Source organism: Corvus moneduloides, chromosome 21 (assembly GCF_009650955.1).
Source record: "Corvus moneduloides isolate bCorMon1 chromosome 21, bCorMon1.pri, whole genome shotgun sequence".
Classification (NCBI taxonomy): domain Eukaryota; kingdom Metazoa; phylum Chordata; class Aves; order Passeriformes; family Corvidae; genus Corvus; species Corvus moneduloides.
The window spans coordinates 504,564-575,830 of NC_045496.1; the positions used below are offsets into that span (position 1 = coordinate 504,564).

Consider the following 71,267-nt stretch of genomic DNA (forward strand, 5'->3'; position numbering starts at 1 on the left):
ATGCATTGTGTTTACTCCCGGTCTGACGGGCAGAGCCATGCCCATCCCTGCGGGCGCACTCCTGCATCACCTCCCTCTGCATCGCCGCAGCTGAGCACTGTCAGTGCCTCCCCGCTGCCTCGCCGAGCCAACAGTAGCCATTTCAGCTTCCTCGGTGATGCCGTCAGCTCCTCCACGGTGTCGCAGTCAGTGCCAAGTCCCAGCGCTGTGCAATCACTAACCCGTGGCCCCGAGCACCCCGGGGCTCGCCCGCTGCCCCACGGCCGTGCCCTCGCACCTGCAGCACCCGGCCACGTGCAGGGGGGCCCTGGCAGCCATCGGTGGGTGCCGGGAAGACGCCGGGTTTGCAGCGGGTCTGGGCAAACAGCCACAGCGGGTGCAGGGCCCCGTGAGTGCCGGCGGGCAGCCCCGGTGCACGGCTGGGCATGGGCAGGCACGGGCGGGCACAGCCCTGCAGCCAGCCTGGCCTCCCCAGACGTGCTGGCGAACTGACCACTCGCCTGCCTGCCCAGAGCCCCAGCTCGGCCCCAGCCTTCCCTCTCCGCCAGGAAAGCTGCACGTAAAGGGACGTAAGGAATCGCCTGGCTGCAGTGAAAGATTTTTCAGGGCAAGAAATCAAATAAAATCTTCATAGTGATGAAGTGAAAAATAAAACATGGTTTAAGAAAATGGTCCTTTTTTTTGCTGCGGGGGGGGGGGGGGGGGGGTTGTCCAGAAGGGGAACACAGACAAAGGTGCTGAAGGTCTCAATCATCTCACTGCTTAATTATTCCATCTCTCAGAAGGCATCTCCAGGCAATTAGAATAATCATTCATGCCTGTGCTTTACAGGGACTCTCGCATTCTTCCCGTGAAGCATCAGAGCTGGATTGTAATATTTTTTTAAAACTTTAACAGTGACCTGCAACTAAAGGAAAAATAAAAGTTTTTTGAAATATTAGTTTAATAAGACATGAGAATAATATTAAGGATATGAGCCTCCCTTATTTATTATTTATATGTATAGTGTGATTTAGAGATGCACTTGAACCAAGCAAGTCACTACCAAAGAGTGGATCTATCCCTCTCTATATATATTAAAAAAACCTACAATATTCGCCTGGAGATTCTGTCCACATATTCGGAGATTGTGATTTAACATACACAGTTTATCAAGGCTGGTGTGCTGCACACAGAGGCTGGGGTTTTATGTAAGGGTATAAATAATCAATGCACATAGCAACTTTAAATTACTGCTAATGTGTTTTACTTATGTTCCCACTAGAACGATATGTGAAATAACAGGGAGTTGCTAGGCACACACTTGACAAATAATATCCATGCGTTTCCATTTTTATTATTTTTATACATTTCTTATTAAGCCGAGTGGTGCAGTTCAGGCCCATGCAGCCCCTCGGCCCTCGCTGCCATATCACAGTGGTGTGAGCTGGAGGGGAACGCAGGGCTGGCCTGCAGCACCGGCACCAGCACTGTGGGGCTGGCTGCCGGCACGTGGGCCTGGAAAGCCTCTGCCAGTGACCGGTGCTGCCCGCAGCAGTGACCGGCTGTGCCCGCAGCAGTGACCGGCTGTGCCTGCAGCAGTGATCAGCTGTGCCCACAGCAGTGATCAGCTCTGCCCACAGCAGTGACCGGCTGTGCCCGCAGCAGTGACCGGCTGTGCCCGCAGCAGTGACCCGCTGTGCCCGCAGCAGTGATCAGCTCTGCCCACAGCAGTGATCAGCTCTGCCCGCAGCAGTGACCGGCTGTGCCCGCAGCAGTGACCGGCTGTGCCCGCAGCAGTGATCAGCTCTGCCCGCAGCAGTGACCGGCTGTGCCCGCAGCAGTGATCAGCTCTGCCCGCAGCAGTGACCGGCTGTGCCCGCAGCAGTGATCAGCTCTGCCCGCAGCAGTGACCGGCTGTGCCCGCAGCAGTGACCGGCTGTGCCTGCAGCAGTGACCGGCTGTGCCCGCAGCAGTGATCAGCTCTGCCCACAGCAGTGACCGGCTGTGCCCGCAGCAGTGACCGGCTGTGCCCGCAGCAGTGACCGGCTGTGCCTGCAGCAGTGACCGGCTGTGCCCGCAGCAGTGATCAGCTCTGCCCGCAGCAGTGATCAGCTCTGCCCGCAGCAGTGACCGGCTGTGCCCACAGCAGTGATCAGCTGTGCCCACAGCAGTGACCGGCTGTGCCCGCAGCAGTGATCAGCTGTGCCCACAGAAGTGACCGGCTGTGCCCGCAGCAGTGACCGGCTGTGCCCACAGCAGTGACCGGCTGTGCCTGCAGCAGTGACCGGCTGTGCCTGCAGCAGTGATCAGCTCTGCCCGCAGCAGTGATCAGCTCTGCCCGCAGCAGTGACCGGCTGTGCCCGCAGCAGTGACCGGCTGTGCCTGCAGCAGTGATCAGCTCTGCCCGCAGCAGTGATCAGCTCTGCCCGCAGCAGTGACCGGCTGTGCCCACAGCAGTGACCGGCTGTGCCTGCAGCAGTGACCGGCTGTGCCCGCAGCAGTGATCAGCTCTGCCCGCAGCAGTGACCGGCTGTGCCCGCAGCAGTGACCGGCTGTGCCCGCAGCAGTGACCGGCTGTGCCTGCAGCAGTGACCGGCTGTGCCTGCAGCAGTGATCAGCTCTGCCCGCAGCAGTGACCGGCTGTGCCCGCAGCAGTGGTCAGCTGTGCCCACAGCAGTGATCAGCTCTGCCCGCAGCAGTGACCGGTGCTGCCCGCAGCAGTGACCGGCTGTGCCCGCAGCAGTGACCGGCTGTGCCCGCAGCAGTGACCAGCTGTGCCTGCAGCAGTGACCGGCTGTGCCCGCAGCAGTGACCGGCTGTGCCCGCAGCAGTGATCAGCTCTGCCCGCAGCAGTGACCGGCTGTGCCCACAGCAGTGACCGGCTGTGCCCGCAGCAGTGACCGGCTGTGCCCGCAGCAGTGATCAGCTGTGCCCGCAGCAGTGATCAGCTGTGCCCACAGCAGTGACCGGCTGTGCCCGCAGCAGTGATCAGCTGTGCCCGCAGCAGTGATCAGCTGTGCCCACAGCAGTGACCGGCTGTGCCCGCAGCAGTGATCAGCTGTGCCCACAGCAGTGATCAGCTCTGCCCGCAGCAGTGACCGGTGCTGCCCACAGCAGTGACCGGTGCTGCCCGCAGCAGTGACCAGCTCTGTCCGCAGCAGTGACCGGCTCTGCCCGCAGCAGTGATCAGCTCTGCCCGCAGCAGTGACCGGTGCTGCCCGCAGCAGTGACCGGCTGTGCCCGCAGCAGTGATCAGCTGTGCCCACAGCAGTGACCGGCTCTGCCCACAGCAGTGACCGGCTGTGCCCGCAGCAGTGACCGGCTGTGCCCGCAGCAGTGATCAGCTGTGCCCACAGCAGTGACCGGCTGTGCCCGCAGCAGTGACCGGCTGTGCCTGCAGCAGTGATCAGCTCTGCCCGCAGCAGTGACCGGCTGTGCCCGCAGCAGTGACCGGCTGTGCCCGCAGCAGTGATCAGCTCTGCCCACAGCAGTGACCGGCTGTGCCCGCAGCAGTGACCGGCTGTGCCTGCAGCAGTGATCAGCTCTGCCCGCAGCAGTGACCGGTGCTGCCCGCAGCAGTGACCGGCTGTGCCCGCAGCAGTGACCGGCTGTGCCCGCAGCAGTGACCGGCTCTGCCCGCAGCAGTGACCGGCTGTGCCCGCAGCAGTGACCGGTGCTGCCCGCAGCAGTGACCAGCTCTGTCCGCAGCAGTGTGTGCTCACAGTGGCAAAGGGGTCCTGCTCTCCTGCACCTCTGCAGGTTTCCCCATTTGCTCCTCCTGTCCATTGGTGTATTGGCACCAGAGGGCAGCTTGTAGACCTGCTCCTTGAGCTGCTACAATCAAACCATAATTCATCTTTTCTCTGCTGTCACTTACCTTGTACAGTGCCTGCCAACATCTTTGCTGGGCCAAAACATGGACCCTCCGGAAGGGATTCTGAAACAGTCCAAAGCCCAGCAGTTCCCTGGGACAATGTGCCATGGCACAGTGCAGGCACGAGGGCTGGCACCGGGAGCAGGCAGCCCTGCGCCAGGCAGACTGTGCCAGCACACAGGGCAGAAGGGACAGGGCAGAAGGGCCAGATCCTTCCAGCAGCATCTGTTTGGGCAGCTGATGTGCACACATGCTGTTGGTAGAAGTGCAGCCTCACCTGGCCTGCTCGAAAGATGCCACCCACAGAAATCCCAGTATTAAACATGGCACTAGTAGGAAAGGCGTGTGACTAGAAAGGAGGGCAGATTTGCTCTAAAGTGTGCAATCATCTCATCTGTGTGCACTAGAGCTCTCACAAACCCTTCTCTGCACTTAAGCAACGGGTACATGAGGAGTAGGGAGCACTGCTCAGGGCCTGCCCCCCGCATCCTCAGCCCTGCACTAAACCCCAGCAGGGAGCTTTCCATTAAAACTACTTAGCAGACAATAACTATTTCTTTGTAAACAAGTCTTTGAGTGTTTATTATTATGGCACCATCAAAACCATACAGCTTTGTACTGTGTTTAATGGAAGAAAATTAACAGAGTGTTTTGAAACCCACTCCACATAGAAATGCAAATGGATTTCCCAGGGTGCCTGGGCTGGAGCTGCCCCTGGAACTATCAGATGCCCCCTGTACATTTGTATCACCAGACCTCCATTCTGGTGATACAAACCCCCTTCACTGCACATAAGCAGAAGCAATAAGGAACCAGCAGCCTTTGCACTAATGTCCTCACAACCCAGAAGTCATTTCTTGCAGTGAGAGCAGAGTCCAGCTACACACTATTAATGTTAATTGAAAAACTTACTTCAGCCTCCATGAGAGCTCAGGTGGCCCCAAAAACGAGACCCAAATGAAATGAGTGTCATGTGAGACTGGCAGCTCACAGGACCTTTTTGTTGGGGATGAAATAACAGCTGCAAATGAAGAGTGTAGCTGTGTTATGGAGAATATTAATTTAGTCAATGTGATGGTCAAGATTATCCTTAAAATGTATTTCCAAAGAGTGGGCAGCTGTGAGTGCCCAGTACAGCAGCAAGGGGCCACCGAGGGCTGGGCCAGGCCAGTGCCACCAGTGATGCCATTGCCCCCGCCAGGCACGCTGCCCGGGGCCGGCACCAGCCACCACCCGGCACGAGCACTCATCCGCACACAGAGGGAGGGCACGTCATCCCTCAGCACAGGATGTGGCACGGGGGGAAAACACCCCATTCGAGTGAAAAGCAGCTTTGGATCTTTAATTAAAAAACAGGGTTCACAGCACCGGGGCATTGACTTCCACCAGTTAATCTCCATCACTTCATTTCACCACCAACTTCCATACTCTACAAAACTGCTGGAGACAATTTTTATTGATTGCTCTTCAAGCCGTCAAAAGCGTCCCTGGCTGATCATATGTTACCCCCAGACACCTTGTGCATTTCAGATAATAACTTGGTGCTCTAGAGAAGAAATGAATTGGATGTGCAGTCAGTAACTGTCCAAGTGAATCATGTTACTATATGTCAGCGGCCCAGGCTCTGACTATCATTTTAACAGAGAGAAATCCGCTATTTTCATGGCTGTTTGAAATTATTTTCCAGATGAATAAGATATAACAACAACTACTTACAGTAAAGAATAATATGGGGAATCTGTTTGCTACTTGGAAACAAATCTTTCCAGTGAAATGCTGTTTAATATTATTTAATCTGTAACTATGAACATGAAATTTTGAAACTAGCTTTCATGTAGTACAAAAAGCTTGTGATGGGGAGAGTGGGAAGCTGGAGTTGGTATGGGTGATGGGTAGTATTTGCTCTCTCATAACTGCAAATATAGTAATTCATACAGAAAACAGAACATTGCTAAATGAGGTTGACAAAGATGCATCCTGATGCCAATCATCGGCAGTGATGGTTTGTTTTGCATAAACAATTACCATGTGCCAGGATTATTTCCTTTTTCCAGGGTGTTGGGAGTCTGTGTTTTGTTTGAAATTGCTGCAAATAACTGCAAATGGATTTTGTGAGGTTGAAAAGAAGCAAATAATTTAGAAGCTCTTACCAACCTGGGAACTCTTTATTTATACAAGCCTTGATTTTTTTGTGGAACTGGCTTAACATGTTCCTCAGGCCTCAGGAGCTCTCAGCCCCGCCGGGCAGCCCAGGCTCTCTGGGGCAGGCAGGGCTCTGTGCCAGCTCTTCATGTCCGGTGCCCCGGAGCCAAGGGGCAAGCGGTAGGACACAGCCCCGGGCTCTGGGCACTGCTGGGGCCCCCCGGCAGAGCCCCTCTGCCCGGGCAGGGCGATGGAGCGTGGCCGCCAGCAGAGCAGGGCCCGCGGGACCCCTCCCGTGGGAAAGTCCTGTGGCACTGACAGATCTGCTGCAGGAAACCCCCACCCACCGCCCAGCGAGGGAGCAGATGTCCCTTTCACTGCCTTATCTCCTGCTTTACAGAAGACTAATGAGAGGGATTATTTGACTGATATCAGCCTGCTTTCCCAGTCCATCACACGCAGTTTCCCCTTCAAGAGTTTCAGACTCCATAAGTGGCTTTATAGCCCCACCTCAGGCAGATGCCTGCTGCTTCTGACCACTCTATTCCACCCGGGCTTTTTGTAAGAAAGGGCCCGAAAAGGACATTTCCTCAGGAGACAACTCTCCGGCCACTTCTGCAGAGCCTCCCAGAGGCTGAGCCCACAGGCAGGAATAGGACCCCCGATGCCTGGCTCAGCCCTGGAAAAATCTCCAGAGTGTCCCAGAACCAGGTGGCACCATCCTGGGAGAGAGTGGCCAGTGGGAGAGATCACATACACAGGTGATCTGAGAGCTGTGTCGCAGCTGTGTGTTAAAGCAGGCAAAATGATGGAAATAAAGGAAAGGAGGTTTGGTGACATGGAGAAGGTCTGGGGATGCCTGCAGCTAGGTTCATCAGGGACAGGGATCCCAGCCACGCTGTGCTGCAGCTCATCCTTTCTATACAGTGGAGTCCTTTTCCTGAAAGGGTTAAATACGTCATGAGCCATAACTGCTGCAAAATAGCAATTTACTCCTTGGGTGGGTGAAAGAAAGGTTGAGGCAAACCGCATTTATTCTGATGAGTCCTGGTGTTTTTCTGAGTCCAGAGGCAGGACATATTTGCATACAGATTTGCATGCATTACATGAGCACAGCCATCCCAGCTGGGTACCAGGAGCAGTTTGCCACCCCTTACTGCTGTGGTCCAAGACCAGCTCAAGAGCCAGTACCCTGGAGAGGTGATGTCACCCAAACATGGCTGCAGGGCACCCCAAGCAGATGGACCTTTTCCACAAGTCTCCCTTTTCCCGCAGAGCCTGTCCCAGCCCGGGCTGGGGGCATGGAGGAGCCCCCACCCGGTGGGATGGGGGTGGGATGGGCCAGGCACGTGCCAGAAGTGTTTTGGATTTGGCACGATGGAACACCACCAACTTCCCTCCCTCCCTCACTCCCTCCCTCCCTCCACCCTCCCTCAATCTGTTCCTCAGCTTCTCAGCTTCCCGCACTGGTCCCTGATGTTCTGTCACAGGCTCCCGGTGGGAGCTGGAAGCAGAAAATGGTCCTGCCACTCGCGTCGGCTCAGCCTGCTCATGTTCCAGCTGGTAAGTCATAAAGAAATGGTAAAACACAACCCCCTCAGGGCTGCTGGGAGCTGGATCGAGTTTTTCCATCTCTCCCCAGAGACAGCTTTTTATTCTCACACTGACAAAACTAATGGCCTCGCTGGGTCTGACAGTGACAAAGCGGCCAGTGGCGTCAGCCCCACCAGGGCGGTGTCACACGTGACGGGCCGGACCCCCGTCCCGGTCTGGGGACAGCTCTCAACCTCCCGTGCTGATGTAGGCCCAGGCTTCTCACAGCCAGAGGCCATGTTGGCAGATAAATATTTAATTTTTAAGAATGAAATCTTAATTACTGCACTGGCTTGCACAGTGAGACTGTAATGCAGCCTCCCCACACGTGGGCAGGTGCAGGCGGTCGGGGTCTTTGCACCCGCCTGGCCCCACTGCAGAGGGGGCTCCCTCACAGGCAGCCCCTGTGGCTCGCTGTGTTGTTTGGGGTCTGCACCGTGGAGGTCCAAGAAGAGCCGGCCACGTACCTCCTGCTGCCAGGTGAGGCAGTGGCAAGAGGTGGCCACGTGTCACCTCCCGAGGCTTCTGCCCGGCCCTGGCAGGTCTGTGCTGGTGCTGCTTGGTGAAGTGAGACTGGGCAAGTGGATGCCTACACACGTGTTCCTCCATCATTTAATCTGGAGTGATGCATATAGAAATTTAGATCAGGCAGCTTGACATTCCTGACTGCTGAGGCTGTGAATCGATGGCCTCTCTACTCCCTGCCGGGGAGATCGATTCCCCAAGCACAATGGATTGGTTTCATCACTTTGGTTTCACCTTGTCAAAGTCATGTCTGATTTACTTTAGTCTGGAGGGCAGCTTTTAAGTATTTAATTGCATTTTGTAATCTGGCTGTGTGCCTTTGCTAACCACGCTGCCCTCTGTGAGGCTGGGCTGTGCCTGGCACCAGGCTGGACAGCAATTCCCACAACAAGCAACCAGCTTGGCCTGGGCAGGGCCAGCTCAGAGCACCTCAGTGTTAGCAGTGAAACATTGCCAGGACTCAGAAGCAGCTGGGAAACGTCCCTGGGATCGTAGTGTTCTGGAGGAGTCTTGGGGCTGTCCCGAGCGGGAGGAGGCTCAGTCCAGCTGCAGCATTCAGGCTGATTGAGAAAACAAAGTTTTGCAGTTTTGCATCCTTCACCAAAAGGCATGAAAATGGAACATGTTACTGGAGCTGGCATGGCTATAGCTTTCCCAGGAGTGATGCAGCCAATCCTGCAAGCTTCCTGGTGTCTGGTTGTTAGCGAAATCATTTTCCTGGTGCTCGGTTTGGCCCAAGTTCTGCTTCGTCCAATTATACTCCTGGGTGAGTTTCCTGAATGGAAGTATTGATCACTCTTCAGACAGGTTTTCTGTCTGGTCTCTACATTACCTCTGCTCTTCTTCAGGCAATCAATTATATTTTTATAGCCATGGGTATTATTAATCAATATACAGTAGCTATCTAATTGATTCATCCAAGGCTTTCTGTCTGCAGCCATTGGTGATCAGGAGGGTCAGGGCTGTGTATGCAGTCGGGGAGGTCCCCACGAGGTGAGGGGCAGCTCCAGGCCCCTTCCAAACACCTCCATCACATTCCTCCTGTGGTGCCTGCAGTGTCATACTCCGACCCCCTCCCTGCTGCTCGTTACCATTATTTATCTCTCATGGCTTCATCTGAAGGCCACAGGAAGGGTCAGGGAACATTTGTATGGAGAATTAGCAGTAATTTTTCAGGGGAGAAATATGTATCTCGTGCTTTATGCAGAGCTCAGTGGGGTAAGTGGGCTGGGAGCCGAGCTGCCCGCTCCTCCCTCCACCTGCTCCATCTGTCACTGCGACGGCTCCCACACCGCCAGCGCTGGATCGACACTGCTGAGATGGATGCCCTCAAGTTTTGATACTCTCATGGGCAACAATAAATGTTTGTGATTGGAAAGGCCCCTTGGGATGCTCCAGCACTCCCGTGGTGGTGGGAGGGCGCACATTCTGTGCATCAGAACAGGGAGCCCAGCGCAGCCCCACTGCAGCCTACCCCAGCCAAGCAAGGCATGGGTGGCTGGCAGCACCCAGCTGGGCCAGCACCAGGCTGGAGCCAAGTGGGCACACAAGGGTTAATTTGGGAAGATCTGTGTTGATAATAAAGCTGCTTTTTTCCTGGCGATGATATGATCGGAGCAGGGTTGCTATGGCAACAGTGGCTCTAGAAACCCCCCGACCGCTGGTGGCTGCTCCCAAGCCAGGATGTGCCCACCCACCACCCATCCCTGCCCATACCACCATCCCACACCCTCTGCCACAGCCCCCGGCCCACCAGCCCATCCCACACCCACCGCCCCATGCTGCACCCACTGCTCCATCCCCTGTGCACCTCCCATCTTACCCACACCCCCTGCCCTTCCCCACTGCCCCGCCCGCTACTACCACCCCAGGCCCTGCTTGCCTCCCAGGGGTGCCCAGAGTACCAGACAGCCATGGTGGGATGGAACAGATTCCTCAGTGCAGCCTCGTGTTGGCCCCTTCCCGCCTGCCTCTGGAGCTGCCCTGTGGGCACAGCAATTCTCAGGCCCTTTACCCACTCCTCTAAGTCCAGGCTTTGCTGTGTCCCCCCTCTGCAGCCACCACCTGCAGGGTGCCCACAGGGTGCCCAGGTGGCCCCTGACTTTGTCGGGAGCTGGCCAGGACCATCAGTCCCACATGGCACGAGGCTCGGGCACGTGGCCAGGTGGTGCCAGTCCCGCTGGCCAGGTGCTGTCGGGCTCTGTGCCCCACTCCCACACTGGCTCTGGCTGCTGCGGCTGCTGACATGACACGTGACACGACGCTCACTAAATCACGCACCCTCCTTCCTCCTCTCTCTCTCTCCCTCACCCATTAATGAAGTGAAATAAATTTTCCATTTTTAAACATGAAGTTTTAAAAAAGAGCTGCAATTCTGCGCACATGCAATTCCCAGCGGGAGGGGAGAGCGGAAGCGGGCCCTTGTGCTAAATACAGAACAAAGCCTTCTGTCTGAAAATACCTACGAGGAGCTAACAAATGCTAATGACAAAATAATGTATGGGGGGTTTAACGCTGGATGCTTTTTATCAGCAAATTAGCGCAGTTATTATGCTGCAAATGCATTTAACAATAATTTGTTTCAATAACTGTAGAACTGGTATTTTAAAAAATATACACCATATTTAGAACACTTCATCCATGAAGGACCATTATTGTTTTTTCCTCCCCAGAGAGTTATAAAGGTCTCTCTTACAAGTGAAAGAAATACAATCATCACCCTTCACAGCTCAGTTACTCTCTTTTATTTTATTCAGAGCCATTTAAAGTTTGTGTTTTTAAAGGAAAAAGAGCAAGTGTCTTTAAAGGGTCAGGGCTGGAGAGGGCTCGGGGCCCCATGTGCGGGCTGGGATTTGGCTGGGATTGCAGGTGTGGTGGATGGGTGAGCCCACAGCATGGCATGAGCAGGATGCTGGCACGGGCAGAGGGCAGCTCTGCCTCCACCACTGCTCACCTGGCATCGCTCACTGCTACAGCAGCCCCAGCACGGGCTCCTACTGCAGCTGGGTCTCCAGGGCCCAGGAGCGAGGTGGGAACAGGCAGCAGTTTCTGGCCAGGGCAGATGGGTGCAGGGCCTGCCCAGGGGCTCTGCCCACGGAGTGGTCTTGGCCACGTGCAGGCAGCGCTGCTCTGAGCAGCAGCCACTTGTTTACAGCCCAGCTCTTCAGTCACAAACCATTAAGGAAGAGAAACAGCTACATAGACCCTCGCTGGAAGTGGATTCATGTGTAAATCAGCTGCTTTTAAAATTTCACTGAGCATGAAAGTTCACCTTTAAAATCGACATAAAGCACAGCTGTTCCCAGGGCAATCCCACGGGAGAGGATCCATTTAAATGTGTAACACAAGCATAGGGCTGTCAGAAAGTTGAGGCTGCATCTACGCCTTCAAACCCTTTCTTGCACCAGGGCAGTCAAAAGTGGCACCCAGCACCAGGCAGTGGTGTGCTGCTGCCTCCAGAGCTGCTGCTCCATGGTGCCGGTGCTGGCCGGGACAGTGGGTCAGTCGGTCAGCTGGCCATGTGCCACACAAGTGCTTGGGACGGCTGCACCGGGGTCTGGAAGCAGCCAGAAAATGCTGCACAAGTTGGCTTTCTGGAATATATAGGAACAGGATCCTTGTCTGGGATAGGCTGCAGCCCAGCCAAGTGTGAGCGCTGCTCCATTCAGCAAGGCCACTCCGGGAATTCCCAGGAAGTGCCAGTGTGGCACTTCTTCAGGCCTCTGGTGAGTTCTGGTTGCTGCTGGGGAGCCAGCTCTGCTCTCAGCTCACCCAGCCAGCACTGCTGGCTGATAAAATCAAACAATAATTCCAGGACAGTCTACTCACACCATAAACAGCTGAAAGAAAATCCATCTCTTCTCCATGCAAAACCACTGATGAGTTCATGAACTGTGCCGGGCAATAAATCACTTGCGCTTATGCAGAAGAGACGAGGTTTTTGGGTTCCTAATAGGCACTCTGACAACGTGATTGCTCCATATTTCTTTGTAGCTGTCACCTTTGCAGGCCTGTCAATGCTCCTAATCTTTTTTCATTGCAATGTCAAGTTTTGGTAAGCGAAGAGGTGGAAGGTGGGATGGGATGTGAACAATACTGGGACCAGCTTCCTGAGCCCCTCCTGGAGCCCTGTCCCTCCCGACAGGAGCACCCCCATGGGCTGCCACCCCGCTGAGGGGGCAGAGGGGCTGGCACCAGCACATCGGGACAGCCACCAGCTCCCCGCTCCCCTTCCTGCTCCCTGTCATCCTTCCCCTCTCTCTGCCCCCTCTCCCAACACCATCCTCTGCCTTTTCCTCCCACCAGACCTGCTGATGCAGAGGTTCTGCTCCCATGGGAAGACAGCCAGCACTGAGCCACCAGCGCAGACCAGAAAACACACCTTTAATATTCAGCATCTGGATAGACAATAAAAACTGGGACAAATAATCTAGTTGAGGCAATTACCTTAGCATAAATGTATATATTATTTATAAATGGCTTTGAATATATAAATAATATTGATAAAATTTGCATGAGTAAAAAGAGACATAATTACCAAATGATGCCTCAGAGCAGTGTATCCTGCTGGCTGCTTGCTGCCCTGATTGTCATCCAGGGGACCCTGCCCCAGTCCTCTTCTCCTGCTAAAAATATGACACACACACATTTAACTGAGCTAAAAAAATAGAGCCTAGAACAGGGAAACCAGTTTAGAAAAGTGTCTGGCTGTCAGTCAGCATTTCCCCAGCAGCTTTGGCTGGGTTTTGAGTGGGATTTTAGAATGCAGTGTTTCCTGGGGATGTAATTCAGGACGGGTTTCAGAGATCTGCAGAGACAAAAGTGCATTTTCCAGCAGCTGGGGCTCGTGGGGCTGTGACCCTCAGGAATGCCGGGATGTCCCTGCCCCGCTGCCAGCACTCACCACTGTCCCTGGGTGCCACAGCCGTGACCTGCTCTTCTCCTCCTCTTGAAAGGGCCAGGAAACTCTGTGGGCTTTTACTGAAACCACAAGTGGCTTTTGTAAAGTTAATTTCACCAGCAAAGTGAACACATAAACAGTGGAGCATAAACAGGAGCAGTGAGCTGAGCACTTGCTGGTGTCTGAGCCATGGCGAATGAAGTTGTCTGAGCCTGGCGTGTCCCACACGCAGCTCTTTAATAAAACTGGCTGAGATTTGTTGATAAGCCTGAAGCAAAGTCAATGTGAAGTGTCAATCCTGCCTGTTCACAGGAGCCTTTGGGGGTCAAGCTGCTTCCTCGCTATGATGGCCGTATCACAGATATGTCAGCCGTGTGTTAACTGTTTTCTTACGGATCGTGCTCAGATCGGACACGAGATGCAGATAAGCCAAAGCAGAAGGGCTGGGGCCGAGCTGTGCCGTGCTGTTCTGTGCTGTGCCAGCCCAGCCTCACACAGCCCTGTGGGGCCTTGGCAATCTGTCCTGTAGCCACACCGGCCAGGCCTGGGTGGCAAAGGCAGCCGCTGGCACTGACACACTGAGTGGGGAGCCACAGGCACTAAATCCCACTTAGCCTGTGGGTTCCACCACGCATGCCAGGCTGTGCCATGTGGGATGAGCATCTAATGGCTGCACAGTCTGCACTAAGTGAAGCTGAAAGAGAAGAAGTCAAAAGAAGTGGGGTTTAATTAAGTATCAACCAAGATTTATGCAACTTTCTCTCTCCATCATAAATATTAATAAGGAGCAAGTGGTGGCTCTGTGTGGCAGGCACTGTCGAGCCATGAAGGGATGTTAATTCCAGGCTCTTTGAGATGGACTAAGCGTGACACAGAGCCTCTTTGATTTGGAATATTCCTTGGGTTTAAAAGTTAAATAACATGAAGGGGGATTTAGTGGGTAGTAAACCATTAGTGAGGCTGGGATTTAAACTCCAGCATGCATGTCCTGTATTTCACGATTGCCAAACTGATTAATGGAAGCATTGCCAGAGGAGCTCCTTTGACAACACTGGGTGTCCCTGGCAGGATTGTGAAGGCCAGACCAGCAGTGCTGGGATGTGGGGCCACTGGAGCATGAGTGCCATGGGGGGCTGCAGAGGGGGCCCCAGGGAGGGGGAGCAGGAGTAGGGCCACCCAGGGCCACCCCCCTGTCTCGCACAGTCCGCAGGCAGTTATTAAAGGTGACACGGCCGGCCTGAGGAAGGACTTGCAGAGCCCACTAAATCTCCAGCCATCCCTTAAATAAAACTTTATGCTGGCTAATAAATTTTAATAGTACTTGTCAGTGCTTGATAACTGCAACCATTTAACAGAGGAGGAGCAGCACTGGTGTCGGAGCTTGGCTGTGCCATGCATGGTGCCCACCATGCCCGCCGTGCTGCCCTCTGCACTGCTGCTTGCCATGTCCCCACAGAAACAAGCAAATCCTGCCAGCTCCCTCTCTCCCAGTGGCAAACCATCCCTTCCTGCTGTGCACTGAGGAACAGGCATCTTCTAGGGCTGGAAAATAACTGCAGCCTGAGGGGAGAAGCAAAGGGCTCTGCAGGTGACGTTTGCATTGCAACTCAACACCACCACCGGTGTGACACAGCTCAGCATTTCACAGGCACCACTGTAGCTCAGGTTTGGTTTCCACATCCTCAGGCCACTGCCTGGTGCAGTTCTGGGTCTGCTGGCAGCCCCAGCCACTACACAGCACAAATGTGCAATTTCAGCCCTGTGTCCAGCGAGGTGAGGAAGTGTCAGACACGTGTTTGTGAGGCGGTGGGCTGTCGCCCAGCAGAACAGGCACAGTGGCGTCTGGCCTTTGGCTGTGGCTTCTCAGCCACGTTGCAATAATCAATAATGGTAATAATTATTACAGGAGCAGCATGAATGTCTGATCAAATTAAATCACACCAATAATTTTCGTGTTTTATTAAGTAAAAGCCTCTCTCTGAAGAGGTTTGTTGGTGCCACAGTGTCTTTGGTTTGCCATAGCAGGGCATCGTGACATACTCAAGCACAAGCCCACTCTGGAGGGATGGGGGCCCTCGCTTCCCTCTCTGCTGGCCCACATCCAACCGTACTTGGGGTTGGCACAGACTGTGGATGGGCACAGGGATGCTGTGGGACCCCTGGGCAGAGCCAAATGGACCTTTCCCTCCCCTCCCAGCTGCTTCCAGGGGGTTCTGCAGGGCAGTTTGGGGAGCTTAGGTGGGAAAAGGGGGTTTGTCCCCATGCCAGCAGCCAGAGCCATCACCTCCAGTTAAGCCTGGATTCCAGAGGCTCCATACAAAGCAGGAGTGGGGTTGAGCCCTGCCTGGGAAATCCACGTCTCATTAGCACAGCTTTATACTGGCCTTAATTAGCACAGGTTAAGATCACTCATCCTCTGGCCATCTATTTTTAGGAACTCTATAAGACTGGGAAAAGATACCCTTACATGGCATCCAAGCTGAGCCACCAACATGTCAGCATCTTCCCCTCACTAAAGGTCTCATAATCCTCCACAAGCCCTGTGGGCTGCAGGGGCCAGGGGACAAATCTCAGCTGGGTGGGCCAGTGGTGACCTGACTCAGTCCCTTGCAGTGCCAGCCTGGTGCTTGGACCCAGCCACTTGGGCAAATAATTGGGGTTTTTTAATTTGCTGGTTGAACAGAGAGTGAGGAGACTAAAAAGCAATTTATGCCATCTCAAACCTGTAATTTTCAGTGTGTTTGGGGGCAGAAAATAAAAACTTCTGCTTTTGGAACAATGCAATGTCATGTTTGGGATTTTGGGGGGAAATTATAAAGAATAATCAAAAAGTTTTCAATTTTCAAAAATTGGTCTGAGGCCAACAAGTTTCTTGGATTTCACGAAAAAAAATCGGTAGTCTGGTAACTGTGTTTTTCATTACTAATTCAAAACTCTTTTCAAACTTTACTCAGGACCCTGAGCCAGTATTAACACCAGACCTTATCCAACTGCAGCACCTCCCAGCAGCCTCCCGCGGATGTCAGAGCCCATTGAGGCCTGGCTGCTGGGCTGAGGCAGTGCCTGCTGCTGGGACAGCAGGACCCCCTGCCCTGTGCTAACCCTGCCGAGGGACGGGCTCACCCGTGGCATGCGTGATGGGTTTGTGCATCGTGCAGGCAGCGATGGTTATGGCTGAGCACATGTGTGTGCCCGGCACGAGCAGGAGACAGCAGCTGCCTCCGAAGGTGGCATGTGGGAACAGACTGGATTTAACTCGCAGGACAGGGGAACACCGTGCGAGCAGCAGATCCTGTGGAAAGGATCAGCTCCCTCTGCGTAATAGCATTTCCTTCCTCTCTCCCTCGCCCGCTGCCGTGCAGCACGGCTGCACACTGAGATTTCATGTAATTTTGTTTTAGTGCAGAATTTAATGTTAAGTTTAAATATGTAATTATCTTTAATTGAAATTACATCCATGCTTTTCATTAACAAGATGCACAGAGTGAGCAGTGCAAGGCGGCGCCGTGCGGGAGCGGGGCTGCTGCGGAGCTGTCCCGGCCGAGTCCCGCAGCTCCCACCGAGAGTCCGGGGCGGGTGTGGGGGAGCCGGGGGTGGGGTACCCTGCCTGCGCCCACCGCCCGGCCTCGGCACGGGCAGGGCGTCCTGGCCCCGCGCCCCTTCCCGGCCCTTCCAGCGGGCGCTGCTCGCGGGGCGTCTCTGCCGCCGCCACGGGAAGCCCGAGCACCGCGGATGGCGCTGCCCCGACGGTTCCCCCCGGCCCCGGGGCGCCCGCGACCGGCCCGGAGCCGCGCGGAGCCGCCGCGCCGGTCACCAGGGGGTAGCATCGGCCCGTCGGCCCCGCTCCGCTCCGCCGGCACCGCACGGCAGCTCCTCCCGCTGCCCCCGCTCCCCCGGCACCGCGGCTCCTCCCGCTGCCCCCGCTCCCCCGGCACCGCGGCTCCTCCCGCTCCCCCCGCTCCTCCCGCTCCTCCCGCACGGCGGCTCCTCCCGCTCCGCTCCTCCCGCTCCCCCGGCACCGCGGCTCCTCCCGCTCCCCCGGCACCGCAGCTCCTCCCGCTCCCCCCGCTCCCCCCGCTCCTCCCGCTCCTCCGGCACTGCGGCTCCTCCCGCTCCGCTCCTCTCGCTCCCCCGGCACCGCAGCTCCCCCCGCTCCCCCCGCTCCCCCCGCTCCTCCCGCTCCTCCGGCACTGCGGCTCCTCCCGCTCCGCTCCTCCCGTTCCCCCGGCACCGCAGCTCCCCCCGCTCCTCCCGCTGCCCCCGCTCCTCCCGCTCCCCCGGCACCGCAGCTCCTCCCGCTCCCCCCGCTCCTCCCGCTCCCCCGGCACCGCGGCTCCTCCCGCTCCCCGGCACGCCGGGTGCCGCCGGTTGTCCCTCTCCGCCCCTCTGCCCGTTTGCCCGCACCACCCGCAGCTCCCGTTCCCCTTGCTCCTGCTGCGTCCCCTGGCAACGCCTGGGTTTTGCCCGTCCCAGGGCCCAGCCATCCGTTTCTTTTCCAAAGCATTTCGATAAGTGATCCTAAAATCGCATTTCCATCAGTGAACCCAAACCCGTATTTCACTGCAGGCCCGACCCCTGCTGTCACGTTGCATAGGAAAAACCATCCGTTCCCAGATTTGGTCCTTTTCAGACCGTAAGGTCGGTGATTCAAGTGGACATTAAACTAATCCAGAGAGACAACGTGGTTATGACTGTCTGGTGGCTCTTCTGGAAACCTCCACATCCTTTCAAATTCCTCACGGTGATCCCCCCCTCCAGCGGCTCCGCTCCCTGGCGCCACAGGGGAACACCAGGACAGCTCAATCTGCGTATTTAAAAAACCCAGGCTGGTCTAGGATGTGTTCTGCATCTTCACAGTTCCGATTGCATAACCTGCCCCTCACCCTGACACGGGTTGGAGGGACACGCCAGTGGCTAAGCCCCGTCCCGGTGGAGGGACTCTGGGCACTGGCCGTAGTCCTTGGGAGCCCTGGTCCGTGCAGAACAGCATGGGCAGAGCCGTGACCCTGCAGCTGGCACTTGCCACGGACCCTGGTTCTACATTTTTGTTGTAATGTTTCCTAATGTTTCACCCAAGAACCCATAAATTTCACCAGAACAAGCCCATAAATGGTTGGTCTGAGGAGAAAAGGACAGATTGCCCCAGGTTGTAACTCTACAGCGTTAAAGAAGCTCTTGATAAACAGCAAACCGGCACTGTGTGGGCACAGGACTGTCATCAGGGATGGGGCTCCCCCACCCATCGGGGGCTGAAGCCTGTGAGCCCCCCTGGCTGCTCCCCCAGACCTGCCTCCTCCACCCAGGGCATAGGAACAGGGACGGGTCCTCCATCTGCCCCAATACTGTGCTTGTGTCATTCATGTCCTGGGGACAACCAGGGCAGGGCAAACATGGCACAGTGCTCCAGAGGAGCTGCCCAAGAGTGCGGGGTCCGGTGCCATGCTGGGACAGGCAAATGAACACACCCCCAGTTATCAGCTAAATATAAATTTCTCTCAAGAATTATTTTAAAAGCAAGGAGAAGGACCTTGCTGAGTGTGACTGGTCATTGCACTCCATGAACTCAGGTCTTTGCTGCCTCCAAAGCAGCTCCTGCATCTTTTGCAAGCATGAATCCTATGGATTTATACTAAATGCTCTTCAGCCTTGTTAGCAGCAGCCAGTGGGACAATCAGCATGTGCTAAAGTCCTGCTCTGACAGTGCTATCAATTAAATATCAATTAATCTGTTAATCAGTACAGAGGATACACACAACAATACTATGATGGCCAGTTTCTAACCCTGGGTTGTTTCATGCCAGTCCCACATATGCAGCTTGACGGGAATGTTATTTTCTTGTGAGAGGGTTTCAGACTGGGATTTCCAAGCTGTGGGGCAGAGCTGGACCAGCACTACCAGGGCATTCCCAAAGGCACTCATGAATACAGCTAAAGAGCTTCCTTCCTCCACATCTCCCATGTTTGCACCTTCTACCATGCTCATTTTCAGACAGAAGATCACAGAGAATTTGGAGAAAAAAGTGTTCAAGAATTTTGGAATTTGCTTCTGAAAAGGACGAAACTAAATTTGCCGTGGAAGCTGTCTCAAATTCCTATCCCAGCTGTGGCAATAGGACAGATGCCAAAACCCTGGTGTCCCAGACCTTGCTCTAAGGGTTCTGTCTCTAGAGCACTCTTTGTTCTTCCTGCCTTTCTCCTTTGCTCCATGACCTTTCACACTAGGACATCTCCCCATCTGTGTCCTTTCACCCTGCGAACCCCTGAACACTTGTCCCAGTAAAGCCAGGACAGGTGGCCACAGAGACCTTTTCACCTCGGGTATGTCCTGCCTGTGCCTTAACCTGATTTGGATGTGTCTGTGATGTGAGTGATACACCTACCCAGAGCCCGAGACCTCCAGAAGCCACTGCTCGTTTCCATAGACCCCCATAAATGGATAACTGGCTCTTTTAATCTTGTTACTAAATTGTAATGGAATTATCCCTCTAATCCCTTGGAGCAAGAGCAGAACTCAGCCACCAATATAAAATAAAAAAAAAAAAAACCAACCCTATAGTAATCATAGATTTTAAAAGTATTTATTTTGTGCTGCTCTCAGATAGGCTGTATGTAAAATTTTATTTCAGAGGAATAATGTCACATAGTGCACTTTGTGGCTGCTCTGTGATTAAGTCCTTTTTAATCTGCCATGTGTGTGGAGGTGCAGTGCTTTCCCATCACAGCTCCCTCCTGCCAGACTCTCCACTAATGGCGTTACCGGATTATCAGAAAGAGGCGGAATTACCCAGCTACAGGAGGGTTTTGCTCTGATCTGCTTAGCAGCCCAGGCCATTCCAGGGCAGGAGAGCTCAGGGATGTAAGCCTGTTTCCTTCTCAGGAGCATGTGCTCCTCACTGCTCTATTTTCTCACAAGAAACTTTCTAGCTGGTAAATCTGTTCAGAGTGATTGGTTTCTGTTGCTGCTCTGTCTGTCTGTCTGCTTCCTCACAGGTAGGAGCTGCCAGGTTGGGCAGTTGGCACTGCTGACAGTGGGATGAGAGGCAAAGACGGGGCCAGCAGATGGGGCAGCAGTGCTGGGAGCTGGGGCTGCCTGGGCATTGTCACGGCAAGCACAGCAAAAGCATGTTTGATCCAGGAACCACTGGCGATAGGATGGGGAATTGCAGTTGGCTCTGGAGCCTGAGGTACCTGGTGCCATCAGGAAAAGGCAGCTGGTGCTGCCACAGTCAGCGCGCGGAGCCATCCTGCTGTCACCCCACACAGTGCTGCCTTCTCGCCAGCACTGCAGTAACAGGTTCTGCTCATTCCTGTCCAACCACAGCTCCCAGACCTCAGCTCCGAGGGAAGGTGGTGATGCAGAGATGAGGACTGTGGATCAGAGGCTGTGGCCAGTCCAGAAAGGGCACGGCGAGAAGGGCTTTGCTTCCCACAGCACAACCCTGATGGCGTGGGAGCACAAGGGAAATCATCTGGTTGATGCAGGAACATCCTGGAAACAGACGGGACAGGGCCAGAACCGCGTCCCCAGCACAGGGGCTCGCAGTGGCATCTGTGCGACCTGGAGGAGGAAACGTCGCGGGGGCTCCAGCCCTGGTTTGCTCCGCGCCTGGCACGTGGGCGAGGCAGGGAGCGGGAGAGGAGAGGGTTAGGGATGTGCCAGCGTCCTGTCACAAAGCATTTGCTGACCTTTCCATAAATATTTCTCAGAAAGGCTAAGTGCCCGGGTCAGTTCAGAGAGTGCCGTGTTCGCTCAGCGCTTTGCCTGGGGCCGCGGCCGCGGCTGCTTTGACAAACAGCAGCTGACCCGAGCACTGCGGGCGCACGGCGAGCGCGGCCGAGCCGCGGTGCGGGGGCTGCTGACGGCCACGGCTGCCTGCCTGGGCAGGTGAGGCTTCAGGGAAATGAACGCAATTTTGCCCTCAGAAAACTGAATGCTGCAGAACACGAGGCATTTATTAAATGCTGCTTCTCACTTGATGGCTTTGCCTGGATTTTCTAACCCCAAATTAAAGAGGACTAATCTGTTCCCATTGAAAACACCGGATATGAAGTGGAAAGAGTTTAGTGGAAGGTCACATCACCTGAGTTAAAACAACATTACATGAAGGGGAAAAAAGGGCTTCACTGGGATGATTTTAAATGTGAAGTGTATTTCCTCTTTTTTTGTCATTTGATGGCAAAGATTACAACATGAAAACAAAAGCCTGGAGATTGATGCAGTGAATCTAATAGCCCAGGCCCTGAAAAAACTGTGCTGCTACATACAATCACCCCATAAGCACAGGCTGTCAGGAGGATGTACTGCGGCTGGCATGCACTTTACCAGTTCTACCAGTCTGCAAAAAAGCTGCTGCTTTCTTACATCTGGGTCACACTGGACCAGCTTGCATTGGTGAAAATGAAGCTGATTCGATAGCACCTGGTGACAAATCTACATGAGAGTGCCTGCGCACAGGAGGCTGCAGGCTGCACTAGATGAGCTGGGCTGGAGTGGAGCAGCTGCACACGTTGCTCCGGGTCCTCGCACGCTGCCCTGGCCACATCTGTGAGCAAGCAGTCCATGGGGAGGGAGGCAAGGGAGAGCCTTGCTGCACCGCGAGCCTTCAGCATGCTTCCCTTTCCATGCCAAGTACCTGGCACGCCAGCGCTGTCCTGAGCTCTGTTCTGCTCCCACTCTGACTCAAATGCTGTCTGCAGCTGCACACGGCTGCTCCCCGCTTGGCTCACCTCCGGCTGTTATCCCCCTGCCCGCTTCCTGGAGGTGCTGGCTCAGAGAGTGGATTTGCCAAAGGTGGTGTCAGAAGTTCAACACCCCCACAGCATCCAAACTGCTTGGGAAATGCTCAGGAGGCTGGCACAAGTGCCAGGGGCTCGGCGTGCCCCCCGTGCTGACACACGCTCAGGCAGTGGGTTCACGGGCTGTTCCATGACCCCTGAGCACAGGAATGCTGTGCGTGGGAATGCCTTGGGCCCCAGCCTGCAGAGATTTATGTACGTGCTTAACTCTTAGCAGATGAGAAATCCCATTGAGACTATGCATATGCTACAGGTTAAAGACAGGCATAAAGCTTTGAAGAGTCTAAATCTTGGATTATAGATTATAAATTTCCAGAGGACAAGGATAGCCTCTGTCTGGAGGGCAGCAGGGTCCTGCAGGTGACGGACAGCTCCTGCCTGCAGCTGCACCACCTCACCTTCCTCCCCTGGCATGTACCTGCATGGCAGGACTGCCCCAGTGTGCAGCCCCTCTGGGTGCCTGGCATGTCTGAGGAGGGGCTGGCAGGCTGGTGCTCCTGGTGTGGTGTCAGGGAATGCATTTCTCAGTGCACTGGCTTCAGCAACTCAGAGGAAAGGGAATGCAATGAGAAACAGATGATATATCCATTCCTGGAGCTCCTAAACTCATAATCAGGACTGCAGAGCAAGTAGCAGGCAGGTGGTGACCAGGAGAGCCCCTAGGTGCAGGGCTTCATGTGGGCATCGGCCCCTCGCCTGCTGCTGTAGCAGGACCACGGGGAGCTGATGCAGCAAGAACTGAATACAAAAACTGGGATGTGCCTGAGCTTTGCCAGAGCAGCCACGCTCGGGTCGGGCAGCAAGGCCCACGGTACAGGTCCGGGGTTTCAGGGTCCCAGCTGGGCCCCAGTGACCCAGCCCTGGCACAGGGAGTGCCACAGCATGAGGGTGGCACCAGCCACCCAGCTTTGCTTCCAAAAGATGGGGCAAGGGGAAACTATTTCCTGCTACTCTGTACTTTTAATTCATACTTTCACAGCTCTGCCTGTCCTAAATCCCGAGCAGATGGTGCAACTCAGCCCAGCTCCTCAGTTTGATGATCCCTGGGGCCTTCCTGCAAAGCGTACATTTCAAAGGATAATTCCACAAGCACTTCTTACCCTGATCTGGAGCCTTCTGAGCATCCGTGTCCTTCATCCCTCTTCACACAGCCCCGCCCTGCCTCACGACAGCTTCCACCGGGGTTCCCTTTTCCATTTAAAAGGTTGGTGGAGTCACAATCTCTTACGGCCTTTGAAGCAAAGGGAGATCTGAGATACAAGAACCAAAAGAAAAATAAAAAGAGAAAAGGAGGAAAATCCCCTTACGACTTCCCTGATTTCTCCTGCAGAAACTGGGGCCACCCCCAGCCTCCGAGCTGGGTAAGCTGTCGCCCAGGCCGGGGTGACACAGTTGGGCAGGTTTTGCCCTTTGCAGAGGATCCCCTTCCCTGCACCCGCAGCCCCTTTCTGTGCTCGAGGAGCATTTCTGCACTAACAAACCCCGTTTGATAATTGTGTTGCAAAGCCTCACTCTGAATATTTAATAGAATTATTGCTAGTTATCAGCACGGGGAGGTGATAAATCACTGCCGCCTTTGCCCACCACCAGCCAGAGCCATTAGTGGGTTTCAATCATGGTTCCCACCCTGCCCTCGGGCTGGGATGACCATGAATTAAAAAGAAAAACAAACAACCAACCTTCCCCCCCTCTTCCCCCACCACCCCTCCCCGCTCCCCAGGCTTCATCCCGCTAAGAAATAAAAGCGAAAGCAGTGCTGCTGGGCTGTGGGCTGGGTCCTGCTGCCCCCAGCACCACACGGCCCAGTTCCCGCTGCCCTCGCCCCCCGCTCTGCCCCCTCCGCGCAGGAACGAGGTGATCTTTTAGCTGCCCTTTGTCTTGGAAAAAAAATTAATTCTCATTTGCATTACCTCGACTAAATGTCACCCACCGATATTTTGTTAGACATTAGCAATGCTGGCAGAGAGGGGCACGGGATAATTGCGTTCTGCCTAGCGCTGGGATTTACATAATTTCAGACAGCAATTAAAGAATCCCTGGGAATTTTTTTTTCCCTTCCAACCTCTCCTACAAAGAAAGTGTTCGTTTACATTAAGCGCTCAGCTCCTCGCTGTTCATTTGCATAAAATTAAAGGTTTTTGTGTTCTGGAACAGCAGGGTAACATTTAAAATTCCGTTTCAAAAAGCTCACCTTAGAATAATAAAATGTTAATATCATTTCACGGGCTGGAGAAGGTTGCCAGCTGCCTTTCACTTCAAACTTTTACCCAATACTAACTGTTAGGGTGGGTGATATTATTATTGGGGGTTTTTTTGTTAAGATATAAACTTTCTTGAAAAAGTGGAGGGCTGTGAATGTGCCTCTGGATGGGTCTCTGCAGGGCTACTCCAGAGCAGAATGTTTGTTTACTCCATAGTTTTTTAATTAAAAAATCATGCAAAAGAGCAGCAGCGGAATATTATAGGCTTTAATGTGCCGTCATACGCCGTGCTAGGAGAGGAAATGCAATTTGGATCGAACCCCGTTCATTTGCATTCACGGAACACCAGTGACCTCCGCCCTGGGGCTGCGCTGCCGTGGCCGGAGCGGGCGTGGAGGGGCCGGGCAGCGACGGTGAGGGGCCGGGGGGGAAAGAGAGCCGAGCCCCGGTCCTTGTTCCCCGGCTGGGGGGTCCCTCCAGGCCCTCTCCCTCCTGCAGGCTCCCCTGCAGCCCAGGGCAGGTGGAGGGGCTGGCGAGGAGCAGCACTCGCCCAGCTCCCGGCACTCGGGCTCCCACCCAGCCGCACCCTCCCGGACCCCTCGGAACTGGGGCTCCCACCCAGCCGCCCGCTCCGCCACTGCTCGGGGTCTCCCAGGACCGGCAGCCCCCGTCGGCGGCCGCAGCCCCGCAGCCATCGAGGAGGAGGATGGGGGCTCCGCGGGGCTCCGAGCCCACCCCGTGCGGGAGAGGGCTGGGAGCCGGGGCCGGGCTGCCCGAGCTGAAGCTCCCTCAGCCATCAGCTGCCTTCATTCTGAGCCCTCTGTCAGCTCTGAATAATAAAAAATGACATTTCCGTTTGAGGATGACACTGTTGCGGTCCCTGGGTGACCTTGCTCGTGTCACCGGGGTCTCCGGTGCCAGTTGTCCGCAGCATTGCCCATCCCGGGCACCGCGGGCAGAGGCCGCGGCAAGGCAGGTGGTGATAGGGAGGGGACACTGCCTCCCCCAATGCCCCCAGTGCGGCCAGACAGGGCTGGCACCCACCAGTAGGTCCTGCATGGCTGCGCCGGAGCCCGGCAGCCAAACCCGGGGCGGGGGTGCCCGGTTTTGAGGCAGTGCCACCAGCACCCCCTCAGCCTGTGCCTGCCCCCCGGGCAGCAGCCTGGCTGTGGGACGGACACGGGCAGAGGTTGAGAGACCGGGCTGCCCTGCCCCAGCTCACACTCATCCTCCCCCTTCATCCGCCTCACGCCGCCTGCCCGCGCTGGCACCGCTGCCCCGCGGCCGCCAGCCCTCGCCCCCGCCCGCTGTCCCGCAGCCACTCTGTCCCCGCTGGTCCCCACGGCCGTCGAGGGGGTTTCCCTCACAGAGGGACTCGGGAAGCAGGCGAGAAGGGAGCAGATCTTCCACCTGGCGTCCTCTTGTCTGCCACCATTTGGGGCTGCTGTAGGATTGTAGCAAAAAGTGTTTCATTAAAAATGAATCCGAATCCCAGCCGTTGTGGGAGAATATCGAGCACAGCCTGCAGTCCCTAGTGCCCATGTTGGATTCCTGCTTCAGTCTCCAGGCCACTGTAACTCCCACCTGCCTGCCAATATTTCCACGTTTTCTTAATGATTTGCATAGGGTATCTGCACCTTTGCAGTCGCATCAGCCACAGGCACAGGGCAGGCTCAGGCTCACAAGCACCCAGCTCACCAACAACCTGCTATAAATGTTTTCTGAACTGTTTAGTATTTCCGGGAGGTGGGAATTATCATTGCATCCCTGTAAAAACGAATACAAATCAGGATCGGCATGCTGTGCACTTCACCCGAGAGCTCACGAGTGGAGCACGTGCCAGTCTGGTGTCAGCCAGTGTCATTGTCACCCACGTCATCTCATGTGCCAGGACACATCCCCGAGCTCCAGGTTTCTGTGCTCCTGACACACTCCTCCTGGGAGGCTTTAAAAGCCAACACCAAGCCCAATTGCTGTGGGTGAACAAAGCAACAAGCAGGCAGCAAAGCTGAGGCTGGGGAATGGAAGGTTTTACTTGGGGGAAGAGTGGAGTAACCCAGTGCAACAAACTTGAAAATGGAAAGGAAAAAGATTTGCTTTGGAATTTCTCTTAGGAAAAGTCATCAATTCCTTTTAAAATTTTTCACTTCAAAATATGTTTTCATTACTTTTGCATTATTTTATGACATCAGTACTAGTGCATAATGTGACCTGTCATATCATGTCAAGTCATGTCATAATATGCATAATAGTAGAGAAGTGCATAATATTACATGTCATATTGACATAATCAGAATATTCTATTATTATTGACTTCATCAAACTAATTATAAAAAAACATGAAATACTTTGCTGTAGAAAATAAGATTAAGAAGGTGCAACCTATAAAAAATTAGTTATTTCCCTTTGCAGCCACATTTTTAGGCATTTTCAATGTATTTGTATGAAAATATTTACATTAGCATATTACATCATGTTATGTACCGCTGTATGTAACTTCATGGAAAAATGGAATAAGATAAATTAAAACAGTCCAAGTCAAATTTTCTGTTTAAAATTATTTCAATTTTTTTTTCATAATAGACAATTCTCAAAACAAAATTCAGCAAATTCTTCTGTGTGTGAAATCTAAAAGTCCCTCTCATGGAATCCCTACCTGAGAGCAGCAGCTGTAAACAACACTCTGCGTGTCCAGAGCTAGGCAGTGGAGCTGGGGAAGGGTCTGGGGCTGAGGAGTGGCTGAGGGAGTTGTGGGGCGCTCAGCCTGGAGAAAAGGAGGCTCAGGGGGGCCTTCTGGCTCTCCACAACTCCCTGACAGGTGAGGGATTGGGCTCTGCTCCCTGGGAACAAGGGACAGGACAAGAGGAAACAGCCTCAAATTGTGCTGGGGAGGTTTAGATTGGATATTTGGAACAATTTCTTTAGGGAAAGAGTGGTCAGGTGTTGGCAGAGGCTGCCCAGGGCAGTGGTGAAGTCACCTTCCGCAGAGGGATTTAAAAGATGTGCAGATGTGGCACTTGGGGACAGGGGTTGGACTTGGTCTTAGAGGGTTTCTCCAGCCTCAGTGATTCCACGACTTTGTATGGATCAGTCTCTTAGAATCACTGACAGCCCATGATGCCCGTGGAGGGGCAGTGCTGGCGGGGCTCCCTGCAGGGTCTGACACGTCTCGCGCCCACGCCCTGGCCAGCGTGTGCCCCTCGCGTGTGCCCCTCGTGTGTGCCCCTCGCGTGTGCCCCTCGCGTGTGCCCCTCGCGTGTGCCCCTCGCGTGTGCACAGCGCCGGGCCCCCGGCTGGGGCTCGCGCCGAGCCCCCCGGGATTTCTAATTGACTTGACACGTTATGAATTGCCAAACTTGGTTGTGATTGCTGTGAAGAATGGTACTTTAAAGGACTCAATATCTGTATATCTGCCTTTGATGAACATTGGCTTTCTGAGCTTAGATCTTATTTATTTACCCTTGGAGCAGGTTCATTACTATGTATTAGGTAGATATGACATATTTATGGAAATATGGGGACTCTTTGTGGAATATATTAAGATTAAATAAATCATTGACTATGTGGTCAAGAACTACAGCAATCCTGATGAATGACTCCATGATTTTTTTCTGGATCCTTGTACAATTTTAAGAGCCATCCCCTTTGTCTTCCTGGACTCCTGCAGAACTTCCTGCACCACCCTAAACACACTGGGAATGCAGGATGTGCACCTTCCCTGAGAGGAAGCGCCAGGTCCCAGGTGAGCTATAGGGAAGGTACCTGGGAGACCTCCAGATACCAAAACCCACCCCTGGGAACCTGCTTAACAAGCTGAGAAATTGTTCCAATTTGGTTATCCGAGTCCCATCCACTATGATCTGCCGTGCGCATCCATTAGCCAATAAATTTACATATCTAATGGTGCATTTTCCCAAGTTAGTGATAATTACATTTAAAACAGCTATTTTGATACAAACCAAGGACAGCCACGGCGAATGACATAAATGTCATTCCCTGTGTCCCTTGGCCTCAGTATAAACACTGGAGATGGGCAGAGCACAGTCCATGGAGCCAGAGCTCCCAAGGAGCTCGTTGGGTTGGGCTCTTCCTCCTGCACCAGGCACATTTGTTTTCCAGCACCTTTGCTGCCATTAAGTACCTGCTCCCCACGCTGCCCTCCTGGGTGCCAGTGTCCCTCGGGGGCACTGGGCACAGGCTGGGCACAGGCTGGGCACAGGCTGGGCCAGCCACCACGGCTGGGCATGTGCCACGTGTGCCTTTTGGCTCAGGACAACCAACAAACACCTGCAAATACTGGGGGGTTCTTAAGGATAGTTAAGTAGCAAACTATCTGTTGATAATAAAATTTGCTTGCTTCTCACAGATATCCAATCTGCCTACTATCCAAAGAAAGGAATTGGGTGTCTGCTTCCTAAATTGTTTTAATCTCTGGCAAAGAGTGCTTCTGGCAGAGTCCCTCAGCTGGAAAATAGGAAATGAGTTAGAAACAACAGACAAACGTGAATAATGCAGAGCTTAAGATGTCTGATCATGATCTTGAGAAGTTTAAATAGATTCCTCAATCCACCTGCCTGTGGTCCCCTGGGAAGGAGTGCACTCTTCCTGGGGGAAATGCAAGTCCGGTCTGGCAGTGACATGCACTCCCACCCCCACTGCCCCGTGTGGGAGCAACTGGGGACGTGGCTTCCCCAGGCAGAGGGGCCTCGGTGCCACCGTGCCAGGCCAGGCGGGTGCCCAGCGTGCTGGGGACAGACATGATTCCGTGGGCTCCTGCAGCTTGCCCAGGCTTTAACATGAGTGCTCTTGTTTCTTAATCTTCCCTCGAGGCATTCATGCACATCCCACTGCTCTGACCCCCGGCACCGGCCACACGTGGTGCTGCCAGCAAGGGAGGGTGGCTCTTGCTGCACCCCAGACACCCACCCAGGTGCCAGGTGCCCGCTCCCCTCCCCTCCCCACCCTTGTCCCCACCCGTGCCCAGGCCACCTGCATTTCCCTGCCTTCAGGCTGCACCTTTGCTTTAGCTTTATAAATATTCTCTCAATAGATCCTCAGACATCTTTCCACAATAGTATGAAAGGATTTTGAGAAATCATAAAATCGTGGGGAAAAAAACCCCTCCTGTTTGCCTCCTGGTGAGAGGCTCTGTCTTCTGTAACTCTGCAGTCACATTCACCTCTCTGTGATGCTACTTGAACTTTTCCGTGCAAAGAGGCCCCTGGGCATGGAGGTGCCCCCCACACCCCAGGACAGCCCCCACAGCAGCCTTGTCCCCAGGCTGGACCTGTCGTGTGCCCCAGGCTCGGGTCCTGACACAGCCAGCACTGATACCAGTGCAGCTCTCCCCCGAAATCCGCCCTGCACCCTCTCCTGCCACAGGGCAGCAGGACCCTCCAGAGCCAGCGTGCTGTTTTCAGAATGGATTCCTTTTTCTTCTCCTCACAATCCTCACCCCTTCCGTGAGGTCAGAGATCCTGGTGTTGCACAAATGGCAGTAGCTGCCCTGAACACCAAAGGAAATGCTCCTTCCCATCATGCTAAGTGAAACAATTCAAACCGGGAAAATCTTGATAAAAGTTTAATTAGGAAAACGGACTCCATCTGTAACATATCCCTGTTCTCCCCATGTATTAACCCTTTTGCCATAAATCTGCCACCCTTGAAGAAACCTGCCTTCCTCACAAAACCTACTCAGGGTTCACATTATTTTAATCAGTTAGAGGGGTTTAATACATTATTGATTTTTAGGAGAATTGAAAAAGCTCCCGTATTAAGTCCAGGTTGCTTATTCTTTCTGTATATGACATTCAGGTACTTGTGAAAAATTATACCAATTATGAAATCAGCCATTTACTGCTTCAAAGTGCAATCAGTTGTCACACTGGAAAGCACTTGCTCCTGAATATTATTAGTTGGGCTATGTGCACAGGAAAGTGCTGAGAGGAAAGACTTTAACCAAAGGGCAATTGCATGAAATTTACTTAGAAATAGCTATTTATCACCCTTGGATTTCCTACTGTTCAAATCCACTGCAGACACTTTATGGAATGAAACAGCCATCTCACCAACGTAACTCAGCCAACTGAGGGGTTTTTTCCTCACTGACATTAAATGAAAAATTTAGAAGTCATTGTAACAGCTTAAAGATGCATTATCCTTTTTGATGTGCAATTTTAGCTTCATATCAAAAGCCATATAAAATAACCCCCGCACAAACACAAAAAAGGAACTTTTAAAAGTTTTATGACATGTAGTTCATCTTACCTTTTATGCATCTACCAGGCACAGCTTCTCCTGCTGTTCTCAGAGACCATTGCGTGATTACCACGATGGGGGAGAAAATATTGCCATAGCAGCAGCAGAGGCAGCCAAAGGAAGGATTAGTCTCTGGAGCCTGGGAAACAGAGGGGGAAGCTGAGCCTCACCACGCCAGCAAACGCCTCCAAAGTCAGTGCACGGTGGAATCGCGGGAGAGCTGCCCCTTAGAGGAGCCTTCAGTTGTGTCACAAACTGCCACCATTAATGGGCTTTGCTGCAGGCAGTGAAGTGAGAGGGAACATAAATTAGAGAGAGGACATTCAAGAGAAATTTCTAGCTCAGTAAAGATGTCTTATCCGCTTGTTTTCCAGAGCAGACAAGAATTTTGGAAGGCAGGGGCAACTTCTCAAAGTAGGAATGAACCTGGTCAGCCTGGGAGCGCTGGCACAGCACCAGTAACGTGCAGGACCAACAGGTATCTGATGACTGACAGGTGTGACCACTGCTCCCGTCCGTCTTCCTGGCTGTGTGTGCCACCCAGGATGAGCACTGCCGCCTCACACGCCTCCCATGCAAGGCAACGCTTCTTCCTCTTCTAATTCCTCCAGGTAAAATGCATAACAGGACTGGAAAAATTGCCATGTTGGAAGTGTGGTCAAGTGGACAGTGGGCAGCCTGGATACAGCACCAGTCACCGTGAGATTGCAAAGAGTGCTCCCATAGGAAAATAAGAAAGCAGCTCTTGACCCACTGGGTCTTGAAGATCTAAACCAGGAGCAAGGTGCAGCCCCCACACCGTGGGATACACTTGGCTTGTCCACAAGAACAATATCTGAATGGGCCTAATGGTTTGGAGGCAACACAAAATGCTTCCCACCTGCAGGTGTCTTCCAGCTCCTCTCTGGAAAGGTCCAGATCCGGGGATGTATGAAGTACAGGAACAGTCTGATCCTTCTCTATGCAACAGCTGGATCTCCTACTGGGTGGATCAGGGATCTGCTGGTGCCACAGGAGAGGGCTGGGCACCCACTTCTTGTGCCATGAGCCAAACATGCAACACAGACAAAGTCTGTGTTATTTGCCACAGTCAAACCCCACGCTCAAGGAAACAGGCAACTTCAAAATTATGCTGTTCCAGAACTTCAGGTCCGAATGAAGTAGGGGAGAGGAGGTGCTCAGGGGAGCTGCTGCTCTGACACCAGCACTATGTATGGGCACCACAGTGTCAGACACAGTGTGTTACAAACTGCAGCAACAATAGTCTTAACAGGTGACGCCAACCAAGCCCTAACAGCCAGCTTTATAGCACAGAAATAATGTAAAACCAGAACACTTAAGATATTTTAACTTAGCAAAAGGATTGTTATAAGACCATTTAATTTAATAAATAGTAAAGTATTTATAAACGAACCATTTCATAAAGTGTTACCAATTTCTCATACACAATAATATGATTTGCACAAACGTTTGTCCTTGAGGCAATAGAAATTTTCTTCGCAAATCAATCCTTACAGGGATTGTAATTAGTATCCGCTAAGGCAGCTCGCGGTACCTGTAGCTGTGTTTCTCCCATAAAAGCCCTGATTGCTGCAAGCTCTCACACAAAGCTAACGACACAGAAGGAAAATGCACACGTTGTCTAGACTATTCATTTTAATCAGGCAAGAGTGATTTTTTGTGGCCCATTTGATATGACTTTTACACAAGATACAACCTCACTCCACAGGGGCTGGCAGAAAAGGTCAACACTGCTGTATAAAAATACATTTAAAGAAGGAGTTTAGAAAAGCAAAAACTGCAGGCAAGGCCCAGCATTGCCCAGGCAGAGCTGCAGATATTGTGTCTGTGTGATTTCTGAGACATTTATAAATCCACCAGTTTTTATTAAATGCACAAAAATCTTAAAAAATTCGGTGACTTATTTTCTGCCCAGGACCCAGAGGGACAAAAGCCACAATCCAGTGGTCCCTATTCAGGCACATCTCACCCATGGGTGCCCACATATCCTCTGGTGGCTGTCACAGGATGCTGGCACCCCCTGGCATGGCCACAGCCACACTGCGAGTAGCTCTGCACCAAACCTGACATGGGAACAGGAGCCCTCTGGTCCCTTGAACACAGCGTGAGTCAGGGGTGTCTGTCTGTCGGGGGCTTTGCCTGGAGCAACCCACTGCCTGCAGCTGCCCTCTAAGTGCCCCCAAATTGCACAGCAGGAGCTGGATTATTCTGTGAATAGGGTCTAAAATTCCAGCTGTAGGTCTGAGTTCCAGCTTTAATCATGCCATTCATCATCATTACCCACAGTCACTCCACTTGCTGCCCCAAAGGCAGCGGCAGGGGCTGATGCTCTCTGTCCCTTTCTCCCTCCAAAGGAGGAGAAGCCAGGCATCAGTAAGATCATTGATCTGGAGCGTTCCTGTCCTCCTGAGCAAGGAGGAGGTTAATTTACCACAGGTTGGAGAAAACCCAGTCTTTAAATTCTCTGCTTGCTCTTAATTAAACAAAAACCAACTGTGTTTGCTAAGCCTTACTCCAAGGACCCGGCTGCCCGGGCTCTGCGGCTGAGTGCAGGCGGCCTGTCCTCCAGACAAAGACCCACTCAGGGGACCGGGCTGATCCCGCCTCTGTCCCTGCTGCAAAAACACCAGGACAGGTACGGCTGGATCTGCCTGGGCATGTGGCTTGGGACCCTTGTGCTCCCCTAAGTGCATTAGTCCACACAGGACAGTCAGGCACGGGGAGAAGGTACTTCAGAAATAACATCTCTTCTGTCCAGAGAGGAAATGCCAGCCCTGCACCCACCTCCCACCACAGCCACAGGTGCTGCTGCGCCAGGTGCTCGAGAGCAAGAACAGCCAAGTCCATTGCAAACCTGCCTGCAAGGGTGCCTGGAGATTTCCTGAGCATGCTCCAAGGTGTGAGGGAGAGATTAATCTCAATAATTACTGTCCTTAGCTTGCCTGGCCCCATCCAAGTTTCGATCTCCCCTGGAAATGTGCAGGTCTCCCTGTGCCCCAGCCTGCCCTGCCCAGGGCTGCTCTGGGGGGCTGCACCCAGCCTGCAGAGAAACCCCCTATCCCCGCTGCCAAGCTCTGCAGCGCCTCGAGGCTTTTCCCCTCCTGTCCATGAAGTAAATGAAGTGGGGAGAGCAATACAGTGTGCGCTCGCCGAGACTGACAAGCTTGAGCCTCTCCTGGAGCTGCTGTGCTGGTATTAAACAGACAAGACAAGCTTGCAGTCAGTTATCGGCCAAAAAAATAATGAAGGAACAAGTCAGCAGAGCAAAGCCAAGCCACCCGGACCAGCCAAGTGGAGAATTTAATTTCGCACAGGTTCCCCAGCAGCAGTGTCTCAGTGTCACGGCCCCGGCAGCCACAGCCTCTGCCTGGCCCTGGGGCCAGTGGGTGCCCCTTCTGGGGCCGGGGATGCCCGTGGGGAAGGGGCTGCCCTGTTCTCGTTGACTAGAGCAGGGCTGGCTCTGCCTGGCTCAGGTGCTGGGGGGGACATTTCCCTGTCACCGCACAGCCACAGCTGGGCTGGCACGGGCCAGGGCGGGACAGCCGGGCTCTGGGAGCGGTCACAGCCCAGAGCGTCCGAGGGCAGGGAGAACCCTGCGCCCACCACAGCCAAGAGGGGCTTTGGCACCACAGGTCCCTCCAGGGCAGCCACCGGGCTGAGCCAGGGAGCTGTGGGCCCTGCGGTAGGGAAAACCAGTGTCCTGGTCCTGAGGCCACCAGCATTTCTCCAGCTTGAAAAGATGGTGAGAGTTTGCAGGAAATCAAAGCCATCCCAATGCCTACAGAGCTAACTGCACCAATTCTGGGCTCCTTTCATTTGAATCCTTTTCCATCCTTTTGCTTCCAAAAGCACTTCTGGTGTCAGTGTCACAGACAAGTCTGGAAAAACAGTCAGTGGTCTGGGACTACCCAGCAACAAAACACATCCAGAAGCAGAAGGAATAAATCAGCAGGGAGAGTGAGCGCGCTGTCTGCTGATGTGGATCAGTGTGGTGTTCCCGTCCTGGGGTAGAAATATGGCACTGAGCTGGAAACCAGCTGGGAAGCAGCTTTGGTCTCTCTCCCTGTTCCAGCATGTGCAAGGGAATTTCTTTTCCTCAGGGCTTTTTGTTTGTTTTGGTTTTGGTGTTTTGTTTTGGTTTGTTTTCCTCACATTATCACAAGTGCAGCCTCCATGAGCAGGAAATCTACAAAACTCCTTGTCATGCAGGGACAATGAGGGTACTACAGCTTGGCCAAACGCACATCTCTGGGCTGATGCACAAATTCCAGACCCATTTCTGGAAGCGTTTTGAAGTTCAGTTTTGAGAAAGAGGCAAGATGCTCCAAGCGTAATAGATCTTTCAAAATAGGTGGCAGAGGAGTGTTAAAATGAAGCTCATAGCAGTTCAGCTAACAAAGGCCGAGGCTCCCGTGGCCAGCAGTCCACCAGCCGTCCCTACACCCGGGCTGCCCCGTGCCGCTGCCACTCCCCTGGGGGCTCCCAGAGCCCTGTGTCCCCGTGCTGCACAGACCCGTCCTCCCTGCTCTGCCGGTCTGGACAGAGCCAGAGGGGGAGTTTCTCCTTGCAGAGCCCAGAGCAATCCCCATCGCGGCGTCCCCGCAGCCCGGTGGGCAGGGGCTCACAGTGCCAGCAGCGCTGCCAACAGCACCTGGGAAAAGTGACAGGGGAACAAACGGGCAGAACCAGCCGGTTTCTGCCTGGGAGAAATCATGCAACAATTTTCAGCTCCGCACAAACATTTGCAGCCAAGTTATAAACTCCTGGAAAATGCTGACAGACCCTTTGCTCCAGCAGCGCGAGCAGGTGCCCCGTAATGAATGTGCTGAATGACCTCCCCGGCAAAGTTGTCGAGGCAAAAAGCACCGCGGTCATTCGACAAACAATTAGCGAGTGTCCTGGTGGGGACAGCATACTAACAAGGGAAAGGGCCCGGAAGAGCTGAGCAAGCATCCTGCCTTCCCCCCAAATTCCTCCTCTCTCCAGCCCGGGCGCTGATCTATAGCATGACTCACTGGAGCGCCAGTAAAGCTTCAGAGATTGTTATGCTAAATGAGAGAAAAAGTAATTGCCTTTTCCCCATCTAGAATTCCAGATATATAACTTGGAGAAATATAATTAGCTGCTAACTTCAAAGATGCATTGGAATTTTTGTAATGGGCATTGAGACCCTGTATTAAAAAAAGCTAAAAGAAAAATGATACACTCCTTCTTGTAAATGGAATAAGACTTAAAGGTTTTAATTAGGATTCACTGTGCATCTGCAGCTGGGAAAACAGGAGAAATAGGAGAAATATCCTGGTAGTATCTTCCTGCTTGAAAAACACATACTGGGTAAGGAGCTTTACGCAAAAATAATTGTGATACATTTTTGATTCATGAACAATAATAATCCATTATTAAAAACAAACTGTTCTTTTTACTCTGTTTAAATCATTCCAAACAAAGGGAGATTTTTGCAACAAAGACCTGGGGGTCTCGCCAGTTTGGCGTGGGAACAGGGGCACTATCACCCAGCACGGCTCCTAGGAGAACATGGCACATTCTGAAATTAATCTGCCTGCAGTGTCCTTTGTGTCCCCCCTGACTGCAACATGGGTGCCCAGGAGATCCTCAGAGTCTGTTGCTTAGCTCTGCAGCCCCCATATCAATATCTTTTTCCTAGAAAATCACCTGTGTGCCACAGAGCCTGGTGCACCCTGCAGAACCCCAGGAAAGGGTTCAGAGACCCCTCATTGTCTTTGATGAGAAACCAGCAGAATCCCCACAAAGGGCTCCCCCCGCTGCTCTCAGGGCATGGCTTGGCTGCTCAGAGGCCAGAGGGGAGCTGCAGGCTCAAGGGATCACTGCCAGGGTGGGCCTGAGCTGGGAGGAGACTCAGTGTTACAGCTGCCCTGTGGTATTTACTGTGGCATTTTTTTGTTGCTGCTCTCTGTACTGCGTGGAAAAATCTCAATTAATCTCCTGAAGAAACAGCAGGTTGGTCTTACCTGGAATTTGGCTCTTGTATGAGCTTGAACTAGGTTGTACAGGCATGTTACTCTAAAAGATGACTGTAGATTGCATGTTTGGAACAACTTTCAAAACAAATAAAACTTCCTCAATTTAAGGAAGAAAAAACTGTTCTCTTATATCTATAAGGACAGAGTTCAGTCTCTGAACCCTCCAAGGTCCTGCTCCTCCTTGCAGTGTGTGGAGACCAAACTGTAAAACAAAGCTTATGATCTCCTGCTGCTTGTCTTTTAATAAATCCTTTCCCTTTTAGTCTTTGTGTAGGCTAATTCTTGATTTACTGCCTCAGCTTTAGTAGCTGGAGCAGATCATTGTCTGAGTAGAAGCTGGTCCGGCTTGCGGGGCAGAGGAGCCCTGATATCCCTCCTGACTTGGGTATGGAGCTCCGAATCACTGACTACAAAGACTTTCTGTGTCTGTGTCTGGAGAAGCAGAAGATGCTTCTGGCACTTGGCTTTTCCCTGGCAAGCTGGGGTGGCTGCAGAGTGCCGACCTTCTCGGGGTCCCAGTTGCCAGCAGACAAACAGAAATGTGCACGTAGAGGAGCCTGAGCTGCCGTGGGGAGCTGTGTCTCCACACCCCGTCAGGGCCACAGGGGCCTGTGTGCTAATGGATGGCTTATTCTTTAACGCCATGGGTTATCATCTTGTTATCTTGTGTTTGACCACTTGTTGGACTGGGCCTTGACAAATTTTTGATAAAGTCTGATACAGACTGCTGCCTTTAGTGAATTTTTGTGATGTAGGCAGGGATGAGGATGTGCTGGAGAAAAAGGGAGTGGGGAAGAATGGGATTGGTGTTTTCAGCAAGTCTGAGCTGCTTTATCATGTGTTTTAAGGAGAATCCTAGGTACACATTTTCCGCTACGAAATAATGAATTCCTGCCTGATGTGTTCCTTGTTTGACACTAACCACGAGTTCGTCTCTGATGTGAGCTATGCAGGAGCTCATCAGTGCCCAGCTCAAGAAGTCCATTATTGTGCACATGTGGGCAAGCACCTCACCAACACAGGCCTGGGCTGTAACTCAGCACAGGGTGGGGGCAGCTCCCACCTCAGGGGTACCCCTCGCCCTGAGGCATGGTCCTGGGCACTGGGCAGCTCATGAGGGCTCTCCACACCCCTGTGAGGAAAACAGACCTGTTTTTGGTTCAGCATTTGGTGCTCGTTGAATAGCTCTGCACATCTGTTTCCTCCACTACCCAGGGTCTGGCAGAATGAACAGATGCTGGAGTGCAAGGGGGTGGCTGGGAGGGATGGGCTGGCACAGGGGCTGTGCTCCCCAGTGGCAGCAGAGCCTCAGCCAATAGCACTTATATGGCTCTATTTGGTATTTACTGCTTTTGTTTATATTGATCTTAACTGCACTTGATTAATGCTCTGACCCCTTTTCTCATGATTCCTGATCTCATTACCAGAGGTGGGGTGAGCAGGGTAGGAACCTGCAGCTGCTGCTGCTCTGGTGGCAGTCATACTCCTCTGATCAGCATGAGGACCAGAGCCAGCAGGAGAAGGGCCCAGCTTGCTCCACCAGTCCCCACCATGCCCTACATTACCCTCTGAACAACGGATCCATGCTGGAGATGGATAAAGTCAGGAACAGCACATGGGGTGGATGGTGACTGTGCAGGGCAGTGATGCTCGGGCTTGTTCCTGCCTGGTGACATGGACAGCAGCCCCTGCTCGGGACCCTCGCACAGCAGCTCCCAAAATGATCCCCAGCTGTGGCGGCTCCTGCTCAGCCCCATGAGCCAGGGGCTCCCCGAAGAGGGGCTCTGGGGGAGGCTGGTCCCAGCAGCCGGGGAGGAGCTGCACCCCCCTGTGCTGTGTGCGGAGGACATGATACTGAGCACTGGTAATACAATTTATTTCCACTAGTGAGTGAATTGCCCATAATTCATGACAAGTAGAGCCTCGAGTGATGATGAAGGTCAGCCCATCAGATCTGGAAATAAATTGTATCCTATTACAGCCTCCTATTAGAGGTCTATTTATAGCAGGGGTTTGCAAACTCCTGGAAGTTGGGAGGGGTTTGGGTAGGATTTTTGCTTTCTGCTTGGATAGGGAGAGTATGAGGACATGAAAAACTGGTATAAACAGCCTGTGCTGCTGACACAAACCAGTCCCTGTGGTGGACCAGCGTGCTTGCTGCTGAGGGATGCTGGGTCTGGAGCTGACCTGGGGATTTGGGGTGCCTTGGGGCTGGAGGCACAGCCAATGGGCAGGGGAAACCTGCGTGGAAAATGCAGGAAAAAGCATGGAAACGTGGCTGCTTTGAGGAGGCTGATCTAGCAAATGCCATTATGCTTTTATACTGGCAGCACGGCTTGTATCTGCCGAGAGCAGAGCAGCGCCTCTCGCCTGTATTTACCCCTCTATTTACCATGCCACCGTAATCCCCAGGTGATAGGTAATGTGCAGGATGTGGTTTGCCATGGAAACAGAGCCCTGGTTCTTTACATTTTTAAAAAGATTAATATTTCTCAGCTTGGTTTCATTATTCTGATATTAAAAATCATCAGTTATGTAGCATTTCCCAGCCCTCTCAGGCCGTGAAGTGCCCTTTTGGGCACCAGCTCTCCTGCAGGCAGGATGCCAGAGCCTCAGGGACAGCGGGGTGTGGGAAAGCACCTGGTGGCACCTTGGCCACAGGGTCTGCTCTCTCCAGCACCTCTGGCTGCACCCCAGGGGTGTGACACATCGATGTGACTGACAACGCTCACAATGAAGAAAAATGGAGCTGCTGCTAAAGTCCCACAGATTACTGTACCTATTTCTGCCTCTCCTCTGCATTCCGGGTCTGGAGGCAGCAAGCTGCAGAGAGCACCTCAAAGCCCGTTCAATGCCAGAGCATCTCACCCCTGGCAAAGGAGAGGTGCTAAATTTTAATGTTTTCCTCCATCTCCTTGAAAAATATTTTAATTTTCAATGGACTGGGGACAGAGTTAAATTTCCTTATTCTATTAAGGACAGAGGTTTGGGGAGAATAAGTGGAATTCCTTGCAGCAGCTTTGCTTTCTCCAAGGGACTTCCCAAATGCCAGCATGGATGGAGGGGCAGGTGTTTGACTGTACAGGTGTGGGCACAGGCAGGTGTAACCCCCTCTGTAAGAACCTGCTCAGGTTTAGGAGGATCATTCACACTGGAAAATGCCTGGAAGTTTAGTTCCTTAAATGCAAAGAACTAAGAAAAGCAGCTGTCTTTTAAACCTCATAAATCTGTACAGTAAAAGTTTTGGGCAAAACCATATTTTATTGGTTTTGCTGTCAGAAACAAAGAATTAAGGGCCATGTGACTCAGTAATTGCTGTGGACTTTTTTTCTGACAATAAACATTAAACTTAAAACTGTATTAAAATCATTTGACAATTTTTATGCTTTAACAGCTGAGAGTGAATAATGTTTTTTTGCATATAAAACACTTTCTCTTGTCAGCCTATAAAACTGTCAGAAACAAATTCATCAAAAAAGATTATATAATTAAAAGTCACCACTTTTCTTTCTCTAGTTTAGTTGGAATTATTTGTTTGTCACTTTTTCAGGACTAAATTACGGCATTCAGAGACAACTTCCTTTGTTCAGACTATTGTGAAATGTATGATTCTTACAAAAGGAGCCCAACTTTCTCCTCTAATGTATCAATTCAATATCACTTCTCAGAAAATACTTTCAGATAGTTCTGTCTCTGAAAAGTGATTTTATTGTGCAGAGGAGCAGGACCAGTAATGGAAAGCTTCCAAATGTAGAAATATTTTTTATTATTGAGCTGCATATAATTCATAGAAAATTGCTGAATTAATTTTTTAACAAAGTAAATCATCAGCACTTCAAATTGCAAATCCTCTCTTACAGTGAGAGCCATACAGGTGTTTCAGAGCTGAAGTAGCAATATTGATTTTTACGTTTCAGTGATCGGGGAGGCTGTTGGGCTCCTGTGGCCCAAGTGGGGTGTGTGATCTGGGGGGACACTGCCATGACCCGGTCAGGACCCAGCTGCGCGTCAGTGGTGGGGGAGCCCTGGTGCCCCGATGGAAGGGGCGTCCTGTGGGCACGGGGTTTTGCAGAGGGAAGCCCCCAGTGCGTCCTTGGCACTCATCCCCCATGGAGGGCATGTCGGGAACACCTTTACCTGCCACCAGCCCCTGCCCTCTGGGATACCTGATCTCTTTTTGGGAGAAGTGGGGGGGAGCCCCTTCCTGCAGAAGGAGTGTTTGGGCAGCCAGACTCTGTAAACAAGCTGTCTTGGCTCCTCATGATGAGAAACTGTGAGCTTGTCAGAGCTGGGTGGGTTTGGGGTGACTGAGTTTTCAAGGCTGGAGGGTAATAATGCTTTATTGATCTGTCGTTAAGTTATCGGAGCCTTAATGGAGGCAATAAACTAATAGTGCCCATTGCTGTCATGTGGCTGCATCAGGTGGAAGCCTCCCTGGCACGAAAAAGAAGGCTGGTGGTGGCCATCTCCGTGGCGACCCCAGGGTCACGGAGCATTTTGCCTTGAGGCAGCAAAGATGGTGCTGTGAGTAGGAGCAGAAGGTTAAAGGGGTGCTGAGCACTGCTCAAGGCTGGAGTTTGCTGGCTTGGTGCTGTTTTTCTGATCTGATAAATCATGAAATCCAGAACTATTGTGAGTGATGATTTAATAAATGGGGTGGGGGGAGTTCATGCTAGGATGCACCATGACTGCTGCTTCCTCCCGTCTGGGTTGGTCCCACTTGCCCAGGAGCTGAGAGGCGAGGCTGCAGTATTATCTCTTGGTATGGTAATTATTATTTGCGATTAATCCTGCCCGTGCTGAAGAGCTGTGCAAGCCTTTTTCAGAGGGCTCATCTTCATGTTTGCTTCTGCTATTCGTGAGTAATGCAAACTGACGTGAGCTATTGTTGAGGGGAGGCAGACGGAAGTGTCTGTGCCACAGAGGTTTCTAATGAGAGCCTGGAATTAGTAGAAATGCCCTGGCAGGAGCCAAACCCCCACAAGGCAGGGGGTCGGGGTGTGTTCAGGGTGCGTGGTTCGAGGTGCTGGTGCTGCAGCTGACCTGTGATCAGGGTGAACGAAGCCCAGCCTTCCTTCCCCTTCATCCTCCCGCCCAGCCAAGAGCAGCACGTGTACTGTGGGCATTGCTGTGGTGGGCTGCCTGGCACAGCCTGAGAAACTGCCAGCCACAGCTCCAGAGCTTAGCCCAGGACTGGCAGTTTCTACCTTGCCACCCTCCATGATCAGCCAGGAAATTATTTTGCTGGCCAGACATATTTATTTGTGAAAAGCTGGAAATACCTGGGAAATTTGCTGGACCTTCAGTAGCTCTACAGTCATCATTTAAGCAAGTTCATGCTCCATTAAAAACAGTTATTTAATACAATAATCATTCAATTAAAAACCTCTTGAAGTGCCTGCCAAAGCCTATTTGTATCAATACAATATTTTAATTGTAAATAGCAAAGTATGGTCCTGCCAACTGCGATTGTCAAGGAAATGTTGCCAAAATGAGTGCTCAGTTACCAAAATGAGTGCTCAGTTACCAAAATGAGTGCTCAGTCTTGGGGAGGCTCTGGCAACAGAGCAACACTTGGGCAAGAGCTGGGGGCAGCTGCCCTGGACAAGGAGCATCCTTCCAGACCCGCTCTTGCACCCTTGGGCAGGGCAGCCTGGTCCCTCTCCCTCGCAGGGTCCAGCCTTCTGTGCTTCCTCAGCAGCAAAGAACTTGGGACGAGGGAGGAAGGGAGAATCTGTCCAAATCTCTGCTGGAGGGTGCTCTGCATGATGGATCTGCCACTGCCCCCCGATGGCACCGAGCACAGACTCCGCTGGCTGGGGAGCTCGGTGCAGCAGAGCAGAAAAGCTGGAAACCCTGTGTGGGATCCCTGCTGCCGTGTTCCCAGTCCCACACCCTGCATTTTGCCTCGTTGCAAGGGTGCCATCACATAAATATTCCAGTCACTATCGCTTACTGTCAGACCCAATTTAGAAAAGTACCTGTCTGTTACAAATATTTTATAGTACTTGAATATGCAATTTATGTAACATGCCCAGCAAAAGAAATCCATTATACAGTTTTGTCTGATTGAAATTCTGGCATCGTAACAGTAGGAAAAAATTAAATTATTCTAGAAAGTTGCAGTCCATTATGAAGACCTAACTGCTCTTCTCTGAAAAAGCTGCTGCTCCCTCAGTGGTGCCAGCACTGTGATATGAGCACTGCGTGCCCTGGCTTCATTCCCACATTGCCCAAGGAAAACTGGGCTTCCCTGAGCACACGGGCATTTTGTTCCTTCCCACGGCTGCTCCCTGCAGCCCCCCAACCCTGGGGCTGGCCAGGAGCTGGCTCTGCTCCAGCAGGAAAATGGGGCTCACAGCACATGGGGCCGAGCTTGATCGTCTGGGCCCATGGGGTCCTCCTGCCTCTGCCCTTCCCACTGATCCTGGCTCTCTCATAGCCACTGGCTGTGGGCAGTTTCTCTTTCCTGCCTGGGGCTCGGATGGCCTTGGCCAGTTTCCTTCTGCACTTTCAGAGGCACTGGGACTTGTACAGGGAGGAGGGAAATCCCAGCAGGTTGGTTACCCCGGTGTTCTGGGGTGTTTGGAGCATCACCGAGCCCCCCAGGGCAGGGCAGAGCTGCTTCTCACTCCCAGGCTGAGCATCCTGCTGCCCCTGCACAGTTTTGCAGGGCAAGAGGAAGGAGCTTATTCGTCTTCCACCTTTTCTGTATTCCAAGCAGCTGGAATCAGGGACAGCTCATGGTTCTGCTACTCTGGCACCAGCTGCCATTGAATTCCCATTACTTGTGTCTCTGGCGTCGGGTTCATTTACATTTTGCAAAGTTGCCTCTCTTTTACCTTGCACTGATTAGGTCTGTCTGAAGTAAATTACTGAGCTCATTGGTCTGAACAGTTTTATTTCAATTGAGGTGAAGCATACCCAGTGAGAGGCCTTGGCAGGAGCCCCATCCCCATGGCCCCTCCCTCTGGACGCAGCCCCACGGCCGTGGCCTGGAGCATCTCCTCAGCCATGAGGAGGTGCAGTGCTGTAGGAAAGTATTTGAAATTGATGTCCTCTCCTGCAGTGAAACATGTCTTCAAGTGTGTTTTGGGAGGAAAAACCAGGTCAGACTAAAGCGGAGAGTATTTATTTCCTCTGGGACTTTGTGTGTTTCTTGTGGTATATTTTATGGATAGAGCCGGCCCCATATGTCTTGGGGAAGGCATTTGGCTCAGCAATGTGTTAACAGTTAGTGTGCTAAGGAGCCCTTGTTTGGGTACTTTAGTTTTGACATTTAAATGCATTTCTCAAATACAGTGAGATGAATGTGATGTCACCGGGGAGTCGCGAAGGACTCTCAAGCATAAAAGCAGACGGCTGGGTTTTAATCTTTAACAGCGCGCTGGCCCCTTATCCCTGAAGGTCCCTCAGCAGAAGCTGTGTTGGGCTTTAGGTACCCACAATATCAGGTTCTTTATCCACTTATGACACTCCATGTGAGAGAAAAATGTGTGTAATGCAAAAGTGATATTTAATGCCACTCAGACCTTATTTTGTTTGACCATGGGAAATCTAGAGGCTAAAGATCTTTGTGGATGTTGGCAACAGGCACTGGGTCAGACACAAACGGGTCTGGACTCAAGTGTTTATTTTTATTGATGTATGACTTCTGCAGAATGTGAGGATTTAGTGATTTGACTCTGCAGAACACTGACTGGTAGAACGTGAGTACCCAAGAAGGAAAGTGGTGGGGGAACAGCGTGCTGTGGATAACAGTGCAGGGACGGAGCTCCTGTGTTGGAAATGACGTGGAATGGTTTCGGGGCAGGTGTGTCTCTAACTGCACAAGCACTGAGCTGGAGCAACCTTCCCTTTCAACAGGGACCAAGCCCAGAGCCGAGTCCTCCCCGGCAGGCTGGCCCTGCTCGGGGCAGGGGAGGGATGAACCCGCGGAGGCCCCGCCGTGCCCGCAGCAGCGCCCGGCTGCATCCCGGGGCAGACAGCAGCCTGCAAACCACGAGCGTCAGCTCAGCCGGCCGGCTCTGGTGCTCCACACAGATGACAGCACTTTGATTTGAGTGAGTTTCTTTACACTGACACTTCTCCCATTTTGGAAACATCTGTAGCCTGTGGTTTTCACAGGGTTTTATCTTTGGGGAAAGATTGCAGATAAACATGAACAAGCTTTTAATTATAAGATACTGATTGTTGGTTTGCACAGCGATATTTATTCAGTAAATTGCTAATTAATGCAAAGAAAGCTCCATGTGACATCAAATATTTGCTTCCATTTACACTACAAAATTTTATTTTTCACAATGATGACAGTAAATGAGATTTGTGAGAACAGACAGGATAAGCATAGAATCACAGAATTGTTTAGGTTGGAAAAGCCCTCTGAGAGGATCAAGTCCAACCACTAACCCAGCGCTGCCAAGGCCACCACTGACCCATGTCCCCAAGTGCCACATCTGCATGTTTTTTAAATCACTCCTGGGACAGTGACTCCACCACTGCCCTGAGCAGCCTTTGGTAAATATTCAGCAGTAAGAAATTGCTGTTAGAAGAGCCCTTTCCAACAGCTGCATTTGATAGTGAGAACAGACACAAAGTTGTCCCAAAGTGTGTGAGAAATTCAATGTTAGCATCCCAGCCAGAAGTTCCACAGGTTTATCTGACCTCGCTGAGGTGACCTGCAGCTGCCCTGTTGATATGGAGTAATTTATAGACGTGATGAAAAAGCTGTATTTATGCCCTGATCATAGGAGAGAAATGCTACTACGTAAAATTGGAAGTACCTTGTGCAGTATATAGCTGAATCTTTAATTTTTATAGCAGCTAAGAGAAAAATAAGCTTGCATACAGTACACATGGCATAAACTGACTGTAAATCCTGGCCCTGCGGAGAGCCCCAGCAAGAAGCTGCTGATTTCCCCCTTCAGACTGTTGGCAGAGGTGCTGGAGCTGATGGCTCTTGACTTGAGCCAAAGCTGGAGCCACTGGGTTTCTCCTGGTTTTCCTTGCCCAAACTGGAAATAAGGAAAAATGGGAAACAGACCCTTGCTTTGGGATCAGCCTGGCTAAGCAGGAGCCATTGGGTCTCTGAGGATCTGTAGAGTGTTTGTCTCTCCCTTGCGTAGAATAAACTGCAAATGAAAATGTCCATTTCCAAACTAAGTCCAATTTAACCGTTAAAAAGGAAATTAAACTTTTTCAGTGCTTTAGCTACATTTTAAAGCAGAAATTATTCAGTAAGTTCAGGTCTTCCTGACCAATGTCAATCCCTCTGACTCATCGGTAAATTCCTTATTTGTTGAAGGAATTAGCTAAATAAATTTTCAGGCCATCTGGCTGGCTACTCATCCTCGCTACAGCCTGATCCTGGCAGCAGGAAAAGATCCAACTGCTTTCAAGAATCTTCAGAAGTGGAGATTGGGCTGTAGTGACTTGTGAAGATTGCATAAGATGTGAAACACTTAAAAAAAAGTCAAAATAACTTTCAGATCCAAAAAGAGCTGCTGAGTGAGTGTGAAGAATTGGATGAGGAAAGGGAAAAATGGAAATTAATTCAAAAAGGTATATGTATATATTCAAAAAGGGATTTGGGTTATTTTCTTTTTTTCTTTTCTGCAGTTCTTCCTGATTCTTGGCTATTGCAATGAGCAGCTGCCAGGATCCATCCCCCCAGGCCCTCCCAGTGCCACCATCGGTGCCACTCCTCGGCTGCGATGGAGCTGTCCCTGCTGTGCTGGGCGTGAACCAAACTGGTTCTGAGCCTTTGGCTTCGGGGAAGCACTTTCCAAGGAAATTCAAGAAACACTTGGAATGCCTCTGTCTATTAAAGAGTGACATTTAGTGTTGTACTTTGAAATATGTTTGAAGTACCACAGAGCATAAAGGCCCTAAGGGGACCCATGAGCCAAATGAGATTTCCATGTCAGCACCAGTCACGACCTTTCCTTTACTGCATCTGCTTAAATACGGAAAACACGTTTTTGTTGTAAAGTCAAGTCAAAACAGGGATTCAGAGTAAAATAAAATATATACTTAGGGCTGCCCTCAGGGACCTTTTTAATGGTTTCATATAAAACAGTATTCTGTTTACAGTAAGATATCTCTCAGCTGAACACACCCTGCGCTTGCCAGTCATTCCCAGGGGTCAGCAGCACCCGCTGTGGGGGTGGCCTGCAGCAGGGTCAGCAGGGTGGACAGTTCTGCTCCTGGGGGCTGGGGACTGTCTCCATACGATGCCACCTCCGCAGTGGGGTGGGCACAGTGTCTGGCTGCGGGCAGGATGGGGCGTAATTCCACCTGGGCTCATGGAAAACATCTGCAGACCCAAAGTGGGAAGCTGCCTGTTGCCCCCTCGGCTGCCCTGGGGCCTCTGCGGGTGGTTTAGGAGCGCACGGCTCCACGGCATCCTCGGGCTCCTCCCTGCTTCGGGGCTGTTTGCCACCCTGCAGTATCTGCAGCAATTTCTGCTGCTCAGGTTAATACCCCGGAGCACCGTTTTTGGGGAAAGACAACTTTTCTGGGGCTGCAGCTCGTCAGCCATGAGGGCAGGGCCGCAGTAAAGCCCTCCTTCTCACCAACTAATGCAAGCAAAGTGCTAATTGAGAAATGTTTGAGCTTGGTATCCATAAAATTACTTAGTAAGCACTTTGCCTGAGGCACAAAAGACTGGCACAAAGTCTGTTCCAGGCCATTGAATTCCTGTCAAAAGCAATCCCCCACCCATTAATTACCGTGTGACAGGTGCAGGCGCCCAGCACATCGCTCCGGCCACCGGGCTCCTCCGGGATTAATGCCACCGGGCTGGGCGAACGCAGCTCGGCGTCCCGGGGCCCCGACCTGGGAGCCTGGCGGGACCGGGGCCGTCGGGAGACGGGACCCCAGGGTAAGGAGGCTTCCGTCGGTGTCCAAGGAGTGGCTGTGCGCAGAGCAGCAGCGATGCAGCTCCCCTGCAGAACAAACCCTCCCGCTGCTCCCGGACGGCGCATCCGAGCGCAGCCGGAGCGGCACGGACTGTCCGTGTGCGGAGCCGGAGGGGATGGCAAGAATCTCTCACACTTCTGCACTGAGAAGTCAACACGAGGTATGGAAAGAGAAGCCAGGTGTGTTAACGAAGTAGCTTTTTCTGCTACCGCCAGCCCCAGCATTAGGAATTCCAGCAGCTGCTGGAAGAGTTTGCGGTGCCTCCCAAGTAAAAAACATTTCCATGGAATGACTCTTTGTCAAAAAACTTGTACCTGCTATGCATTATTCACCATTACCTTGTTTAGAAGAGAAGTCATCCAGGCAAGGAGCAGTGACACGGTGTCAGGAGTGCGTGGCACACGATGAAGGGCAGCCTCACCGCGGGGGCACCTGCCTGCCAGCAGCCTCTGCCCAGCCTCTTTGGGGGCAGCACAGCTCAGGGACTTTGGCAGAGAAGCCTAAAATCAGACTTTTAAACTCATCTTGATGACTTCCATAAGAATCTGGTGTTCAGAGATGCTTCCCATTCCCCAGATTCCGCAGAAATGTGTTGGGGTGTTAACAGGGAGCCTGAGCTGCGAGAAGAGGAACAAGCAGGGAGGTTGGGAGCTGTCTGAGTTCCCAGAGCACTGCTCCTGCAGCTCTGCAGGCACCAGTTACAGCTCCCTGGACCTGACCCTCTCAGCAACTGCCTGGAAAACCAGGACGTGCTGCCCCACGGGGTTTTACAGTGACGTTAAAACCCAAAATGCCCTGTTTGGATGCGCTCCTCCTGCTAGTGATGCTTCCATGTCTGAGTCCTGCCAACCTCTGTAATCCACTGATCACCAAACTCTCTGCAGAGATTCACAGCTGCTCCAAAACCAGCCAGTTAGAGGTGGGGATGTTGTGAAAGGTGATGAAATTCAGTAAACGATGCATTTAGCTATACAGTGTTTATACATCATGAATGATTTATTCGTTTATAAATACTCCAAACTCCATATACATATTCTTCTGGTTGTTTAGATTTTTGTAATTTATTGGTTCATTATTATTTAATATACAAGTTATGTCATCCAAGAAGTTAAAAAAAAGTTTTTTCCACCTGCTTTGTTCACACTCTTGGAAGAGCAGAAGGAGCAGAGACTCCAGGCGGGTCCAGGCAGTCTGGGCTTTCTCCAGCTCTCTGGTGGGAGGGCACAGCATGTGCCATGGGTTTTCCAAGTGCTCCTGTACTGGCAGCAAGAGAACATGCTGGGGGCAGGAATGGCTGTGGTGAGGTTCATGTGTTTCCTTTTCCTAGCGTATCTTTGCTTTATGTCCACCTAGAAATATCAGGAGAAACTCAGAATCATCTGAGTGTAAAAAAGTGGCAAAATCACCAAAAACACCACAATAAGTGCCCTGGACAGGAAGGTGGAGGGGAGAAGGCTGAGTTCAGACCCTGTGCCCCCCAGCCTAGTGCTTGCCAGCACTGCTGGGACAGGACCGTCCTGCCATCACTGTTGAAGCCAAGTGGAAAGGAACTGACACTGGCAATTCTTTCATGTATTGTTAGTGAACAGCCATCAGAAGACATTGACACTAACTGTGGGCCTTTTAAGAGTGTAATGTATTAGCAACTTGTCTCCTTGAAAGCTAATGACAAATGCCTTGTTTAAAAGGAAGATCAAAACATCAAGAAAAATTAGATTAAATGGTTATGAAACTCCCAGTGGAGGACGCATTTCTCAGAAGTATTCCCTGTTGAACCTTGGAAATCTGTAATTATTTCCCCTGCTTACTGCATTAGAGCTGGGAAGTGTTTGCACTGCTGCAGCGTGGAACTGTTTGCGCGCTGGCAGCGGGGTCCTCGAGCGGGGCGAGCAGTGGCCGAGGGGACACGATGCGGGTGGCAGCCACGTGCGGGACCGGGCAGGAGCGGAGCCTGCGGCGGGAGGGTCGGCAGGAGCGGGCAGACACCGCGGCACTTCGCGACCAGGAGAGCCAGGAAAAGGGTTTCCAATAAATCCTAAATTGAAGATGGCAAGGACCCATTTGGCTGGGGTTGGCTGGATTTGCAGAGGTTCAGCCTGCTCACATGTAGGGCTGCCCAGATTTCTGGTGGCCATGGTGCAGTATGTGAATCCACAGCAGCATTTTTAGCATTTTTTCTGGGTAGAAATGTGCCCAGGGCTCCTGAAGCCTTTATTTCAAAGCAGGAAGAGCATGAGGAAAGTTTGCCAGAACTTCCCCTTTGCTAGAGCAAAGACAATTGAAATGGTACACTCCAACTCTCATCCAAAGAACATAATTTGCATGTTTTTAATGAATTTTCCTATTAACACATGGACTTCAGACCTCACTGGCAGTAATGTGCAATTAAGAGTTCCTGACCAAAGTTTGAAGGACTGACCATTCATCTTTCCAGTAACAAATTATTTTAATATCTAAGTAAATGAACGTTTTCCTTCTAATTTTTGGTGAAATAAGCAGATTTGTAGTTTTCTTCTGCAAGTAACTGTTGTAACCATGTAGCTGAATACTGAATACTGAGCTCCTGCACAGAAGTTTGGTGGTGAAATGGGATGTGAAGTCCTTTCCCATGCAGTGGAGGTCTGGGATGAGGGTCTGTCTTGTCAAGCACTGTTGGTTTGCTCTGGGATGGAGAGCTCTGCTCTGGCTGGTGTGTTTGTAATCAAAGTCAGCTGAATTAGACTCTTTCTCTCCTATTTCTATGTACCAATTTGAAGAGCTCTGATGAAAAGTGTTGCATTACACCAGCACCAATAAGTCACACTATCTGTGTTGTGACACACAGAATGTTATTAATTGTCAATCACAAACCACCAGGCTTGTCAAGATGTTCTCTTCTGAACAGGCTGCTTTAGACCTGAAGTGATTTTTAATCAAATGTTAATAACACAGCATCTGTCAGTGGACCATTGGCATCATACAATAATAAAAAGTTAACATATGACATGGCAAATTCTAATGTTTTCATTTTTACTTCTTTCCAATTATCTGTGGAATTTCTGCCAGAGTGAGAAGTGTGCTGACATTATTACATGCAAAACACACTGCTGAAAGATGAACATGTCTATTAAAGCCTGTGTTCCCCATCACACCAGCTCCCAAAAGCACCTTTTATCTCTGCTCCCAAGGCCTGCTGCCAGAGCCTGCCCATGCCCGGGCAGGGGGTACCAGTCACTGCTGCTCCAGCCCCTGAGCCACGTGGAGGGCTCCCTGTCTGCCACCTGCAAGCACGGGCATCCTGGGACACAAAGCCATAGGTCCCCTCTTGGCTCTGGCAGCATCCCCGCAAGCGTGAAGAGAGACCAGCAGGCCTCTCCCTCACCACACTTCCACAGGGACCAGGATTCAGGCAAACCCATCGCCTGTGTTTACCCCAGTCGTGGGCAGGTGTCCAGGCAGGGCTGGTGTGGAGGCTGTGGGCAGCCTTTCCCCTGCCCACAGGCGCAGAGCGAGCAGGAGCTGGGGCAGGAACGTTCCATCTCTGTCCTGCTGCCCACACTCACCTCTCGCGGCACGGCATTAGTGCCAGTGCAGGTCAGTGCTGCCCAGGAAGGGCTGTGCCCTATCAAATATTGATAAAGCACCAGCAATTGCTGCCCTCATCAGCACTTTCGCCCCAGCCCTGGCACCGCGGGTGGCAGGATGGGGGCACCGAGCCTTCGGCACGTGGGAAAGTTTGGCTGCAGAAAGGCGTGGGGGGAAAATGGCACTCAGCAGGACTGGGGCAGAGGCGGAGGATGGAGTCCCTGGGGTGCAGGGCTGGGAGCCCCTGGCTGCCCGCAGAGCCAAGCAGCTGCCAGGGACAGAGCGGGGGTGTCCTGGGCTGGGCCAGCCCTCGCCCGGCCGCAGCCACATCCTTCCGGGGCATGCAGAGTTGCAGAAGCTTTGAAACCTTAACAAGAGAGCTCAGTGCGGCGGGAGCGTGATTGTTATTAATGGTCTGTGTTACAGGATAAGCGGTGCATAACAGATCTGCTGCAATATCAAGTCTTCCATCAGAAATTCATCATTTTGAGGACTTTGTCAAAAGTAGGCTGTGTATGCAGTGTATACAAATCTGCAGGAGCATAAAGCGATATGGAAGTTCCAAGCACCTGTATATTTAAAATACACTCAATTTCCTTTCCTAAATGCATTGTTTTCACTTGAATACTTCATAGCATTCAATGGATTGCACTTGCTTTGTCTATAGATTCAATTTGTGTCTCTGGACAGAGTTTGAATGGATTTATTATATTGAAATGCAATTTTACAGACATAACCTTATATCTGACCCGTCATTACTTATAATGCTAAACTTTGATATGTTAATTCTGCCTTATGTTTTTATATATTTTACGACACTTGGCTTAAACATTTTTAATCTACATATTGGTTTATGTCCACCTAAATTATTGTTGCTTCCGGGGACAATGTGCACACCAGATCTGGCAATTCATTATGCTGGCCCCGCTTAAATGAATTTCAAAAATTTAATAAAGTTCTCCCCCTCCTTCCATTGTGTTCAAAAGCTCCAGCATAAACACCAGTCCAGTGTTATCAAATCACAGAAGAAGAATAAGGTTAACCTCAAACAGCCCAGCCACACCGCAGACCTCGAGAAATGTCACCTCTGATTAACACTCTTCTCTAAAACTCCACGTGTCTCCTCGGCTGCTGCCAGTGGTGCTGCTGGCAGGGAAATCGATCTGCTCTGGGACCAGCCCTCCTGCCCTGTCCCTGTAGTGGCACCCCGGGCTGCCACCACGGTGGAGCCGAAGCGTCACAGCCACAGTGCCACGAGTGCCGAGCTGATACCAAGGGCTGAGGCAGGCGGAAGGGGACGGTCACCAACAGCCATCAGCCACCTCGGTGGCACCGCTGGCAGGGATCCTGTGCCGTGCCTTGGCCGAGGAATGGAGGGAGGATGCTGCTGCCTGAGCTGCTGGCAACTGCAGGGAGGAGCAGCTGCGACTGCCAGTGAAGGCCACCCCTCACCCCCTTCCAGCTCTGAACTCAGCAGTTTTGGAAGAGGACAGAACCCGAGAGAGACTGGGCAGGCTCAGCACCAGCTCCACCGGAGGGATAGCCAGCAGAGCCTGGGAACGCCCATCCCCATCCCCACCTGTACCCATCCCCTGCCCAGCATGTCCCTCCATCCCTTGGCCTTTTTCCTGCCACAATGTCATGAATTTTTCATCCTTGATGAACTTCAAAGTCTTTTAATGACTCTTCATGAAAAAACAGAGGGGCCAAAAGTTGAGCAAAGGGAGATGATTAAAGGACCTTATTAAAAGCAACCTTGTAGAATTCTCCACATGAAAGAGAGCGCCATTATGAGGGCTTATCCTTATAAATGACACTTCGCTTTTGCGAACATGCCGAAACCTGATTAGAGTGACAAGCACTGAGTGATACTGCAAACCTGTTAATAACATGAAAATTAGAAGAGGCTCATGCAAAGAAGGGAGATTAATTTAGCCCGAGTACATCTCGCGCAAATTGCAAAGTTGTGAATATGTTCTCAGATAATGAGCCTTCGCAGTCATCAGCTCACTTGTCATTTTCTGTAATTAATGTTAAGGAAGACTCCTTCCTGATGGTTCGTATTACTCATATACCAAGAAAATTTCTTCAGAGAAATAATTTACATTTATTATCATCGGTCTGTTTGTGTGGTTTATTTCGCTGCGGAGTAATTTATTGCAGCACCGTTTCACTTGCCTTGATTAGTCGCTCGTCAGCCTGAAATGTAATTTTTTTTTCCTGATGGCAACGTCTGAAAATTGACAGTGGTGCAATACTCTTTTTAATCTGAGGATGTGTTTTCTTAACTTGAATAAACTTTTGGGCTGGAAGCTGAATCTACTTCACAAGTTGAATTACTGTTGAATTACTGTTAGAAACTCAAAGCTTTTTGCTGGCTCAGGTCCCGGGCTGCACAGCAGACTCACCACCTCTGCTATGGGTGCTTGGCTATGTGGACATACTACAGACAAAGTACTTTGCTCCAAGAACAAGCTTGTTATTGGTCTGAAGTAGCACATAATGTGCTCCTTGTACTCTCAGACTTCGGTTTGGAACTGAAGCCAGCAAAAGCCTTATCAAATCTTATAATTGTTTTCCCTGGATTTCAACTTTATTTTTTATTTCTTTTATTATGAACTTCTTATTTTTTCCTTGTCTAAAGAAAAAAAAAGCAGTTTAGTTGCCTGGCAGAAGCAGCAGTTAAATTTTGCAGCATGTCCTCTTGACCTGCCTCGGCAGTTCCCCTTTGGCAGCACTGCCCCAGCTCCAGCAGCCCTTTCTACATCTGAGCAGTAAAACTGGGAACTCTTTTTCCTCCCAAACATTTCAAACACAGAAGCAGTTAAAGTGAGTTACTGACCTCTGAGCTGCAAATGAACCAAATGTTACTGATTAGTGTTTTTAGGCAGAGATAATGATTTTTTTTATTGGAGGCCTTCATTCCCAACAAGCTTCATGGAACACTCTGTAGGCAGTGACCTCCTGTGCCAGTTAATGGTAATCCATATTTATAAAACTATAGTCCATCAAAGTGGGATGAATATTTTAGAAGTCATGGACAAATCAAATTGTCTTTGTCAAATTGCACACTCTCCACATCAAATGTATTTTATGATTCTTCCTTGTACATGAGCCAACAGGATCCCTGCACCAGCTGAAAGCCGCCTGCCTAATTTTTGCTTCTGTAAACAGACAAGTCTCTGCTGTTTTAAAGAACTCAATGAGCTGTGGAGATTGACATTTAAGCCATAAAATTGTACTTTATTTGATGAAGTTAACAAATAATGTATGAAGTAGATTTATTTGATGTCCCTTTGAGTACTAGTTGGTTCATCCTTATAGGAACAAATTGACTATTTTTGAAGGATTTTAAAGTTGCGGGCAGCACACTGGGGAGGGCAGCCTGGGCTGCTTGGGAGGATCACTCGGAGAAGGATGAGCTCAGGGGCCCTGGATGCTGGCAGAGCTCTGCCATGCAGTACCACCACGCTGCCACGGAGAGGAAAAAACCCAGACAGGGCCCCAGAGGAGACGCTGGGTCACCACAGAGGGGTCTGGTCCCACTCCTCAGCAGCACTTCAGAAGCATCCGTTGTCTTTTACCAAAGAAACACTCCAAGCAGGAAGAACATGCATGGTGCTATGTGGGGCTTGTATCTGCAGGTATGTTTTTTAAATCCCACAGAATCATAAGCAAAAAACTTAGAAACATTCTGAGAAACATTTGTAAACCACTCCACTTTGCTGACATCAGTGTGCCGAGTGCCCACATGGCTCCATGGGATGGCATGTCCCTTCTGCCAGCACTCATGAACAAACAAAGGTCTTTGTGGGGCTGCCAGCAAGTGAGAGGTGGGGACGTTGGTCCCCAGCCCACTGCCTTGATCTGCATCACAACAGCAATGCCAAGAGCAGCCACAAATCCTGCTGCAGACAGAGGTGAGTGCTGAGCCAGGGTAACAAATCACGCAGGGAGCAGCGAGGTAAAGCAGGAGCGCACGAGGGGCAACACGGTGATGAGATCCTGGAAGTGATCATATTGGAAATGTCATCCAGGAAATAAAATGCTGGCATCGAGGCAGGCCTCACCTCTTCTGTCTGAATTTAACAGCAAAAAGTTTTGCCACATCTATCTTGTGATGTCAGAGAGACAGGCTGATAGTGCAGAGACAGCTGAGACAGCACGAGGGTTAGCAGACAAATAAATTTGAGAATCATCTGCATAGAAATGGAAAGCTACTCCATGCTGATGAATAATATAACCCAGTGGCAGCATATAAACACAAAATAACAACGGGCCCAATATAGAGCCCTGGGGAACCTTGGAAACAACTTCACTAATGGAAGATGAAAAATCACCCATCGAAACAAAATGCTGTCTATTTGATAAATAAGATTTGAACCGACTGAGAGCAGCATCAGATAAGCCAAGCAAGCTGCTCATGTGAGGATCCAACGGGATACCTTGAGCAGCAGCATCAAGTGACAAAGACCGAACAGTGTGAGAACAGATCCTAAATCAGGGCTAAAATATGAGTCTCTTGGGGTCCATCTTGTTGGACCAGGCTGTCCCAGCTGGGCTTGGCTGCTTCCCACTCAGCCAGCATTGCCAGGCTGCAGAAAGGGAGCCTGGTGTGGGTTGCACCAGCAGCAGTCCCAGCACCAGAAGCCAGAGCCCCTCTGCCCAGGTGGCCCAACTGCTGTGGGCATGGGGATCTCCCCTGCTGCTCCCAGGGGGCACCATGACCAGGGAGCACTGCTGAACTTCCAGCTTCGAGAGTCGCAGAGGGAGCATGTCCAGAAGAGCCCCGGAGTGCGGCCAGCCCATTACTGCCAGCAGGAACTTCCCTCCGCCACGGGTGCCTCTGCTTCTCCATAGCTTGGCCATTCCTGGGTTACAGATAGAAATATGGTGCTGATCAGGAATCTCTCTTTGCTCATTTGTCTTCTGAATTTGCAATTGGTCTCTCCAATTTTGTGTCAACACAAAATAGTATGAAACACAGGTGGGAGCCCTCAAACTGCAAAAGCAGCTAGTGAAATGCTCTAGGGAGCCTTTGCAGGCATGTTCTGAGCAGCAATGCAGAGGATGTCACTGCATGCCTGCAGCATTCTGGGGAGCCACTGAGGAGAAAAGGGAATGAGTCACCCTGAGCTCCCACGTTCCTGCTGCTGAGGAGGGTCTGACAGCTCTCAGCTTCCTGGTGCTGCCCCTCTTGCCGCCTTTGTTCCAGCCCCTGTCTGGCGGTTCATGTCGGTCATGACTTTCGGGTTGCTTTTAGTGGGTGCTGTAAAAAATGGGAGTTGCAAATTTAAAGAAGAAAAAAGTGGCTGAATGAATCCAGCCCTTGGGTTCTCCACTGCATCCCCAGCCCAGAGAAGTGGACTGTGTAAAAACATGTACATTGTTTGGAAATATATTGATAATTCTGTCATCTGCACTAACATTGGCCATTGGTTTCTAACAAATTGACACCTTTTTAGCTGAAAGAAATCCTTATTAGTTTTCATTTTGATGGCTTTTCCTGGAATATCTATAAATTATGTTTATTTCACATAATTCCTCCTGTCAGTAGTTATAAATAACTGTTTCATATGGAGATTGTGATCTGTCCTGTATATGTGTGTACCTTAAACCCAGCATGGCAGCAGTGAGGGCAATGAATTGCCCAAGTTTCCATTGATGGACCTTTGTAATTTCACTAAAAATGTATTTGCCTCAGTCATCCTATCTCGGCTTTTACCGGTTTAAGTACCAACAGCTCTATTGTATCAGTCCCTTTTATACAGCATTTTTCATACAGTGTATCTCACAGCACTTTACAGGGCAATTAATTACCTGGAGGAGAGTGACGGGATGCAGGCGGCGGTGACGGCCATTATGCAGGCAGCAGCATTCCCCACACCGTCCGCATCTGCATGGCTGTCATTTCATTTGTGGTGGTATTAATGGGGAGACAGGAGAGCAGGCTGGGAGAAGTGCTGGCATAGCTGCTCTGTCCCCGCTCCTCCATGGCAGCAGAAAGGCGTCTCAGCACCGAGGAGGGACCAGGGAGAGGAGGGGGCTCAGCACTGGGGCCCTCGGTGCAGCGGGGGGGCTGCAGGGCCCCACCCATCCCTGACCAGTCAGGGCAAAGCCCACTGAAGAGATGCTGCGTGTTGGCAGGGCTCGGATTCCTCCTTTTGGAGGGAAATTGTGATGGCTCCCATTTTTTTCTCAAAGTCAGAACAAAACAAAACATTTCTAAACCTCCCCATATAATGAGAGCAGTGCTTTGCTTTTGCTGGAATGCTGAAACTCTTCCATTTTCCTTTTGGAAATTGGGCTTCCCCAGTTCTTTGCAGTGTCCTCTTTTGCAACCCCAATACACAGAGCTGTGTAACAGGCCCCCAGTCAATATCAGCATCACTCACATTTTCAAACATTGGAGGAGTTTCTTGTGATTTTTGTCCATATGTTTTCATTACAGTTGACTGGATAATTCATAACAAATTGTTTAGACAACACAATTCATCTGGTTTCTTCCCCCACCACATCTCCTGTCTACCAGTCAGCAATGTGATCCTTCATTCTTTTTTTTTTAACTCCAGGATTTCTCCAGAAAATCATTCTCTCTGAACCAAAACTGTCATGGTCCTGATGATCAAGACAAAGGCTAAACTCTCTTTTATTTACTAGCTGACTAGTTGTTAAAGGTGAACTTCCTTTTGGGCACATCCTGACCCAATGAGCAGCCTGTGCCTCTGAAGCTTTGTCAGCAACACTGCTTGGTCCTTTAGACCTCCCCCTTCAGGCTTCAATTTTTAGGACTAAAAATGACATTTTTGCAATGACATACACCATTCAAAATTTAATTTCCATAAATACATTGTTATTTAAGCTTAAAATATTATTTTTGAGGGAAAAGAAGTGGGAAGGAATTCGGAAGGAAGGAATTCGGAAGGAATTCGGAAGGAATTCGGAAGGGAGGGAGGAAGGGAGGGAGGAAGGGAGGGAGGGAGGGAGGGAGGAAGGAAGGAAGGAAGGAAGGAAGGAAGGAAGGAAGGAAGGAAGGAAGGAAGGAAGGAAGGAAGGAAGGAAGGAAGGAAGGAAGGAAGGAAGGAAGGAAGGAAGGAAGGAAGGAAGGAAGGAAGGAAGGAAGGAAGGAAGGAAGGAAGGAAGGAAGGAAGGAAGGAAGGAAGGAAGGAAGGAAGGAAGGAAGGAAGGAAGGAAGGAAGGAAGGAAGGAAGGAAGGAAGGAAGGAAGGAAGGAAGGAAGGAAGGAAGGAAGGAAGGAAGGAAGGAAGGAAGGAAGGAAGGAAGGAAGGAAGGAAGGAAGGAAGGAAGGAAGGAAGGAAGGAAGGAAGGAAGGAAGGGAGGAAGGAAGGGAGGGAGGGAGGGAGGGAGGGAGGGAGGAAGGGAGGGAGGGAGGGAGGGAGGGAGGGAGGGAGGGAAGAAGGAAGGGAGGGAGGGAGGGAGGAAGGGAGGGAGGGAGGGAGGGAGGAAGGGAGGGAGGGAGGAAGGGAGGAAGGAAGGGAGGAAGGGAGGGAGGAAGGAAGGGAGGAAGGGAGGGAGGGAGGGAGGGGACACCCCAGCCTGCTCCCATGGCAGCTGGTGTGACCGGGGGTCCCCAGAAGAGCCAACACCCCGGGGCCTCTGGGCTCGCTGAGCTCCCCCATTCAAACTGGCCGCTGACAGCTGAGTATGTGGGCTCAGCATGCAGCAGCTTTTCCACTGTCCTGCTCCCTCTCCGAAGCACCAGCTGTTGTTTCATCTATCTTTGTGGCCAGCAATCTGCTCCATGGATTGATAGATACCATCCTTCTAAAAATAGCAGCAGCAGATTTCAGCCTGCCCATGGAAGGAAAATGGTGCAGGAAATAGAAGTGTCCCACCTGGCTGCCAGGCAGGCGGCCAAGCCTCAGCACCCTGAGCACAACCACCCCGTCACCTCACTGGGAGAGGAGCCTCAGGGCCCCCTGATTTGCTGCAGTTCATTGGAACACTTGGCTGATGCAGAACTGCCCAGCTCCTGCCCTCTGCCCTGCGGCCGCCTGGAGCTGCCCAGCCCTGCCATCACCGTGTGTGGCCGCACATATCAGGGATGGTTCTTCAGCAGAAAGCAGAGGTGGAAATGGCTCCAGAGGTTGGAAAGCTGTCAGTGTTGGGCTTGTGCATTGTTCCCTGGCACGTGCACCAGCCTGGCTTCTCACAACCATTTAAGCAGAGGGAAATGTGAGAGCGATGCTCCCAAGAGTGGTCTGGGGACCTGCTGTCCCTGGCCTGTGGCACGTTACCCACTCCTCTCCCAGAGTGGATGGGCTGTTCAGCAGCTGGCACAGCCCACGTCAGAGAAACCCAGGCCTGCTCTGAACAGGCCATGTTGCTGCGTTCCTGATGCTCAGCACGATGTCCCAGCAGCACACAGGGAGCCCTCCCAGGCTGCCAGACACCCTTCCCACCTGAGCCACCCCCTGTGCCCCTGGAAGCACCAGTGCTCCTGGGACAGGCTGCTGTCAGGGGCCGTGGTCTCCCCGACTGTTATGGTCTCCCTGACTGATCGGCTTTCCCCACCCCGACTCCTGCTCCACGTGGAGAGCACGGGTGGAAATCTGCAGTGGGTGGAAAACAAAGGGATCCTGCACTTGGAGCCATATGGATCGCATGTATATCTGATACACAATAAACAACACATCTTTCAGTCTGGGTCTGTTTGAAACCTTCCGACATATGTTCTGCTAACAGTTTAACAAATTGATTGCTAATGTTATCCTGCTCGGAAATCTGGCAGAATGTGCAGGAGGGGAAAAAACCAAAACAAAAGCATTCCTACCTCAACAGAAATTCACAAGAAAAGCTATTAGAAAAGGCTTCAGGATGCCTGACAGGAGAGAATTTCATGCCAATTTGTGTGCTCGTTGGAAAAATCATTTATTAAAAAGAAGATATACCTTCATGTTAGTGAGATGAGGGTGTAAAACTGAGCTGGGTCTCCCACTGCTTCAGCTCTATAACTCAAGTTATATTCATCAGAGGCATATATTTAAATCATAGCTTACTTTGCTTTGTGTTCTGAAATTTATTAGCCTACTACTTAAATGTTTTATTCATTAGGCCATGTAAATAATGCATGGTTGTTTCCATGGCAATTTAACCCCTTCTCTCCGGGCCGCCTGCAGATCCCTGTCTCATTTTCTGCTTAATTGCCACCATCAGATTTGCCATTTTCTCGATGTTGAGGCCATGGCCATTTTTCTCCTTTTTGTGGCAAATTCATTAGGAGGAAACTTTTCCACTGACAAATAAGATGTGTTCAGGCATGAAGAGGAAGGGGAAGGCACTGCTTGCAGGTCATTCAGCCGAATTTGGGCACAGCTAATGATGCCAGATTCTGCTCTTCACAGACCCACACAGGGAGCAAGGCCTTAAAGTGCCTTGTTCCTGTGTCCTTTGGCTTTCATTGCCCTGTAACCTGTTTGTTGCTGTAACCTGTCCTCTGGAACCTCTTACACTAAGCAGGGCATCCTCTTTGGTTTGCAGTGATAAAGCTCCCTGCAGCTGTCTCTGGAGTGGTGCACTTGCAGTTACACAGACCTCTTTATAGGCAGCAGTAACAGGCTGAGATAATTTACACTGGCAATACACTTGGAAACCGTTCTTTCCCTTTCCTCTGGCTTTTCCTGCCCAGGCTGTCCCCATGAACTCCTTCCTATGGCAGGAGATGCAGCATCCCTTGCACCCCTGCCACTCCCACAGCACAGCAGGCACCCACTGTGCGGGCAGTGTCTACAATCCACAGGCCCGTGCTCAAGGAATAGGTGTCACCTGCCTGGCATCAGCCTGAGGAGCCCTCAGGAGAAGCCCATGTGGCTGCCCAGGCCTCCAGCCTTTCGTCTGAGCCACATCCTGCAGGTGACCAAGCAAAGAGATTTGTGAGCATTTCAGAGTTTAAACTCATTCTCATGTCACTGGCCACAGTCTGAAATCAATGAGGTGCAATTCAGTAAAGACAAGCAGAGAACAGTTCTACGTGGGAGAGAAAAAAACACACACAAATGCAGAGTAGAGATTACTGCTTGAGTCAGCAGAAGCTGGGGAGGACCCAGGGTCTGCAATAACCACGGCATCTGTCAGGAATGTGATGCTCTGATAGGATGCAGGGAAAACATATCCCACATTTGTAGCCTGAGAGAAAATTCAACTTTGGTCATTCCAGGGACATGCTCAGCTTTCCCTTTTAAGGAAAACAGGAAATGCAAAAGAATCCAGAGGCAACAGAAACTCAGCAGGTTCAGAAAATGCAGTGCATGATCATGGAAGCTGGTGGGGCTGGAATTAGTGTGGAGCAGAGGAGCTCTGGCCATTAAAGTTCTTGAGGACACAAAAGTTTGAGACAAAAAAGGATGGTTGTCCTTTTTTCTTGAATAATGTAAAGTACAGAAATATTGTGCTGACCTTGGAAGAAGGAAAACCTAGGTGGGATAAGGCAGCAACTCCCAAACCATAAGCAGGTTATACTCTAGAGGAAATACAGGCTGGGGAAGGCCACTGGAGGGTTTTATTCACTGGGTAGAGAAACATCTGCAAGGAGTCTGTGATCTTGCCTCACTGCAGAGAGACAGATTAGGTGAGGTCTGTTCCATGCCTCCATGTCCGTAATTCTTTGCATAAAAATGCTAATGAACTAATGAATGCCCCAGCTCAGGAAGACAGCTCCTTCGCGTCCTACAAATGGGAGGATGCAGGAAGCAGAGGCCTTTCAGCCCAGCAGCTCAGCCAGGGAGCACAGGATAACCATGGGCAACTCTGACATCCACACTGGAGCTAGAGCAGCAGAAGGATTCAGGCCCATTGTTTCAGACCTGATTATGTTTATTTTCAAAACGTAACACTTCTACAAGAATCTTCTCCATATAAAATACAGCAGGAACCAGGTAGAGGTTAGGAGAGAGAAATCATTGAGCTCCACAGGTCTGAATAGCCAAGATCAATCACCATGAGCCATGGAGATGAGATTTGGGACAACATATCCATACAGGCCTTCAGAGGCCTGTAGATCTGCCCAGCCGTGCTCTCGTCCATGATGGATGGTAGAAGAGATCTGCTTTTCCTCAGAATTGGCTCTGACTTAATTCACTCTCGGCATGGAAGGAGGAAAACAAAGGATGAACAATCAGATTTCCCATTTAGCACCTGGCTCTCCCATTGCCGAGCTCCTCCCGAGCGCACAGCTCTGGCCTGGCCGTGCTGCCGCAGTCTCTGCGCTACCGCAGCCCCGGCGGCTCCGCGGGGAGGGCGAGGGGCTGCGGGGCCGCAGCGGGGCTGGGCCGGCTGTGTGGGCTCTGCCAGCCCAGCCTCTGCATGGCCTCTTCACCACCTCCCCTGAGGCACCAAGAAGAAATCACCATCCCTCTTCTCCAGTGTGCCAGGCATTTTCTCTCTCGATAGCTTCAGGAGGGGCTCCATGCTCGCCACCCCTTGCCGTGCTCACAGCCGTTACCAGGCTGGTGGCTCCCCTGTCCCAGAGCTTGCTTTCTTCCTAATGCAGTCTGCCCAAAACCTCATCTGTCTCTGTCTCTGGTTCCCTCCAAATACTGCTAATTTTTGCTGGTCTTTGCGAGCTTCCTCCCACCATCAGCAAGGTCCTGCAGTGCCTCGGTGCCGGGGAAGCTGGTCCCAGGGGTGTGAGTGTCAGGAGGTACCGGCCTCGGTGTCCCCTCGGTAGAATGCTGGGCTGTCACTACACCGAGAGGGAGGCGAGCTGTGTGTCATCACAAAGCCTGGCAAGTTCATTGATCTTCCTGAGAACATCAATCTGTCTTTCTAATACCACAATCAGGTGTCTTGCAGAACAATTTGCTGAGTGACAACAGTCACAAAAAGGTGTTCACTTCCCTCCGGCTCCAGCAGCCAGAAATGCCCTCAGGGCTCGGGACCCTCCTGCTCCCAGAGCAAAGGTTTAACACTGGGGGAGTTAAACACTGGCCTCTGTTCTGTGTCGAATGGATCCTGACAGGCAGCACTGGCGGAGAGGAGATGTGACAATAGCCAACGTCACCTGCAAGAGCGTGAGGGTCCTGCTGCCACTCGTGCGCATGCTGGGCATGTCCCATGCACGAGCACTTGCACATGCTGGCCCACTGCCAGGCTTCCATGGAACGTGGTAGGCTAAATACAACTCAGGAGAAGTGCCAACCAAGTTTATTATATTGCCACGTCTGCTCCTGCAGTCTGTCATTTACATCTTACCCGCTATTCTCCGTAGCAGTAAGCATGCATTAAATTTGCAGGACACAACAAACCCAGCGATGCCAGGCTGCCGAGGCTGCTATTAGCCAGAGAACTCCAGCAGCACACAGAGTAATTCATGGCATTCAAATGGATGTATTTTATTAACGAGGCCGTGCTGATTGCCCGTTAAGTAGCTCTATGTTAATAGCCCACTGCAGATGCCAGTCTCGGGGAGCCATGCTGTACTTCCACAGCTGCTCCGTCAAGCTCGAGCACCCGAAGTCACCATCTCCCTGTTTTCACATGTGCCTTGGGACCCAAGTCACCACCTCTCCTCTCTCACACATGCCTTAGGAGCCCTGTGGTGCTCCCTAAGCCAAGGGCTGAGCCTCTGGCACCCTTGGGTCTGTCGGGGAACAGAGCGATTTGTTTCCTGCACTATGAGGTGCTGGGCACCGTAGAATCATTGTCGTAGAGACTGTTTAGTGTTCCTAAAGGGAACTGGAGCCCAGGGATTCCTGGGCTCACTCTGAAAGGACAAAGGGCTGTGTCACTCCAGCAGTGGCCCAGGCAGTTACCTGTGCTGCCAGGACGGTCCCCAGCCATGCCATGTCCCTCACCGGGGAGCGTTGGGACAGGATTTCCACCCTCTTCATTGTGCTCAAGTCAGGCAGAGGCAGGTTTTCATCTACAGGCGAGTACCCTGGGGAACAACTCACTGCTGAGCAGTTCTTAAAGGGATTTGAAAAACAAGCAGCCACATGAAGGGTTAACAGTTTATTATATTTTTTTCTGAGTGATTTTATCACTGTCGTTAGAACATTCATTGAACTAAGTGAGAAATCCATCAAGACGTGACAGCAATGTGCAGACTAATGGCTGTTAGATGGTAATAATTTTTAATATGATTTTTATTTCACTTAATTTCATATGTGCTTGACAAAAGGTCCCGTGTCACTAGGGAGCTGTGTGGAACTGGGAATACGCTGATGTGAAGGTCTATTAAACCAAGCGTTTGAAGTATTTTTAAGTTCCAACTTCAGAATTCCAGAGAAAACTCCAGGATTTTAACCTTTTTTGGCAAGAAGTCAATGAGACAGCAGGAAAAGACTGCATGCCAGCTCCACGGGGCGGATCAGCCGTATGCGTACACTGTGTGTTTCTCAGCTCAAGCTCATTTCTCCAGGGCTCCTCTGAAACGCCCGATGCAAAGCCCAGCTGCCTGCTGTGCCCTCGTGGCTCCTCTCGCCTGGACATCAGCATGAGTTTGTTTGGGGTTAGGAGATGTGGGACAGGACCAGCCCGAGGAAAGAAGAGTCCCCAAACCCTGGAGGCAGCTTTGCCTGTGATCACCTCGTGCCTTTTCTTGCTGCAGGAAGTTGTAGAACATGTTTGTGAAGAAATGTGCGATTGACTGCTGACAGGCACCACTGCAGACCAATAATTAATATTAATTCCAATAAATCCTGTCAATAGAAATAGAAATAGAAATAGCCATTCCTGAATGTCATCCTCTACAGTTGCAGCTGAATCCAACCCCAGTCTCTCCCAGCTATAATCCCAAGAGCTCTTCTCCAAGAGGAAACCTCACAGAAGGCTCTAGTGCAGAGGGGAAAGAGCAAAATCAAAGGCTTTTGGGGCACAGATGGTGCCAGTACCAGAAAAAAATGCAAACTCTTAATTTTTGTTATAAATATATAAAAGAATTCCGTTTGTGAAGGACTGAATCCCTCCTCCAGGCATCTGAGCATTGAATCCTCAAAGGTTTTACATTAATTCACATGTTTTAACCTCTCTTCTGAGGATGAGATCTGCCCTGGTGTCCCACTGATGCCTCTCAGTGCAGCTGTGGGGGAGCAGTGGACACAGCCACTGGGGCTGATGGGGAGCTCCATGGGACTGGCCAGGGCACACGGTGGTGGGGAGCCCCACAGAGCCCTGAAAAGGCCAAGCCTGGTGTGTCAGAGCTCCAGAAGATCCCAATTCATCTGCTCTCCTCAAGAGAATCTTGCCCTGGTTGCTGTGAACTTAGCAAATCCTCTCATCCATCATCTTAATCCTGGACACTGGGATTCAAAACAGGGAGCCCAGACCCAGGAAGGCTTTCCCCCAGAGATGATGTTATAATTAATGGTGGAGGACCTGTGACCACCTCACATGATAGCGGAGCCTTTCGGTATTAATTGCGAGGACTCAAAAATTTTGCTGCGCCTTTAACACAGAAGAAGGCTGATGTGTGCGTGTGCACGCGTGCTTAAGTATATAATATATAATATTTGTAGTAAGAGTCAAGTATGGAAGCTATACATTCCCCTGATAAATGGGAGGCTTAATAGAAAAGCCTGAGATAGAGAGATTTTACACAATCTGACACTGGTTTAAGGAAGCAATATCAACCATTGTTTAATGTAATAAAAAGCCAGAGGTGTAAGAAATGATGGTAATTCTATTGTAACTGAACTCGAAGATCCCTGTCAAATATGAGTGTGAATGTGGCAGTTATTTTAGGTATGTTTGTAATCTTTGCAGGCGTTTTGTCAAGGAGGCACTGTGATATTAGTAAGAGTGCACAAAGGCTCGGCAATGGTGTCATGCACAATTAATGTCCCCAGGTAGCAACTCCATTAGTCTTATGAAGTGAGCTCACAAATGGGAATACTAATGGGGACGCGCCTTGGGGCATTTGCTGAGCTCACTGCGAGTTTATTTCATACCCTTTATGCTCAACACCAAATTTACCTAGCCTGGATTTAAAACGTGTCTCATTACACAGGCAGCATCCTTTTACTTCAGTGCTTCCCTTTTAACATGCAAGATTTGCAATTCTAATCATATCAAACCCTGACTACTCTTGCTAAAAGGGAAAAAAAGGGATAAATAAATTGAAAAAACAATCTTACAATAAAGACTGTCTGGGGTTTTAATCTTCCCTGACAGGTTTTTCCTTATGTACATACGGTAGTGCATGTGTTCCTGTTTGGGGACTCGGAGCCGCAGGTGGCACAGCCGGGGGTGGCAGGTTTGGGGTGCAGGGCGGGCACCCCGTGGCCGGGGTTCAGGTGGGCACCAGCCGAGGAGGGCGCAGGGAGAGCCTCTGCATCGCCCCAGCTCTGCGCTGCTGCAGCCGGGGAGGGAACAGCAGCTCCTGGCTGCAGCTGCTTGGGAGGATGCTCCATGTGAGCGGGGCCATCGCAGGTGGCCAGAGGGACTTGGGAGGTGTCTGGGCAGCCCCGCCTCGGGGCGAGGTCATTGTCCCCCTGAGACACGTGGCACAGGGGCAGTCTGCCATTGCCTGTGGGAGTGCTGCGATTTCTGTCCTGCTCATTCCTCTCCTGAGAGCTTGCAAGGAGTGATACCCAGGCAGTGAAAATGCTGCCACTGCCTACCTGCAGAAACAGAACAGCTCATCTATTTCAAAGCAAGCAAATTTCCACAGCCAAGAAGCTTTCTGGGAAATAATCTGGAGGGACATCAGAATGGCAGGAGCACCACCTTGTCCCCCTCCCATCTCACTCCCTACCCCTCTCCTTGGCCTGGTCCCAGTCAGGAGCACCCCAGATATCACCATCCCTCTGGGCAAGGCCATCCTGGGGGGCCCGGGTGAGACCGAGTCCCTGGGCAGGTCTGTGTGTGCCCATTTGCAGAGAGAGGCCCTGCCCCCAGAGCTCCCATCCCACTCCACAGGATGAGCTGCCATCCTTGCTTTTGGAGAAGAAACTGAAATAGTGGGAAATAACAAGCTTTTCCTAAAAAATGCAAAGAATGGGAGTTTAATTCCTGCTCTGACACACATCCATGTGCTTACCTGGTCCTTGCCCTGCATCCTTCTGCCCATGGGGAAGGAGATCATCCTGCTCCCTGTCCTGGAGCTCAGCAGCCACGTTGGCTCGCAGCACCCTCCTGGGAAGGGACATCTGCCCTGGCAGAAAAGCTGTCATGTCACCAAGATACTTCTTAAGTGCCACAAGCCTTGTGGAGCAATGAGCCCTGGAAGGGTTGGGACATCAAGCAAACTGTGGCAGCTTAGCAACCTGTGCCCCCACACAGTCGCCATTTGAAGAGCCAGACTGTGCAGATGCTGCTGGCTCACCTGGGGAAAGGCCCCATCCCCAGAACCAAATCCCCCGACCAGTGAAGGAGCAGAGCCAGCCGTGCCCGTGCCCGTGCCCGTGCCCGTGGCCATGCCCATGGCCATGGCCATGGCCGTGGCTGTGCAGACCCAGTGCTCCTGCAGCCGGACAGTCCAGCCCACAGCTGGGCTGCAGGAGCGGTGCCTGATGCTGCCTCTCCCAGCACCAAAATGCCAGATGAGCCCCGGACAGATTTATTTTCAAATCCTGACTCAATCACAGCATTGGATTTGTAATCACAGGCTCCAATTTTAGTGGAATAAATATACTAACAAAACTAATAGTTTGTTAGCTGCAAGGTAGGGACAATCAAAGTGTCTGCGGTGAAATACAAGGCTCCTCAGGAGAAACCCCTACATGATAAAGACATTTGGAGTTTTATTTTTTTAAATAAATATATAGTGAGGTGTCAAGCTGTTCCCAGTGCACGCCACTCGGTCGCACTGCATGTGTGTGTGCCCCCAGCGGGGGAGGGGGGTGTTGGGAAAGTTCACCGGCGTGTAACTGTCTCCAGCCACAGCATGAGCTGCACCGGGAGAGGACATAAACCAAAATGACTCCTCAGGAACCCAGAGGAGAAGCAGGAACTGTTTGGTGGAGAATTATAGCTATGGGTGAAATTAGATGTACTCAGAGCCCCAAGGCTGAGAGAAATAAAAAGCATTTTAAATGGAGTGTAGAATTCATATTCCTCAGTCACTTCCAATAAATAAATCCTTGACAATTTTTTCTGTAAACAGTGGTTACACTTTGCTCTATTGTGTCCACGTTGCATATTCCAGATGGGACTGTGGGCTCTGCACCCCAGCCAGGACATGCTCACCCACCTCTGCCCGGGGAGCGTGGCTCAGGGCTGGTGGCTCCACATTGAGCCTGGCAGGGTCTGGGGGCTCAGCACGCAGCTTGGGTCATCAGGGCCCCCTCCTGCCTCAATCCATGTTTCGAGTGCCTCCTAAAACCTGAATCCTCGTGCCCTCTCCTTTCCCTTCCAAACCCATGGGGCAGGAACCTGCTTGGAGCCCCTTCACACCTTGGAGCAGCTCCCTGATGGGGCATCCCTGCAGGCAGCAGGACAGTGCCCACCTCAGCGCTGGCTGTGAAGCAGCACGCACCACAGGGGCCTTCTCTGGCCATTCAAATTTCCATTTCGTGAACAAATGAAGCATTTTATACTTTACGACTTCACCACAATGGCAGTCATCCCATTCCACCTGTCTGGGACAAGAGATGATGGAAGGAGAACAAGAGTGCTGGGCTGTTGGCAGCTGGTGCTGAGTACATGGGAGGACATGTTCCCATTCACTTAAATTGCATCTTTTATTAAGAACAGTAGTAACTCTTAGGGCAGAAACAACAGGCCTTCTCCGTGTGGGACTGTGGCAATAGAGCACAAGCTGAGTACTCTGATCACAATTTGGGGAATGCCCAAATGTGCTTTGGGTGCTGCTGGCCCCCATGCCTGCGACGGCAGCGAGATTCAGGGACACTGCCAGAGCACATGCACAGCCCCTTGTGCTCCGCAGGCAGGAGCTGCTGGCATGGTGCCTGTGCAGGGGGCTGTGACACTCAGGGGACACACAGTGAGCTGCCATTGCCCAGGGAGTCTGTCTGTGTGAGGGGGCTCCCAATCCCACCCCAGCACCTGGCAGCCTGAGCAGCTCCTGGACAAAATGGTCCTTGGGCTCTCAGCAGAGAGCGAGAGGCAGCAGTGTGGGGTCACCATGTCCTGGGGTCAATTGCAGGGAATTATGTCTTCAGACTCTGTTATCCGTCGGACAACAAGGCCCTGGAGAGCCACTGTGTGAGCCAGGGGCTCTGGGGACTCCTCACTGGCTTCTAGGGAAAGCTGGAGCACAGCAGGTCCAATAAACCTGCAGCACTGGAAAAAGGCATGGAACGCTTTTCTGCTGGAGGAGGCAGCTTTGCCAATCTGAAGTCCTTTGCAGGAGAAGGCAAATCCAGTCACAATAGGGATTTAAAGCCAAAATGCATCAATCCAGTTGGTTTTTGTTTGGAACAGTTGGGCAGCATTTTTACCGGATTGAAAATAATTGATCTAAACAGCTGAGTAGCTGTCAACGTTGTTCAGCATTTCATTCTGCGGAGAACTTTGTTGGGTGGATTCAACTTCATTTTGAGGGTTTGCCCTGAATCTCTTTGGGAAAAGTCTCTTGTCCCTTGAGGATTTCTCTGGGTAGAACACCGAAAACCAGGCATCTCTGAGGATCTTGGTGTTTATCTGATAGCTGCTGCTGTAGTAACAAAAAGAGGGGTTTGTGCAGTTAATATTAGGGCATAATTTCTGCTGCATTTCAGAGGGCGACTAAGACCACAGCACCACAACAGCTTCAGCAACAGGAACCTGAAGAGCAAATGCAAATACAAGCAGTTCCAAGGAGATCTTGGAAAACCAGCCAAACTGCCAGAGGGGACGATTCAGGTATGCTTTTCTTTCTTTTCATGCAAGAGATTTTAGATTTCTCTAGTAATTCTAAAAGAAAATTAAAACTTCTGCTATATGCTTGTTAGACCATGACTAGCAGAAGAAGATGAAGAACTAGAGGTGTGGAGACAACAGATTCAGCCCCATGCTCACTCATTCATTTTTGGCTAATTAAAGGTGAAAGATTTTTCAGTTTAGTAAGTACTGTTGCCAAGTTCATTGTTTGCTCACCCATAAACCATCTTCACGAGCCAAAGGTAAATTCCCTCTCTGTGGTGAGACTTCTGTTAGTTTGTGTCACAAATCCCCTATCCATGGCTTCCATTGGTGCCGTAGGAACCACCACACCCCGGGACCTTGGGGATTCTGCAGGAACCAGAGAAAGAACATGCAAAGCACTGCCCTTTTCCCACCTTGACCTGCATCTCCCAGCCTCTCTGAAGCTGGCTGAACGCAGCATCCCTCCACAGGTTGCGCACGAATCACCCGTTCTCCCCAACTCCGCTCCCAACTGCTGCTCTGCTGGCACTGCACACGGGGCACTGCCACACTGGTGGGAGGTGCTGCCATGCCCAGCCCAGGAGAGGCTCGGTTTGGAGCAGGGCTGAGTGTGGAACAGGAGAGTTCCCTGCAGAGTGGAACAGGGATGGTGGGCAGACTCACCTCCACTCTGTCCTTGCTTCCAACAAATCTGCTCAATAGGAAAACCAGAGTAAAGAAAAGTACCAGAGGAAACCTGTGATGAAACATCGGAATTACCTCAGTCTTCCTCTGCAAATGGCTCCCAGAAGCACCAGCAGAGCTTTAAATCCCTCAAAGGGGTTGGACAGCTGTCAGTCTGGAGCAACCCCTCTGCCTCTCTCCTTTCAGGAGCTTTTCCCACAAAATTGTTTACCATCCACTGGGATTCTGGAAGCAGGAGGGACATAAAGAGCTTTTGTCTTCTGCTGTGGAATCTCCATTTGGGAAACCCAAAGGAGCGCTGCCCATGGAGCAGTAGGGAATATCTACTTTTCCATGTAACGTCATTCCTTGACACTGAAGCCTTCATTTAGGCTGATGTGGTGCCAACAAATTTACTAAACTTTTTGTAACTAGCAAGTTATTGAGCGTCACTTTAGTACAGTGTGTGGAAAACGTGTGGAAGGTGCCAAGAATGCTGCATAGTCTTTAACTATTACATTAAGCATCTGCTGCTGCCATTTATGGATCAGATAGCATTTTACTCTTGAGATATTTGATTTTATTACCTTCTAGGGAGAGAGCCAAACAAGTGTTCTTATTGATTTGCCCATTAAATATATTAGTAATAAAACAACATCTCTGTAAACCAATTGTAAAATCAATATTAATTGGTACCAAAATATCACAAGTAGTTGAATTACAATTAAAGAGGGTAGCTTCAAAGTCTCCTCCCAACTCAGAGGTGGTGCATCCAAATGAGAGAGGGACACCAAATCTGAGTAGAACAACAGTGTTAGAGCAATTAACATCTGTTCCAAGTAAAACATGAAGGCACACTCAGATGTGTTTGAGGAGAGCAAGGGTCATTAAGTTCATGGAGAGCAGCTCACTTGGGCTGCGTGGGCACATATTCAGCTGATTAAATCTTGTGGGAACAGATTCAAACCTCGCTTCTGGCTTTGTCTTCACAACTGTGTTGGGGTCTGTAAGGCTGGGCAGAGCTGTGGGGTTGTGAATGTGATCCAGGGTCCCAAAGGCCAA

At 51.3% G+C, this 71,267-nt stretch overlaps 1 long non-coding RNA gene across 2 annotated transcripts; it reads right to left on the bottom strand.

The window, feature by feature from the left end:
• Nucleotides 1–19,578: 19,578 nt before the first annotated feature.
• LOC116454427 lies at nucleotides 19,579–30,563 on the bottom strand. Of its 2 annotated transcripts, none has more exons than XR_004244098.1 (2): nucleotides 30,281–30,563; nucleotides 19,579–23,062 (listed from the first exon to the last, which is right to left on the bottom strand). It is a non-coding gene; the product is annotated as an uncharacterized LOC116454427 (long non-coding RNA). The 2 variants fall into 2 exon arrangements; XR_004244099.1 differs by having other exon boundaries at nucleotides 19,579–25,457.
• Between the last annotated feature and the right edge of the window lie 40,704 nt (nucleotides 30,564–71,267).